The following is a 71,893-nucleotide window of genomic DNA, read 5'->3' as shown; positions in this document are numbered from 1 at the left end:
ATTATTTTTTTACCCTGCCCCTCAAAGAATCGGAATTGAGAACCGTTAAGAACCGGAATCGAAAAGTAGAATCGGAATCAGAATCGTGGAAATTCAAACGATACCCAACCCTAACCGTCAATGTTCTCTTATGCTCCAACACACAGTTGCACAGGGTGCAGAATAGTTTCCCCCCACTTTCGTGCAAGACATCGGGGTACTGCTTTGCCCGGTCTTTAGCAGAAATGTTCGTCATGAGATGGATTAGATTTTTTCATCTTGGTGTTTTCTCTCTCGTGTGAGCTCCACACGTTCACTCTACGGTGTTGTTTACCTTCTGTGATGCGCAAGCTGATGACGTCGCGTCATCATCATCACTTCACGTCAAGACGAGTTAACTTTTTTTTCTCTCAACTTTGTGTGGCCTTTTAAAAATTTGCGCCATTTTGCTGATTATGCGGTAAATTTATCGCGTTTTTCTGGAGGGTCTAATTTGAGCACAATGGACTTGTTTCTGTGCTTAATATTTGTTTTAATGCACATTCAGACTCGACTTAGAGCAATGATGTTTTATCACACTCAGAGCAGGTATCACGTTATACACACTTACTGGGACAAACTCAAAGAGTTTAAACCTAATAATAATCACTGTCTTCAGTCTCAGGTTCTGAAGAGTCTCCAGAGTTGTCCTCAGTATCTGGTTGAAAATGTCTCTCTGGATTTGAGTTCCTGGCTTGTTCTGGTCCTCCACAGTCCTCACCATCAGCTTATGTTTCCATGTGTTCAGCTGAGCTGCTGGCTGGAGGCTCTGCCTCTCTGTTCTCCTCAGTTTGAGTTTGATGAAGCTGTGGGGACTGACGACCAATACACTTATGGATTTTGACCAGATATCTCCGGGTGAATCTTTTGTCACAAACACTGCAGCTGAATGGTTTCTCTCCTGTGTGGATTATCATGTGTTTCTTTAAATCTGCTATCTGTGCAAAAGATGTCTCACAGACTGAGCAACTGAATGGTTTCTCTCCTGTGTGGATTCTCATGTGTTTCTTTAAATTTCCTCTGTGTGCAAAATATGTCTTACAAATTGAGCAGCTGAATGGTTTCTCTCCTGTGTGGACTCTCATGTGTTTCTTTAAATTTCCTCTGTGTGCAAAATATTTCTTACAAATTGAGCAGCTGAATGGTTTCTCTCCTGTGTGGACTCTCATGTGTTTCTTTAAATCTCCTCTGTGTGCAAAAGATTTCTTACAAATTGAGCAGCTGAATGGTTTCTCTCTTGTGTGGATTCTCATGTGTACTTTTAGATTTGACTTGCTGCAAATTTCTTTCCCACACAAAGAGCAGCCAAATGTTTTCTCTCCTGTGTGGGTTCTCATGTGCCGATTTAAATTTCCTCTCTGTGTAAATGTTTTCTCACACAAAGAGCAGCCAAATGGTTTTTCTCCTGCACTACGTCTTGAATCACTGACAGGGTTTTGTTTATTTTTCTGAGAGTTTGAACCTGGTTCTCTGGTCTCCTTCAAATCAGCACTGTCTTCAGTGTCAGGTTCAGAAGAGTTTTCATTGTCAGGTTCAGAAGAGTCTCCAGGGTTGTCCTCAGTCTCTGGTTGTAAATGTCTCTCTGGATCTGAGTTCCTGGCTGGTTCTGGTCCTCCACAGTCTTCTCCATCAGCTTCTGTTTCCAGGTGTTCAGTTTGTCTTTGATGAAGCTGAGAGGACTGAGGTTTCTCTTCATCATCTTCACTCTTTACAGGGACAGGAGTGAATGTGGACTTGGTGATATCAGCCTCCTCCAGCCCTTGAAGCTGCTCTCCCTCCTGACTGCTCCAGAGTTCCTCCTGTTCCTCTTTAATGTGTGGGGGGGGCTCTGGGTCCTCCTGGTCCAGACTGGAGCTCCACTCCTGCTGCTCAGGGGGAACCTCTTCTTCAACCACCACCAGCTGCTGGACGTCTGCAGGAAACAGGAAACACATATTCAGAGAAAACTGTAGAGTATTAGAATTTAAAATCTAACCACGATTAACACTTCTTTAACTTTGCAGCCCTTATCCATTCCTTATTTTAAATAATTTTCCAGATCGGTCGGCCGTTCACGGAGTGTGAGGCCGTAGCCTTATAGTTTGTGACCTGTCTGCAGAGTCGTTGGCTGAGAACTGGTGTTGGGGTTTCTCAGAGTAGTCGTTTAGCATCTCTCACCGCCTCGCTAAACCTGTACTTGGACTCATACAGGTGCATCTCAATAAATTAAATAACATGGAAAAGTTTATATCTGTAATTCAATTTATAAAGTTTAAATGTATACATCACATAGATTCATCACACACAAAGTGAATTATCTTCCAGCGTTTATTTGTTTTAATCTTGATGATTAAATGAAAGCCAAAATCCAGCATCTCAGAACATTTTAATAATACATAAGGCCAATACAAAAACTGATTTTTTATTAATATAGAAATGCTGTCCTTCTGAAAATCATGTTAATGTGTATGCATTCAGTACTTGTTTGGACCTCCTTTAGCGTGAATAACTGCATCAATGCGGCACAAATCTCTCTATTTCAGCGTGATAAGCCGATGAACTGCTGCCTTTGTGCATTAACCTGTTTTAAGCCTGAGCCTGTTTTTCAGGTCTCAGGCTCGAAAATGACATTCCCAGAACAAATGACTATATCTTCCCTTTTAAAAAGGGGTAAATTAATAATTATTTTTCTCAAATTAATGATAAACCTGTGAGTTGGATGTAGAAAAGTCAATCAATATACATTTTGTTTATTTTAAAGTAAATTCAGATTGAAAATAGTAAAAAAATGTAAATGATAGTGTCCGTCCAAAAAAAAAAAACAGTACTTATCGTGAAAACCACCCTTGGATGATGGGATAGTAGACTAAAAGCTTTAGGAATCCAAACTATAACATATAATAAGTACCCTGTATCAAGATTGATATAAAACAAGTGAAATTTGACCTTTTTAGAGAGATTTAGAAAAGAAAACCCACTTCTGGGTCATTTGGGTGCATTTTCCATATCTCTGGCCCCCCTCGTTCGATTTTGATGATTGAGATCTCTTCTTAACCGTTAGAGCCAATAGAATTGAGGGGAAGTTCCTAAAATCCATCTAAACATTACCCATTGGTGAATGAGTGATGCGTAGCCAGAATGCCCCGGAACCGGAAGCTGTGATACACTCAGCTAATATGAAAACTCCGTTATTGACATAAAGTGAATGATGGATTATCAGTAATCATTTCAAAGTGACACAGACACATTGGATTAACCTTCAGCAGCGTTTTTATTGTTTTAATGCCATTGAACACGACTTTTGATCAGAAAAACAGCTAAGGTAAGACGATGTCCCGTGAATGCTCCGTAATGTTACGTGGTGTGATGTCTGCTTTGCTTCCCATGTCGCGAGTTCTATCTCAGTGATGATACTTATACGTCTGGAATCTGTGGAATCTCAGCTTGCTAATCGATATCTTGTTTGTACAGATCCGATAAGTAATAAGGGTATTTATACCTAGAGTTCTGTGCCAAGTGTGTTAGTATTTTTTCGCTCAGGGCTCATTTAGATGCTTCTTGTGACACTTGTGTTTTGTTTCGGTAAAAATTGTTCGTATCGTCAGTTAGCTGAGTTTCTTCCCGTTACGTGGGTATAACACAATCATAGGTTTTTAAATGTTAAGAAGCCCTGAGACACAGTTTCGTGAGAAAAAAAAACCAGAGAGCCCCCGCTAAACAGGTTAAGCCAGTGGTTCTCAAACTTTTTCTGTCGGGCCCCCCCCCAACACAAATAGTCAGGCTCAGTGGCGGTGACAGAGATTTATTTTGAGGGTGCTGTGGGGTAGCTTGACGTTTCATAGAGGGTGCTCAAACATTTAGGGTTTCCCATTAATGTACTGGGCGCTACAGAGGAATGTTCTACTGCAACAATCCCCACGCATATACACAGTGTGACAGTTACAATGAAGGCTCGATAATCAGCTCACGGCATAAGCAGGGGTAAAGTGCTATTTTTATAGGTGGTGTGTGGACCTCACATAGGGGGGTCCGGGGGCAAGCTCCCCCGGGAAGATTTATTTTTAAATATTGAAGTTAAATGCATCAATCTGGTGCACTTTGAGAGCATCTCTCAAAACCCACATGAAACAGAACTGTGAAAAGATTTACTTTTTCTTTATGGATATTTTACTAATCACTCTCCTTTTAAACTTTATTCTTTTGTTACTGTCATATATTATTTCATACCTGTTATTCATTTATTCTCTTATTTTTTTATAACTATAATGATCATATAAACGTGTGCCTCGGAAATAATTGTTTATATTACTGGTGACCAAAACGTGTGAGACCCACTGAGATAACTTAGACTAAAGTGAACTATCTAAACACTGAGACAGTCCTTTAGTTCACTGAGTCTCTCAGTCTGACAGGAGAGGACTCCTTATATCCGTTAGCGTAGCTCGCTGGCACCAGAAGCTAACAACAACGATCTCCGGTACCGGTGCGCTCTCTCGCGCGCACGCACACAAAATGGCTCATTCCACACACACACAGAGCCGAGCTTTAATGAAACACAGAGACTCAGACGTGATAGTACTGTATCATATTATTTTCGAATCAATAATCTTTCAATTTATGATTTTTTCTTTTTAATAACCATTTTTCCTCCTGGTCTCAGCAACGAAGAAGAAGACTTCCCGCGCATGGTTGCCCTTCTGTTTATTCTCCGCTGTGGCTTTTTTTCTCCCTACCCGAGGCAAGCGTTTGCTCCTGCAGCTGTAATTCAATGCAATCCCTCCCCATCGAGGCCAGCACTGTAATTATCTCCGGTTAGTCCACCAGCAGATGACAAACACCCACCTCTCCGCCTCTTCCAAGGAACGAGGGGACCGTGCGGCAGAGTTTCAGTTAGATTTTTTTTCGCCGGTCAACATGTCCGTTAAAGTTTAAATCTTCCAGACAAAATTAGAAAAGTGCTGGTCAAAGGTCTTCTTTGTTATTTATTGAGCTTTAACCTCTTAAGCCCCACGGACACGAGCTCAGGTCCGAAAATGCTATATATGTAGCAACAGTGCTATATCTGAAGTGTCATTCATGAAACTATTAATATTCCATACCCATCTGACCGGAGGAAACTTGGCTAACTGACGATACAAAAAAAAAAATGTTTTTCGAAAAATAAGTCTCACAAGAAGCCTCTAAATGAGCCCATGGCAAAAACGGGCAATTGCTATTTCTGCTCATAACTCACAAAAACGATCATTTATAATTCATACTTTCTGCACAAACACATTTTCTGAAAGCTGAGATTCCACAGATTCCATGGGTGTACACCCCATCACTACAGGCACAACATTAACCGAGCTAGCAGCCAGAACATAGCAAGTAAACAATATCAGTTTTCAAATCCATGGCAATAATTAGGTCTTACCTTGGCTGTTTTGTGATCAAAAGTTGTGTTCAAAGGAATAAAAACGCTGCTCAGGGTTAATCCAATGTCTCTTGTCACTTTAAAATGATTACTGATAATCAATCCTTTCATTCACGGCAGAAGAGTAGGTCCAACGATTAACAGTCCGTGGCTTCAGCTGCGGGAGATGCAGTTTACGCATAGCTCCCCCTCCGCAGGGGTAACGTATTTTGTATTTTTGGCTCTAACGATTAAAAAAAGGTGTCAATCACCCAAATCGACCAATGGGTTCCAGAGATAGGATCTTGCGTAAGTATAAGTAAAGGCAGTATAGCTGGTTTACGCACAGCCCACTCTTTTTACGCAGCATCGCATAGCATAGCATAGCATAGCATGTCCCGCGGCAACAGGAGAGCAGAGAACGGCAGATCGATCAGCAAAACAGCAGGATTTGTTTTCTTTGTCTTCATTGTAACAATGGCAGCCAGAAAGAAGACTTTTTTTGTCCGTCGAGGAGGCATTGGACATCGTATTTCAGGACTCTCCGTCGGAAGATAGTGATCTCGTCAAGCATAAAGGGGACAATAATGACTCTGATTATGAACTTCAGTCCCCGGAAAGGTAATCTGTCTGTTTGTATCTATTACTTATTTATTTGGTGTAAGAGTATTCATCTGTTTTTATCTTTTTGTTATTTATTTGGTGTAAGAGTGTATTCATCTATAGTAATTTCACACACGTGACAATCACATGACGGCATCCATCTTGTGATATAATGTTCTTTCACACACTCAACAACAAAGAAGATGGATGCCGTTTCTTGTTCTTGTTGTTGAAATAAACAAGACATATACATGTTGAATTTAACACGGTATTACATTTCATTTAGCTGATGCTTTTATCCAAAGCGACTTACAATTATTACTTATATTATATATATATATATATATACACACACACATGCATACAAAATATGTATATACACAATATACATATATAAATATATGACAGACGGAATATTATTAAATATTGAAAAGATTATATGAACCCCGTCTCACATAATTTACACGGTATACATTTTGAGTGATATAATGTTATTTCACACACTCAAAATTGATGTTCTGCTGTTGTTGTAGAGAAATTATTTCTGATTTGAGTTACATTTTTGAAAGTACAAGCCAGAGAATTAATCTATTTGTTTTGTCCACATTTGTTTTCACAGTGAGGAAGGCGATGAGGATATGGCTTCTGGATGCCCGAGTATTATGGGGAAGATGCCACCAAGGTCAGGAGGTGCTCTGATGCTGACAACTGAAGGGTGAATACACCTGTGTACTGCAGGAAGTGTCAGGTCCCTCTGTGCTTCACTACCAAAAATAACTGTTACAGGGCATGGCATGACTTACTGGAGTAATACTGTAACATTCAGGGTTTGTATAAAGTTGTTTTTTTTTACCCAAAAAATGCTTGTTGTTTAGTGTGTTGCTATTTTTTTTTTATAAATCTGCTCCAGTTGGAGTCAAATGTTTCCTACGTTTCCTAATTTGTATTGTGCAAGTAACACACCATACACGCCCACGATAATTAAATGTTATGCAATGATTTTTACAGTCTGGTACCTGAAAAAGGTTAAATGGCACGGATGGAACCAAATGTACCCAAATGTACCCAAAGCTTAGTCCGCTTGGACTTTTTTTTGCTAAATCTCTCTAAAAAGGTCAATTCTCACTTGTTTTGCCTCGATTTTGATACAGGGTACTTATTATATGTTATAGTTTGAATTCCTAAAGCTTTTAGGCTACTAACCCATCATTCAAGGGTGGTTTTCACTATAAGTAATGGGTTTTATTTGGGCGGAGACAAAAATGTACACTTTTTGACTATGTTCCATCTGGATTTACTCTGACACTGAAACATCTTTATTGATTCTGACACTTCTACATCCAACTCACAGATGTGAACTTGCTTTGATAAAAGAAATTATTCATATAACCCTTTTAGAAGTTAAGTTATAGTCCTTTGTTTTGAGCATATCATTTTCGAGCCTGAAACCTGAAAAACAGGCTTGGGGCTTAAGAGATTAAAACAAATGAATAATGACTCTATATAATAATATAAGAATAAAACACGGAGGACGGAGATCTCTTTTTCTCCCCCTCTTCTGAGAGCCCAGCAGCTGATCTCAAAGCATGCTCCCCTCTCCTGCAGGGGGGCGTGGTCAGCTGCAGCTCATTTGCATTAAAGCTACGTCACAGAATCAGCCCCTGCAAAATCAGGGCTGGAAAAGATCAAATAGAGCGAAATGAGGAATGGCTAAAATGCAGGATCTGTTTGGTATTTTTTAAAAAAAACTATATTTATATACTTTATATAGGTATGGCCCTACAATATATTGTTCAAATATAGCATGATAGGTCCACTTTAATATAAGATATTTGTTTGAGCACTATTGATTGGTTGGCTTGGGTCACATGATATGGGCGGCACTCATTATAATGCTGTTCACCTGCGTGAGGTGTGTGTGGAAGAGAGGGTGACACAGGGTCGTTTGTTGACCACAAGTTGAAATGATTGCTTTGATTAATATAACAATAGGCGCGTTCACACCGGAGTACTTTTCCCGTTTAGTTCCGTTAGTACCCCTTATGTCGCGTTCACACCAAAAAGAGTACTTAGGGAACTTTTACCCCCATTTTTAGTGCCTGCTGAGAGGTGGTACTCTCCTGGGGGAAAAAAGTGCCCCAGTTCTGATTGGCTGGGCGAATTGCAAACCACGCCCCGTAAAACTCTGAAATGTTTTGTAGAGCCGCCATTTTATTATCCTCGCATTAGCATTATTAGCATTAGCCCAGCGCACAAATGCAGAGAGATTAACTTATGGCAACACAAAATAAAACATGGGAGCGGTGGAGATGAGGAGGTGTCGGTATTCTGGCGATTTACTCGGAAGGCTTCAGTAGCCTCCCCCAACTCCGGGGACTTCCGGCCCGGGACTTCGGGTGGCAGGATATGCCGTGAAGTCGTTTGCGGCCTGCCAGTAAACCCAAAGCAGAAGAAGAAGTGACGTCAGCGGCTTCATTTGCGCAATCTTCCCTCAGGGAAAAGTACTCCGGTGTGAACGCGATCGGCTCTTAGTTCCATAGGGGAATTAAGTGCTGGGAACTAAGTACTGCAAAGTACTTGGTGTGAACGCGGCTATTGTGCATGTCCAAGGAGAATAAGTGGATCATTCCAGTTTTCATTAAACCACATTATTTTGCAACAGAGTTTTTGATCTCAGCAAGTACTTTTTTGTAGCGTGTCACACAATATGCAAAATGCCAACACCCTTTCCGAATAATCTAATTTATTAGGGATTCCGAACAAATGTATTATTGGGGTAGGTTTTGTTTATCAAAATTGATAAAAAGGGAAGAATTGTTGGGGAAATATTTTCTTAGGCCCATAACTGTGACCTAGTTTATCAGTTTGTACTGACCTCACTGAGCACACGCACCTGTAGCTTGGCTGCTGTGCTCTCAGTGTTTTTTTCCCTGTTCCTGCCTGTTGGCGTCAGCTGATAGAGGTGTTATGGTTTTATCTTGTTATGCACAATGTTGATTATTCTCTCAGAACCAGCTAAATACATGGGTCTGGGTAGAGATCCTCAGAATTGGTTTAGAATCCGTTGTGTCAACTCATGGCTCGTGACACGTCTTGTGAATTCTCCGGCCGAAACTCCAAATAAACCGTCAGTGTTTGCCATCAAAGCTACTGCTCTCCCCGTGTCTCTCCGAGTCCTGTTTCCAATTACTTCAGAAGTTCTCTAAACTGGGTAACAGGGGCACTGCACCCTCTTACTCTCAGCATGCACCCTCATACCAAAATGCAGATTTCCCCCATAAAATGTTAAAGTGATGCCAGAAAAACAATATTTATGTTCATCAAGAAACGGTATAATTACTCCAGAAATATGAACATGGTGTCAAATAGAGCGTCAGGCGGCAGAGACAGCTATTAACCTGTTAAGCCCGAAGGTCCCCGCCGGCGGGGACCCTGGTTTTTTTTTTCACGACACTGTGTCTCAGGGCATCTTAATATTTAAAAACCTATTAATGTGTTATACCAGATTAACGAGAAGAATCTCAGCTAACTGACGATACGAACCATTTTTACCGAAACAAAACACAAGTCTCACAAGAAGCGTTAGCATTAGCCCTTAGCTAAAACGGGCAGATGCTACTTCCGGTGCTAACTAGCAAAAACGATCTTTAAAACTTAATATTTTCTGCACAAACTACATATCATCTGAAAGCTGATACTCCAGATTATTTTTGTTATAAGTATCATCACTGTAGGACACAAACTCACTGAGCTAGCAGCCAGAACAGAGAAGAAAAAAAACAACAGTTTTCAAAACCATAACAATGATTATGTTTTACCGTTGCTGTTTTGTGATCAAAGCTCTTGTTCAAGGGGGAAAAAACGCTGCTTAAAGTTAATCCAATGTCTCTTAGTCACTTTAGAATTATTCCTGATAATCTATCATTACATTTATGGCAGCAGAGTAGGTATAAAGTTTCGCAGTCCCGAGCTAATGCTGTCTCACGTGCCGTTTACGCAAACCTCTCTCTACTTGACGTAAGTGTTTAGCGGGACTTACTAACCGTCACTCGATTCTATTGGCTCTAACGGTTCAGAAAAGGTGTCAATCACCCAAATCGACCAATGGGTTCCAAAGATAGGATCCTGCGTAGTATAAACTACGCCCGCTCCGGCTCCATTACGCATTACGCAGCCAGAAGGGCTTCACCACCGAGCAGGTGCTAGAGATGCTAGCTGACGATAGCGGGGCTATGATCATACCAGATGACTCTTCGTCGGATGATGAAGATCTCCTCCAGCCAGACCTGGATCCGGACAGTAGTGACTCGGATGTTGAACTTCCACCACGGGAAAGGTATGTCATCTCTCTGTTTTTATATATTACTTATGTGTTTGGTGGAACTGCGTCACAGTGCTAGCTTAGCCAAGAAGCTACAGGAATGATTAGGCAAAATGCTAAATAGTGTTACTTGTCTTTTTGGAGTTACATTTTCTAAATGAATGGCCAGTGAATGAATATATACATGTGTTTACTTATTTATTTGGTGTAATATTATTCATTTATAGTCCAATATTATCCTATAAGTATAAGCCAGTGAATTAATCTAATCTCTTTGTTTTTCCACATTTGTTAGATGAGGAGTGACCCCAGCAGGACAAAGCCACACACCCAGAAGACTTTCAGGGAGCAGCTTGCTGCAGAATTGTTGGAGTTTGCTGAAGGCCCTGCTGAAGGCCCTGCTGAAGGCCCTGCGGAAGGCCCTGCACCTCCACCACCCCCTCCTCCTCCACCACTCACATGCCCGAGTATTATGGAGAAGATGCCACCAAGGTCAGGAAGAACTGCAGGAGGTGCCTAGATGCTGGACTCAAAAGGGTGAAGACACCTGTGTACTGCAGGAAGTGCCAGGTCCCTCTGTGCTTCACTGTCAAAAAGAACTGTTTCAGGGAGTGGCACGACCTAAATACTGGAATATTCAGGTAGGTATAAAGTTCAGGTAGGTATAACGTTTTGAGAGTGTTTATTTAAAAAAAAATACTTGTTTTTATATAGTGTGATTTTATTGTATAGTGTGTTGGTAAAATATTTGTTGTTTTTACAAACCTACAGTGTGGTTTTATTGTATAGTACGTTGGTAAAATGTTTGTTTTTACATGCCTATAGTGTGTTGGTAAAATGTTTGAAATACATCTGCCCCAGTTGGAGTCAAATGTTACCTATGTTTCCGTTTTTTTATTGTGCAAGTACACCTACACACAATGACCTACAGTGTAGTTTTATTGTATAGCGCGTTGGTACAGTTACATACACACACAGCTACACTTACACACCTACACTTACCCACACAGCTACACACACAAAAAAATATATATTTTTAAATGTTGTTTTTTTTTTTTTTTTTTTGGGTGGAATGAATACCTATAGTGATGATTCAATGTAATACAATGATTTGTATAGTCTGGTACCTGAAAAAGGTCAAATGGCACTGATGGAACCAAATGTGCCCAAAGCTTATTCCGCCTGGACTTTATTTTCATAAACCTCTCTAAAAAGGTCAAATATCACTTGTTTTGCCTCAATCTTGATACAGGGTACTTATTATATGTTATACTTTGGATTCCTAAAGCTTTTAGGCTACTAACCCATCATTCAAGGTTGGTCTTCACTATAAGTAATGGGTTTTCTTTAGGCGGAGACAGGAATTTACATTTTTTTGCTATGTTCCATCTGAATTTACTCTGACACAGAAACATCTATATTGATTCTGACACTTCTACATCCAACTCACAGATGTAACCTTGCTTTGATAACAACAATTATTCATATAAACCTTTTAGAAGTGAAGTTAAAGTCATTTGTTCTGGGAATGTCATTTTCGAGCCTGAAACCTGAAAAACAGGCTCTGGGTTTAACAGGTTAAGAGTCTAACGAGTTAATACAGAGTCTAAAGAGTGAGAGAGAGTGAATAAAGAGGGAACAGACCTGCTCTGTGGATCTGAAGCTGAGGCTGTAAAACAGCGTCCAGTAGTTTCCGGTGTCTCTCGTTCTCCTGTTTTGAACGAGACAGTTCCTCCTCGTACTTTGCTATCGTTCTTTCAAACAGAACAAAGATGTCTTCAGCAGCCGCAGTGAGTCGCTGCTTCACCAACGAGAGCAGCACAACACTCATGTTTACTAAATCACCACTTCCCGTTTCTCTCACTCTGTGTTGCTAGCGTGTTACCAGCTAGCATGCTAAGCTAGCAGGCTAAGCTAGCTTCTAGAGTCCGAGCTAGAGGCTTCAGAAGAAAGAGCACAAAGTCAGAGGTTCATTCAGACACACAGACGATAAATGGATCAGCTGCTCACACACACTTCCTCAGGAACACCGAGAGAGAACCATGGATGTAGCGAGAGAACACACGAGAGAAGCCACGAGACGCGATCTGGTTCCATTAGAAAGAGCGAGACCATCATTTCCGGTGACCCACTTCTTCTTCTTCTCTCGATTTAAAGGCAGATTGGAAACAACTTTAAGGTGCATACCGCCACCTATTGTACAGAGTGTGTATCACCATTATCATCCTATCATCACTTGTGGAACTAGAAAATGCATTTCCTGCAGAAAATGCATTTCCTGCAGAAAATGCGTGCGAATGCTGTAAACAGTGAACATTTATGGCTGAATTTAGCTGAAAATGCAGAAAAAGCTGAATATGTTATTAGCTGAATGGTAGCTGCTTTTAGCTAAACAAATGCAGAAAAAGCTTAATATTTAAAAGAAAAAGTTTAAAAAAGGTATAAACAACAACATGTATAGCCTTGATGTCCTGAAATAGCTGAATAATGTAATAGTTGAATGGGTTATGCAGCTGAAAATAGGCTGAAGGAGTTAAATATCAGATGTAAGTAGTAGTGAATGAATTTGTATTAAGATGAGAAAAGAAAGTAAAAAGGCTTGGGAAACTTTTGAACTAACTTGATGGTGAATGATCAACGGCAACGGCATTTGATGACATCCCATAATACTCTTAGATGTGTTGATGGCTGCATTGTTACCAAACCTGTGAAGTTTTGGGCCATTTCGAGTATTTTCACTGAAGGTATGAGAAAACCGTGTTTCATGGTGAGCATTGTGTTGCCATGGCAACGGCATTTGAAAAAATCTCAAAACATTCACGTAGATGTCTTCACGGCTGGACTGTTAGCACACATGTGAAGTTTGAGCACTCTTTGAACATTTGCTTAGGAGTTATAGTCACATCATATTTTATGGCGAGGGATGCGTTTCCATGGAAACGGCATATGGTGAGATCTCAGATTTGGCGTAGAGCTGTTGAGGCATGGACCGGTGATATACAAGTGAAGATTGGGGGACGATTGGACCGTGTCCATTGGACTTATAGCGACATCGTGTTTCATGGCGAGTGGTCTGTCGCCATGGCGACGACATTTGATGACACCCCATACTATGCTTAGATGCATTGATGGCTGCATCGTTATCAAACCTGTGAAGTTCTGGGCTGTTTGGAGTATTTTCACTGAAGTTATGAGAACCGTGTTTCAAGGGAGCATTGTGTTGCCATGGCAACGGCATTTGGAGAAATCTCAAGACTGTCCTGAATCGTCTTCACAGCTGGACTGTTGAAGTCTGCTGCATGGCAGCTGGAGTGATGACATCATCGTGTTCCATTACACAGGTGTTTATATTCAGGGCTGCACATAACTGATGACCCAGTGCCAAAAAAAGAGCACTGGGTCATTTGAAAAAAGGCGCATTTGCGCACCAACATTGAGAGAGAGAGGGAGAGAGAGAAGGGAGAAGAGGGAGAGAGAGAGAGAGGAGAGAGAAGAGAGGAGAGAGAAGAGAGAAGAGAGGAGAGAAGAGAGGAGAGAAGAGAGAAGAGAGAAGAGAAGAGAGGAGAGAAGAGAGAAGAGAGAAGAGAGAAGAGAGAAAGATATTTGCGAGTTGCATATGAACTCAGGGCCGGCCCGTAGCTCTGGCGTTATAGATGTTCGCCTAGGGCGCCAGATCTGTGGAGGCGCTGCACTGGCAGTTTTGGGAGGGAAAACATTTTTTTTGACCGTTGGGGCTCATCCTAATTTTCGGCCTTGATGTAACGATATTCACAATTAAGTAAATGTACACCCTTTTCACCCCGGTTACACGTTTCATTTGCCCTGTACGATGGGCGCTGTAAGTGATGAAAATGGGGGATGTTGGCTTATCTGGCAACCGCAGCTCACAGCCAAAATGCGAGTGAGTGAGGGAGAGAGGGAGGGTGCACCGGTTCCGGCGCTGTTATTAGAATCTCGTGCTAGCTGCTTTAACGGATATAAGAAGAAGATGTTTCTAGAATAATGTGGAGAGAGAGTCCTCTCCAGTCAGACTGAGGCTGATAACTACAGCTCAGTGAGGTAAAGTAATCTTGAGTGTTTAGATAGTTAACTTTAGTCTAAGTTCAAACGATTTGGTCACAATTTATGTAAACACATATTTCCAAGGCACTCCTTTATAATTATTGGGATAAACAGGTTTGAAATCATTCCAATGTATACTATAGGACAGTAACCAAAAATATCCTTTAAAACTGGAGAGATACATTTATTTATTTTTAAGGTCAAATAAGATATGAATGAACAACACAAATAAAATAAGTTACATCCATTTGTTATTGGCTATGGTAGGTTATTGGTTATGTTCACATACTTATTTGATTACATCCACTTGTCTAAGATGACAACAGAGACTTTCGACCCAAAACCAGCTGTTGACTTGTGGATGCAAGCAGCTAATCGCAGACTCAACCAGAGAGAAGGAAGTAGGCCTACATCATCAGCTACCATGTCTGACAGAGAGGAAGACAGTGAGGAGAACAGTCAGGAGGAGTGATGACAGCTTGTAGGATTACTGCTCGTGCTAATGTTGTCTTGTGTTCACCTCTGCATGTGTGTTCTGTGTTCACCTCTGCATGTGTGTTCAGTGCCGTGTGTCTGGCAAATAAAGTCAAGACCCCCTCAAAAGTTACGGTTTATTTCATTTTAAGGATGAGCACCAAGCAACATCTCCAGGTGCTCCTTTGAGAACCAGGGCAAAAAAGTTATGTGCACCCCTGTTTATATTTGAACTAACGAGGTGTGTAGAGATCACAGGTTTCCATTGTTCTGAATGAGAGATGAACCTCTTACATGTGAACGTTTTGTGGAAGAACCGTAACAGATATCTGTGAAATTTCAAAACGTGAAGCATGTCAAGGAAGTTGAGTATCTTAAGTGTAATTTTTGGGTTAATAATGTGGCCTTTTTGGCAGTTTAACTAAAGGTGTGCGGCTGCTACCGTGAGGAAATATCTGCCTGAAATTACAATGGGCTTCAATGGAGGAATGTCGAACGTTTTTGTCACTTAATGCCCTCAAGAGGCATTTTCTTTAATATTTGTTCTTATTTTTTATTTATTTTCCAACCTAGGAGAGGTTTTCCTACGTTTTCCATGAAAAAATATGTCTGAGGAGTGTAGGGTTTGGGAAGTATGGCAAGTTTAAAACATTTTTGGGGAAGAATTTTGAGCTGTCCTGTACTCTGTTTTGAGATCAAAGCACTCTAGAGTTAATGAGCTGCTCCATCCACTGTAATGTAAAAATCTTAAAAAGGCCTCTCTACCAAGCTCCAAACTAAATTCAATATCTCAAAAAGTTGAAAAGATATCAAAATTATTTTTGTACAAGTTTTATAGCTGAAGGTATTGTGATCATTTGAAAGTTGGAATGAAGTGTCTGGCTGAAATTATGTGGAAGGAGATGCATTTGGCGCAAAGTGTAGAAAAACAGGATTTGAAGGCATCTCCCATTGACTTCAATATTAAAAAAATAGTTTAAAAAGCTGAATATTTCAAAAAGTATAAAATATTTTTGAAAAAGTTGAAGGTTTCCCATCGATTCCTGAACAGGCTGAATAGTTTAATATTTGAATGGTTTCTGTAGCTGAAAATAAGCTGAAGTTATGGAAAGCTAAAGTATTGGCTGATTTGAAGGCTCTTCCCATTGACTTCAATGTAAAAAAAAGAGTTTAAAAAGCTGAATATTTCAAAAAGTATAAAATATTTTGAAAAAGTTTAAGGTTTCCCATCGATTCCTGAACAGGCTGAATAGTTTAATATTTGAATGGTTTCTGTAGCTGAAAATAAGCTGAAGTTATGGAGTGCCAAAGTATTGGCTGAAATAATAATAAGGGGAAGAATACAGTTTTTAAGTACTATAGTGGAATGCTGTAAACAGAATTCGCACTAATTATACCAGCGGAGGCTGTGGCGCAGTGGATTATTAGAGCATTGGTTTTCGGATCAGGGGAGCACAGGTTCAAATCCCACTGCAGTCAGCATGTCGTTGTGTCCCTGAGACACGTCACCCCAAATTGCTCCTGTGGGGATTGCCCGCAGTATTGAGTATGTAAGTCACTTTGGATAAAAGCGTCTAAAAAGTAACATGTAATTTAATGTATAATACCACTGTATTTACGTATTTACATGTTGCAGTGTAATATGATGTGTTCCACATTTTCTTTCACTCCACGGAGGAGATGTCGGAGAGAACGCGCTCCGAGGTGTGGTTAAACTTTACCCGTCTCGATGCTCGTAGACTAAAGTGCAATAAGAGTTTAGCATGTAAGGGCAGTAACACAAGCAATTTGTCTAAACATTTAGCAAAAGTGCACAGGTTGTGGCACGACCACCAAAACAGAAACATATGGACATAGGCCACCATATAAAAGTGTGCAAATGTATTTAGTATCCTATCCATGTGAACATGTTTTAGGTGGGGGTGGACCTAACCTCCTCTAGGAGGGTCTGGGGGCATGCTCCTCCGGGAAGATTATTTTTAAAATATTGAAGTTAAATGCATCAATCTGGTGCACTTTGAGAGCAAAATGAAGAGATCTATGGATACATCTCTCAACTCCCATATGAAACAGAACTGTACACAAATGTACTTTTTCTTTATTGATATTTTACTAATCACTCCCCTTTTCAACTGTATTCTTGTGTTACTGTCCTATAGTATTTCATACCCGTTTTTCATTTATTCTCTTATTCTTTAATAACTATAATGATCATATAAAGGTGTTCCTCGCAAATACTTGTTTACATAAATGGTGACCAAACCGTTTGAGACCCACTTGAGATAACCTACACTAAAGTGAACTATCTAAACACTGAGAGAGTCCTTACCTCTGGCTGAGGTTATACGATCCTCTCAGTCCGAGAGGAGAGGACTCTCCTCCACCTTGGTGTATAAACAGCTCTTTATATCCGTTAGCATAGCTAGCTAACCAGATGCTAACAACAACATTCCACGTTACCACTCGCGCACTCACAAAATGCGCTCGTGCCACACACACACACACACACACACACACACACACACACACACACACACACACACACACACACACACACACACACACACACACACACACACACAGAGCCGAGCTTGAATGAAACACAGAGACCCAGAAGTAGGCTACTTGTACTGTACTGTATCATATTATTTTCGATGGCTTTACTGTATAATCAGTGTGACAGATGAACAGATCGCCACTGGGCTTTCATCTAACAACCCAGTCTCATGGCATTTCGTGTTCACCAACACGATTTTCTCCTTTTTTTCGTGTTGCACAGCAAGATGCAAAAAGCAATGTATTTCTACTGGTAATGTGTTTCGTGCACGTCTTTTTCTCCGGTCGGGTCCTAAACTCCTAGAGGCCTACGTCTGTTTCCGGTTATTTTTATTTTGAAATTCAGTTCCTGACGGACGCCAAAAAAGCCCGAGATTATGGAATTAAACCAATAAATAAAAGCAAGGATAATAGTGTGTTATTGTTGAGTAAATAACAGTGTGTTATTTTTGAAAATAATAACAAATTAGAAGGGAAAAAATATTTAAAAAATACAGATTTCAGTATTCTGAGGCTCTGAGTCATTTATTTTCCTCACAGACGGCAACAAAAGTCCGAAATTTTACGATTTAAAATAAAAGCAATAATTGTGGCTTGATATTGAGTAAGAACATATTTGTATGAACCACACAGCTTCCGGTCTTCCACGACCCGACCGGAGAAAAATACGTGCTGCAGGCACGAAACACATTACCAGTAGAAATACATTGCTTTTAAAATCGTGCTGTGCGACACGAAAAAAAGGGGAAAATCGTGTTGGTGAACACGAAATGCCATGAGACTGGGTTGCATCTAAACACACAGCCACGTAATGATAACAAAACAAAGGTCGGGGGTCATTGTTCAAGCAACACACCAATCAGAGAGCAGCAGTGAGCACAGGTCAGGCTGTGTTTCATATTTGTATTCTTTATTTCTTATGTATTTCACACAAAAAACCTTTAGTGGAAACGTTTTCACTGATATGATTTATTTTTTTTAAAACGGCAAAGTGGCAAGGCTTGCCCACCCTGCGTTGGGGGGGCACAGTGACTCATTTGGGGGGGCATGGCCCGCGAATGACCCCCCATGACGCCGACCCTGAAAGTGCACCACATTCAGACGAAGAAATGCACCGTTTTCGACTGTCTTCCTAGTAGCTCTGTAGCCCCATCCACGAGTAACTTTTCCACGTCAGGTATTATGTATGCTAGCAGAAACACACGGAGTTAACTCAATTAGGAGGACTGTCTGAGGACCACAGATGGAAATGAGCTATTAGCTATAATCTGGCATATTGCATCTCTTCTCTTTGCTGAGATTAATGTTTTTGTATGCATGGTTTTAAAAAATAAAAAAAAATTATACAAACATAGGTTAATGATTAGAGGTACCAGAGTTATTTATTTTGTTAAAGTTTCAGCTATTCTGTGTAAGAGTTGGTGAGGAGCTGATAATTTATTCCGGCAAATTACTCAGACCTACTAATTGACCTAACCGAAGTTATTGAGTCTATGTAAGTTTACTGCTTGGCTCAGATCCACCAACGTCAGCAAGATCTCATCTCTATTAACTCCCTGAAGAACCAGGTTAAATTAACTGCTGTTTTAATTCAGACGACCCTCTTAATCGGTTTAAGCGATCCCGAAGGATTTTGATATCAGTAAATGAGGTGTGAGTTTGGCAGGGTGCAATCTTACCTTTGAAGCAGGAGAGGAGAGCGCAGATGTCTTTTAAGTTGTTCCAATCCAAAAGGTGGGATCAGTTTATTTGAAGAAAAATAGGTCCAAACTAATACAGGGTTTTTACCTTCTCTCGTTACAACATTATAATCATACTGAACATATCATGCTGGGGTTATTTTCTAATCTAAAACCTTAATTCATAGTTCACCCATTAAAGTCTTCCGACAAAATCCAAAAATAATTTCCTCGTGGTGGCGAAGGTTCTCTAATTAGTTCTAAAATCCCGACACATTTTTTTTTTTTATCATACATTTTTTATTGCAACATCTTCAATTTACAACACAGTACAAAAGACAATTCAGGTTGCACAACATTTTGGATTAATTCAATCCCATCCCTCTATCCTACATCCCACCCAGCTACCCACCCACTCCATAGCCCACCCCCCAACCACTCCATCGCCCACCCACCCTCCCCCTCCACCACCAACCACCGGGGCAAAAATATCCCCTCAGGGATAGCATTCTTATTTGGTCAGGAGCTCCTTTAAGTTAGATATCAGATCTGTCCACATTAAAATTGTATCAGGGTTTGCATCGTTGATTCTCGCAGAGGACAGTTCAAGGTAAGAAATGTTCAAAAAACTCTGAAGCCAGTGAGAACTTGAAATATCGTGAGGAGGTTTCCAACGTTGGACTATAATCTTTTTAGCTGCAGTCAAGCCTGTTAGCCAGATTTTGCGAGTTTTCCCCGTAAGGGAAAGGTGAGATTCATCATTTAGAAGATGTACAGCAGGATCCATTGGTAATCTCAACCCTATTAAATCTGTAAGGGTACTAATAACCTTCCCCCAAAAGTGCAATACTCCTGGACACTCCCATACAACATGTAAGAAAGAGCCAATGGTTCCCTGGTGACAAAATGAACAATACGGGTCAGGTACCAATCCAATTCTGTGTCTAATTATTGGTGTTAGATATGCTCTATGACAAAATTTCAGATGTATATACTGATGGTTTGGGTTTTTTGAAGCACCCGTAACATTAGCCCAAATTGCATCCCAATCCAATTCTTGTCCTAAAGTAGATATTTCCCTGTCCCATGCTCTCATGCCTGATGTAGGAATATAGTTCTGGGAGTTAAGATTATTATAGATAAACGAAACTATTTTTTTGGGAGCACTTTGCACCCAACTCAGAATAGGATGTTCTTTCAAATCTGACCCCCAGGGGACCCCATAGGCTTTACAGGCAGACCTTATTCTAAAGTAAAAGAAGAGAGAGTGTTGATCAATATTATATTGAGAGACCAGTTTTTGAAAGTCATGAATACAATTTTCCCCATTAATGTCCTGAAGAGTTTTAATACCTTTATCCTCCCAAGCTTTGTTGTTAAATGGTTTTCCCCCAGTCAATAGGTTATGATTGTTCCATAATGGAGATGACCTACACCACACACTCTTAAAGTTTAGGAATTTCCCTGCTGCTCTGAACACTTTAATCATATAAGTTAAAATTGGACCATACAGTAAATCACATTTTTTGGTAGATATACCTGAAAGGAGAAAGTCCCTTAATCTTATCGGCGCTATTAAATCTTGTTCCATATTCTTCCAAGATGACATTTTATCTTCATCTACCCAATAGCTGAGAGATCTTAATATGAATGCCCAATGATATAGTTTAAAATTTGGGCATGCCAATCCCCCATCTGATTTTCTATACTGAAGAGCTGACCATTTTATACTGGGTCGTTTACCATTCCAGATGTAGCATCGAAGTAAAGAATCTAGTTTTTGCCAGTATCCTGTTGGAGGTGCTAGGGGGATCATTGAGCTTACGAAATTTATGCGGGGCAATATGTTCATTTTAACAACCGATAAACGGGCTGGGACTGATGCTGGAAGGTGTTTCCATCTTGTAATATCTTCTTCTATTTTCTTCAAAACTAAAGAGTAATTTGTTTTAGCTATAGATGATAAGGAAGTACTAACCTTAATACCTAAATAGAGGACCTCATTTGAAACATTGATTTGGGGTGGGAGGGACACTTCACTTTGGCCTATGTTAAGAAGCATCAGTGTTGATTTTGATAGGTTAATCTTGTATCCCGAAAGCTGCCCAAACTGCTCCACTACTTCTAAGACACAGGGGAGGGTTCGCTGAACATCTGCCATACAGACTAATGTATCGTCTGCATATAGTGATATAGAATGTGACGTTCCACCTATTGTGATGGGGGAAATCTGAGGACAATTCCTAATGAATTGTGCCAGTGGTTCGATCGATAAATTGAAAATTAAAGGAGACAGAGGGTCTCCTTGCCTTGTACCCCGTTTTATGTCAAATAAGTCGGAGAAGCTTCCTCCCACGCATACTCGAGCTGTAGGATTCGCATACAATGTTTGAATCATGTTAATAAATGTATTTCCAAATTTAAATTCTTTCAGAACCCTCCATAGATATGGCCATTCCACGCGATCAAACGCCTTTTCAGCATCTAAAAACAAAAGGCCACAGGCAGGTGGAATTGTATGTGTTGCGCCAAGAATGTGCAGGAGTCTGCGGATATTATCAGATGCGAGCCGCCCTTTAATAAAGCCTGTTTGATCGGGGCTTATTAATTTCCCAACCACCGTCTCAAGTCTAATAGCTAAGACCTTGGAAAAAATTTTGAGGTCAGCATTTATCAGTGATATTGGGCGATAGTTAGAACATTCAAAGGGGTCCTTCCCAGGTTTTGGTGTAACCGTAATCAGAGCCGTATTTAAGTCTTTGTGGAACATACCCTTATTGGTAGCATAATTAAGTGTTTCTAACCATACCGGTCCAATAATATCCCAAAATGTTAAATAGAGTTCCACAGGTATGCCATCTATACCCGGCGTACGGCCCTTATTTGTAGCTTTGACAGCTTTATATAGCTCCTCCAGCGTGATAGGTGACTCCAGTGTTTTGGTGTCATCTAATGATAATGTAGGGAGGCCTAACCCGCTAAAAAATGTGGCGAAGTCTTCGTCAGAAGGGACTGAGCTACTTGAATACAGTTCTTTAAAGTAATTTTTAAATGTTTCATTTATCTCCTCTGTAGAAGATACTGTTCCGCGTTTATTACATCTGATTGCTGGTATGGTCCTTTTAGCCTCTTGTTGTTTTAAAGTTAATGCCAAAAGGTGGCTTGGTCTGCAGCCTTCTGCATAATACTTGTGTTTGGTTATATGGATCATATATTCTGCCCTGTGTCTTAACAGGTCGTTAAGTTCTGCTTGCTTTGTTTTGAGCTCACTTTCTATTGTTGTTGTGTATCTCTCTTTTAGGACTTTTTCCAACATATTACATTTTTCTTCTAGGTGAGAAATATTTTGCAGTCGGCTTTTATGTAGGTGGGAACTGAACCGTATAGCATTATTTCGTATAAAACCCTTGATGGTGGCCCAGACCACCGTCACATCTGTGACGCTATTCTTATTCAAGATTATAAATTCGGTCAGTTTTGATCTCAATTGCGATATAAATGTGTTGTTCTTTAAAAGAGTTGTGTTGAACCTCCATCTAGTAGCCCCATTTTTTATATTTCCATAGTTAAAATTAGCTAAAATTGGGTTGTGATCCGAGAGATGTCTGGGTAGGAACTCAATTGACTGTATTGAAGGCATCAGCCCAGAAGATATAAGAATGTAGTCTATTCGAGAGAAGGTTTTATGTCTCGTGGAAAAAAATGTATAGTCTCTCGCAGATGGATTATGCACCCTCCACACATCAATTAAGTTTAAGTCTGTTATAAAGAGATTAAGTGCTTTGGAAGCAGATTCTTGAGAACTTGATAGAGTTGCAGCAGATTTGTCAAGGTTATTGTTTACAAAAGCATTCATGTCCGACCCAACATATAATCGGTAGTCATTTAACTTCAGTAACTGTGAAGTAACTGAGGGAAAAAAATCAGCTTCAAATACTGTCGGGGCATATATGCTAACAAAAGCCACTTTTTTACCTTGAATAGATGTGCAGCAATAGGCTAGACGTCCTTTATTGTCAGAGCCAATCCTTTCAATTGATACATTTATGTTACGCCTCATAAGTATCATAGCTCCTTTAGTGCGAGTGCCATCAGTTGATGCCACAATAGGTTTATAGAATCTGTTTTGAACCCTTGAAGTGTCATTAGGTTTAAGGTGTGTCTCCTGAAACATTGCAACATCTATCTTCTTTCTGCGCAAGAAATCTAAGATTTTTGAACGTTTATACGGAGAGTTAAGTCCTCTTACATTAAATGATACAATATTCAAATGTTCCAATTTATCTGTATGTGTATTTATTCCCTGGACCTGTTGTGAGTTGGTGGTGGATCCCTGAGTTACAACCCTCCCCTTTCCCCCCCCATTCGACCCTCTTCTTGGTAACATCTGTGAGCGTCACTTAGCTACGTCTAACACTGAACACTGATTGTTCCCCCCCCCCCCCTTGCATAAAGATAAAGCATAGCATATCTCACAAACAGTAAAACTGAGAAATAGAAAACCCCTTTTAAACCGATCAACCTGTATCATTACAACCATCCCCCTCTCGTTCTCATGAAATGGTATAGCCCATATACAGACCGTTGCCTGCCGATGACGTCATACATATCACGCGCCCATGAATGTAAACAGTGGATGCATGAAAAAGTTTTAAAAACACGCCTCCAGCTTCCCAAGCCTATTCCGTTATAATGTACATTATGTATGCCGCATATAACTCGAATTTAAAGTATATAGTATGGGCGGAATATTACCTTAACACCATATAAACATGGCAATTAAACAATAACATTAGAACTCTTATCTGCAATAATTTGAAAATAAACTGGCCCCTATTTCAACATATTCAAGTATCGAGGCTTAACGAACATTGTCCAATATAAAATAAGCATAGAACATCACCTACATATCGTCTATCTGCCCATAGGTGCCAGACTTTCTCTGTCCTTATTGCAGATCCATCTCCTCCGTTGGCACAGGTAGCGTATTCAATGTCCAAGATCTTCTCGCATGTCCACCGTTGATTTAAGGGCTTCTCTCGCCTCTTCTGCCGAGTTAAATGACATCCTCGTGCCCTTGTTGTTCACTTTCAGAATGGCCGGGTATATGATGAACGAGTCGATCCCCTTCTGTCGAAGTTTAGTGCGGATCTCCTTGTATTCCTGTCGCTCCTGTGTCGTACCGGGGCTGTAATCGGCGAAGAACAACAGCTGTGTCCCGTCTTGGAGAGTCGGTCTAGCTTTCCTCGCGCCTTCAAGAATGGCCTGTCTGTCGGTATAGCGTAGTAGTTTGAGAACCATGGTCCGCGATCTTGAGGTGTTGTTGGAGAAAATACGATGTGCCCTATCGATTTCCAGTGGATTATTGTTGGGGCTCTTGATTGAAGGTATCCAGATAGGCAGCATCTTTTGAAGGTAACCCCTGGGATCATCGCCCTCAACACCTGTTGGTAAGTTGACAATCCTTACATTGTTCATTCTGGACCTGTCCTCCAATTCATTGAGCTTCCTTCGCATCTTTGTCACCTCCATGATACACGTGCTAGTTTCCTTCTCATTCTTGCGCACGGCAACCTGAATGCTCTCAATCTTATTGAAAACGTTGTCAAACTTTTTTGCGTGACCATCAGCTTGTTCTTTTAATGACCGGAGGATGTTGCCGTTTTCGACCAAGTGCTTCTCTATAGGATTGAGAGCCTTCTCAATCGCACCCTTTAGCATGTCTGCTATTGTTCCCTGCAGAGTTTCCATCTCATCCGCGATAGCTTGCTTGATTAGCATAGCTATATCGGTGGGTGAATCGCTAGCTTGCTGTTGTCTGTTAGATTCTTGTTTTTTAGTCGGAGTCTTTTCCTTCTTTGCTGGAGACATTTCTTTTCTCAAATGTGTGTTATTACTGTCTATGAGTTGCAATAAATAGGAAAAAAGGGGGGATTTTGTTCAGCGCTCAGTATCTTGCTGCCAACAGCCTCGTGCCTCACCGGAAGTCAAAATCCCGACACATTTAAGAATAGTAGGTTATATCTCTCACAGGCTCCGCAAATGAGAAAATATTTTCTGTTTTATATTAGATTTCTTGTTTTATATGTAATGTCTGCACCATGACATCAAGTCAAATTCCTCGTATGTGTGAACCCACCTGGTGATAAACCTGTTTCTGATTCCGAAGTCTCAGTAAGCAGTGGTTACGTTCAATGATTAAATCTTCTCTAACAGTTATTGTCAACTGTATGCTTTCCAAAGCAGATAGTGAGTCTGTGCATATCACCACCCTATCAGGTCTGACCTCTTCAACCCATTGTAGCCCAATAATTGCTGTGAGTATTTCTGCTGTATAAACTGAAAAGTTATTTGACACTCGTTTTGAGATTGATATTTTGAATTCTGGGATATACACGCCTATCCCCACGCATTCTTGGGTGACCCCACTCTGTATCACCGTGCTATTATAAGATAGATAGATAAAGAGAGAGAGAGATAGCTAGATGGATAGATAACGTTGCTATGTTTCTTTTTATTAAAAAAATGAAGAAAAACATTCGTGCAAAATCGCAGAGACTAATTCATCAACAATTCTTTATTAAACTCAGATTTTTACAGTAATAATAATGGGTTTATGTGAGGTATCTATATATTACTTTGTAAGAGTAAACCCCAGCTCGGTTCAATAACCAGAACCCAGTGAACAAAGATAACAGGACTAATGTTTCCAGTTTACTTGCTGCAAGGAGAATCAGCGAGTGACATGTCATGTCAACTCCTTAACCAACTCCCAGCTAGGAGAAACGGCCCTCAGCTAGGAGAACCAACTCTCAGCTAGGAGAACCAACTCTGCTCGCCTTCTCCTTGGCACCCTCTTTTTATTTCAACAAACAGTTACAAATCATGCATGAGGAAGTGTATGTAACCAACAGCTTATTTGTCAATGGGAGTCTTGTGACTCGCAATCATGTGGGTGAGTGTGTGTGTGTGTGTGTGTATGGTCCACAGAAAAGGGGAACAGACTATTCTCTGTTCCTCTTTTCTGACTATGGTCTCTTTACAACATAAAATGACAACATATTATGAAAACACATTTATCCTTCAATAAACTCTAACATTCCCTCCTGTTTTTCATAATTACTAGCTGGTTACAGTGTCTTTATAGTCATTAGCGTCAGACCCAGCAGGGTCACTACACACAACACCTTTCCCAACATAGTCTAATTGTGATAGTGGTTCTGTTGTTTTCTTCACCGGGGTTGAGACCAGTATTTCCTAATGAAACACCGCCCTTTGTAGCCGGACTTCCACCACTTATCCGTCGTTAAGTTGGAGAGGTATTATCTTTTTGCAGTGGCTCTGATATATCCACGTAGTTCTTTCGGCGATTTTTAGTGCAGTCGGTGTTGTCAGCAGTACCGTGTAGGGGCCGTCCCACCGTGGACAGTGCCAATGCTTCCTCTTAATCACCTTCACGAGGACCTGGTCACCAGTCTGCACTCGGGTATCCTGTAAGGGAGTAGAAATGTCTGGCAGGTTATTTGTTCGAGCTATCTCATTGCTTCTGAAGAGTCTGCTCATCCATTCAGCTAATGTAGTCTCTGCCTCAGCATCATCCTCCTCCCTCACCTCGTCTGTGATTGGTAGTCTGAATTGCCTTCCTGTTATGATCTCAAAGGGAGACAACCCTTTTGCCGTGGGTGTGATTCTCATGCATGTTTCTACTTTCCTCTCTGTGGTCGCTCATTGCCTTGAGTATTGTCTGCAACATACTACACAGGCTCTACAAAAGTTTTTAGAAAATGTAATATAGTTGTATGTATGGAAGTGTTCATTTATTATTGTCACCATCTCCCTCCTGTTGAGACATGGCACGGCCCATGACTCAAATGAGCTGCTGTTTTGTAGAGACTAACAGGGAGTACTATCTTGTTGTTTATTCTGAATGTTCCCTCAGGGTCTGTGGTTGCACCATCTGTCAACCATTTCTTCTTTTCTCTGTCGGGTGCGTTGTTCTGCATATCCCTTAATATCACAAGAGGTATTGGTTGTGAAACACTTTCCTCTCTGTGTGTATGCGTCTCCCTTCTCGGTTTAAATTGTGGCCTAAAAAGATCACTTCCTCTTTCACAAACTGAAGTTTCTGTCTTGAAACCTTGTTTCCTGTTTTGGCCAAATGTGTCAGTACTTGTAGTGTGACTTTTGTGCTTTCTTCCTGTGTGGGTGACGCAACAAGAATATCATCTACATATACCAAAATCTGCGATGTGTCAGGTATCTGTAATGTAGCCAAACAATTTGCTATTTCTCATGAAAAGATTGCTGGGCTATCCACATACCCCTGAGGTAATCTGGTGTATGTGTACTTTGTTCCTTCATGTGTGAACCCGAACCATCCTTGTGAGTCTTTTTCTACAGGAATGGAGAAAAAGGGATTGCTCAAGTCTATCACTGAGAACCATGCCATATTTGGCTTAAGGCCGTTCATTAACGTGTGTGGACGTCCTCTTCTTCCTTTTCTACGTCTAGTCAGTTGTCATAACTATGTAGGTTATGTGAAGGGGGGGGCCATGTCTTTCGTCTTTGTACTGTCCCTTTTGTCCCCCTTCTTTGTTCTGTGGTCTCTGTTCCTCACAGTCTCTCGCCATGTGCCCCTCCTTTCCGCACCTGTAGCAGAGGAATTTGCCTTCTGCGTTTCTGCCTCCTCCTCTGCCTCTGCCTGTTCCTCTATCATTCCCTCGTCCTCTGTTAAACCCGCCTCTCCCCTGTCCTGGTCCCACAAAGAAAATCTGATTTTCTTCCCCATCTTCTCCTATGAAGAAAGCTGATGCTGACGCTTTCTTATGTTTTTTTTCTTTGATCTGGGTTGCTGCATGTTCTGCATAATTTAGGCACTCTTGTAAGTCGCATGTCCTATGGTTAACATTATGCTTGCGGATAAAGTCAGCAATACCTGGGTGGAACCCATTCATCAGGCTTTGTTTCAGCTGCTGCACATATGGGGAGTCAACAGCATTGCTGGGTGGAATTCCGCTATGGATACGGAAACAATCTTCCATTCTGATTCTGAAATCTTGTACTGACTCTTTTTCTCCCTGTCTACACCCTGAGACTTTAGTAAAGTCTCGTCTCAGTGCAAAAACCCTCTCGATTGAGATATTTACGGGAGCGAGTGCATTTATGAGGTCCTGCTGACCTGGTTCCAGGGGGTTTCCATTGGGCGAGGACCCGGTGAAATCTCCCTTTACCCTGGCCCATTCGTGGCCAAAAATTGTCATAAGCGTTCTTAAAATGTCATGTTTTACTCACAAAACAATATAACATTCTTCAGACTAGTAGTTAACTTTATATAAGTTGTACTCTCTCTGAACTCTTCAAAACATCTACTTCTCCTGTCTCTCTCTCTCTGTGCCCTGCAGCTGCTCCTGCACAAGCTTCTCTCATCAATCACCTCTCTGTGTTTAGCCAACAGTGTGCTTTTAGCCTTGTGCAGCACCTCTGTCATGTTTAAACATGAACAGATCCCTCCTGTTTACTTACTCTTTCTTCATAAACACAATTAATGTCTACTAATGATATTACAAAAACTACCTAATGACAAATACCACAAAATTCACAATGCAATGCAATAGTAACAATCAGTTCTCAAAACTTCTCATGAAAACCACAATGTGACGTAACTGCATCCCACAAAAACTATGCTAAAAACGACAAATTATAGTTTCTTATTTATTTAAATATCTACGACACATTGATCTATTAATTTTCAATGTTATTCACTCCAACTTCAGACCAGTCGTTGATTATTCACTCCTTGTTTTAAATTCAACGCTCAGCAGCCATTTTTGAGGCATTTTGAGAAGAAGCACAAGCAGTCATACTGCTGCTTCAGCAATTAGAGGAAAGCTGTGAAGAAAAAAGGGGGGCTTTCTTTTTATTCTTTGTTCCTGCGCTTTGTGTTCTTCCACTATCGCTCTCAATTTGTCGCTTAATTCTCTTACTGCTTGGTGTTCCTACTGGACAACGTGCCGGTCAGAACCTAATTCCTAATTCACCACTAGTGTACTTCAACAGACCACAGAGTTTTTGTTATCACCGTTAGGTTTCCACTCTGTGCGCTGATTCCACTTGGTGACACTTTTACACACTGCTTTCACTCAATCACTCATAAGTGTACCCAAAGGCACGTCGATCCTCCTCCTAGGCGGAGTAGCCTTTCTCTATCAACGTTTTATCAACCTCCTTAACGGCAGAGTAGCCTTTCTCTATCAACGTTTTATCAACCTCCTTAACGGCGGAGAAACCTTTCTCAATCAACGTTTTATCAACCTCCTTAACGGCGGAGTAGCCTTTCTCTATCAACGTTTTATCAACCTCCTTAACGGCGGAGAAACCTTTCTCAATCAACGTTTTATCAACCTCCTTAACGGCGGAGTAGCCTTTCTCTATCAACGTTTTATCAACCTCCTTAACGGCGGAGAAACCTTTCTCAATCAACGTTTTATCAACCTCCTTAACGGCGGAGAAACCTTTCTCTCTATCAACGTTTTATCAACCTCCTTAACGGCGGAGAAACCTTTCTCAATCAACGTTTTATCAACGTTTTATCAACCTCCTTAACGGCGGAGTAGCCTTTCTCTATCAACGTTTTATCAACCTCCTTAACGGCGGAGAAACCTTTCTCAACCTCCTTAAATGGCGGAGAAACCATGTATATCAACTTTTTATCTTACCCGTTATCTGTGGTCACTGGTCCGGTTGGATTCCGTCAATCGTGCCGAGGATGAGGGAGGTTGGACATATAAGCACCGGCCCGGCCACGAATTCTGCGTCCCGGGTCTTTCTCGGGGTCGGCTGATGATCCCGGCTGTCGACAGACTTGCGGCGTGTCTTTTCCCTCCTCCTCCTTCCAGTGATGTGATCCTCTTTCTTAGTGTTAGTGAGGAACCAGTGTAAAGACTTCAGAACTGTACTGATCCACTTTCTTAGTGTTAGTGAGGAACCAGTGTAAAGACTTCAGAACTGTACTGATCCACTTTCTTAGTGTTAGTGAGGAACCAGTGTAAAGACTTCAGAACTGGACTGATCCTCTTTCTTAGTGTTGGTGAGGAATCAGTGTAAAGACTTCAGAACTGAACTGAATTGTTTATATTTAATATATTTATTTAGCAAATGCATTAGCTTAGTTGTAGTGTTTGTATATTTATTTTGAATATTTATATATTCTTTTAGGTTTTTTTAAATATTATATTTCTCTTTTTATTCATATATTTTATTATAATTGACTTTATATTTAGTTTTATTATTCAAATTGAAAATGTACTTCCAGTGTTTATGTATTGATCACATGTATGTTTTTTTCTGTCTATAGCCATGTTTACATATTTAGTTGGGAGTGTGTATGGATCGTTTTTATATAAGTATAATTGTATTGTTTATATATATTTTATATTTATGTTTATTATTTATTTGTGATGTTTAAATGTCTAATTTTAGTCTTTTTTATATTAGGTTCTAATTTTTGTATACATTTGTTATATATTTAGTTTTATTGTTTAAACTTTTATTATCAACTGTTTAAAATATATTTGTAAAGTTTTTACGCAGTTTTTTTAATTACATTTTTAATTTGTAGTGTGTAGTGCCGAGAGATAGGGAGTCGGAGGCGGTGCAATGGAGGTACAAAGCTTGCTTTAATGAGCAGCAGAAATGTAGATGTTGTTGGGTCGCAGCCCGGGACGACAAGAGAAAGATTCAGGAGGGCACACAACATATATAGATAACAACACATATATGTCCGTGTGGAAACAATAGCCCCAACTGTAGTTCCATGTATGAATTATGTCCCAGTGTATTAATAGGTGGTCACCACAAGTGTTTGTATATTATTAAATATTATTATTTGTATACGTATTTTCATCCTTACCCAGGTTGAACCTATATTATTATTTTTGTCGGCAGGTGGAGACTGTGAGTAGGTCAACCCGTGGGACGACCACTGCTCAGAGGGACAGGAACAACCCACACCTTCTGCTGCAGAGACGAACCTTCTGACAGCACAGGGACGCCCCGGGACAGAAACAAACACACCTCCTGCTGCAGAGAGGAACCTTCTGACAGCACAGGGACGCCCCGGGACAGAAACAAACACACCTCCAGCTGCAGAGAGGAACCTTCTGACAGCACAGGGACGCCCCGGGACAGAAACAAACACACCTCCTGCTGCAGAGAGGAACCTTCTGACAGCACAGGGACGCCCCGGGACAGAAGCAAACGAACCTCCTGCTGCAAAGAGGAACCTTCTGACAGCACAGGGACGCCCCAGGACAGAAGCAAATTAACCTCCAGCTGCAGAGAGGAACCTTCTGACAGCACAGGGACGCCCCGGGACAGAAACAAAAACATCTCCAGCTGCAGAGAGGAACCTTCTGACAGCACAGGGACGCCCCGGGACGGAAACAAACACACCTCCAGCTGCAGAGAGGAACCTTCTGACAGCACAGGGACGCCCCGGGACAGAAACAAACACACCTCCAGCTGCAGAGAGGGGTATCTGATGTAGCCTCTACTAATTTAAATAATGATTCACTGACAGATTAACATAAAATCATAACACAGAATATAGATGTGTGAAATGGGTTGGTACTATCTTTATTTTGGCATATTTTGAAAATGTAACTCATAATTATTCATAAGAACAAAGAGCAAACATGTTTAAATAAATAAAAAATACTTCCAGTGGACTGAGGAGGAAGGATGATCCTTTATGTTATTATAAAATGTGTTTATTTGGCATATAATACTATAATAACTGATATGAAATACATTAATAATTATACATAAGCACTGGATGGAAATCAACGGCAAAAATAGGTAATTAACAAATAAATCATTTCAAGCAGACTTCCACATGTCTTGGTACTTCCCGTTTAAATGTAATTGCTATTACTTTGCATAGCCTCGCCAGCTTTATCAAAATTTACTGACAAAATAAACAGTTGTTAAGCTTTTAAATTAACGGTTAAGCTGTCACAGTTGTTTGGAGCTGCTGCCGGGTCTGCTTAAAAAAACACAACAACAATCTTTTTATAATTCCCCTCACTGCCTGACCGTAGACACAGGTCCGCACTGTCTGACCACAGGGGGTTAAACAATAGCTAACGTTTATTAGCTAAACAGCAATAAGTGGTGGTGCACCAGGAGCTACAGGGCGGGCCGCCAACAGCAATGTAAGATAGTGTGGGTGTTTCGGGTCGGAGCCGGATCCCAGCTGAACAGCTTGTGGGACACAGCAGGAAGAAGTTTTAACACAGCGAGTCCTTCCTTTTCAAAAAGAGTTCACTTTATTAACAACGATTCTTCAAAAGCATCAGGATGAAATGTAACTCACATTAGCTAGTGATATCAACTAAACGATAAGAGATCAGCCGTTGATTTTTCTTGTTCAAAGGGAGATTCACTTTGGTTTTTATGTCTATGTTTTTGGTCACAAACTGAGCAACCAAATGGCTTCTCCCATGTGAATTCTCACGTCTCTTCAGACTGTCTTTCAGGTGTAATATTTTCCCACACTCAGATACACCCATGGGTACAACTTCAGATACAAATGAACACATAATGAAATATGAGCCCCGGTTTGATGATTGACAGGTCACAGTACAATGGGGGCTCTCTACTCTTACCCACAATAAGTAATTCACACAGACTATCTCCTCTTTACTCTTCTCTCTGTGAGGAGCAGCAAGTTCAGCTTCAGAACAAAGTGAAACACAAACAATGGCATCAAATATTATTAATATGTCGGGTAGTAGCCTAATCTCAGAGTGCACCAGAATGCAGGGCCGTCCCTTCCTACACGCAGATCACGCAGACTGCGTGGGGCCTCACCTCGCTGAGGGGGCCTCATCTTGCGGAGGGGGCCCCTCAACTGAGCGCACCGTTATACGGCGCAATTAGTGTAAGCGCGGCACAGTTTTGCCGCTGCGACACGGAGGGCCTCATCATATGACTTTGCGTGGGGCCACAAATTGGCCCCTGCTGGGGTTGGGTTTTCAGCATGTGTGCCTTTTTATGTTATACAGTTCAGCTTTGATTCCATCATCTCATTAAACTTTTTTTTTTAACCCTAAAAGCATACTTTAGTTCCGTGAAGGGATATAAGGGATATATGCACTGTACTTCACTTTAATTGATTTTGTCTGCTGAAAAGCAAATAAGCAAATGTCGGGTCGCGATTTATTGACAAAGGAAAAAAGTGCATCCCAAGGCCTGACCAGTTGAGAACCACTGGTTCAGAGTGTTTAACCGGAATAACAGATCTTTCCAATCACCACTGATTTCAGGGTCAGGAGAAGCTAAAGTCATGTTATTGGCTGGCTCTGGTTCTCTGTCAGTGTCGCCATAAGTGTTGGTTACTTTGGTGTCATTAGAGCACAATGGACTTGTTTCTGTGCTTAATATTTGTTTTAATGCACATTCAGACTTCACTTAGAGCAATGATGTTTTAACACATTTCGAGCAGGTATCGCGTTATACACATTTACTGGGACTAACTCAAAGAGTTTGAACCTAACAATAATCACTGTCTTCAGTGTCAGGTTCAGAAGAGTCTCCAGGGTTGTCTTCAGTCTCTGGTTGTAAATGTCTCTCTGGATCTGAGTTCCTGGCTGGTTCTGGTCCTCCACAGTCCTCTCCATCAGCTTCTGTTTCCAGGTGTTCAGCTGAGATGCTGGCTGGAGGCTCTGCCTCTCTGTTCTCCTCAGTTTGAGTTTGATAAAGCTGTGAGGACTGACGACCAACACACTTATGAAGTTTTACCCGATATCTCCGGGTGAATCTTTGGTCACAAACACTGCAGCTGAATGGTTTCTCTCCTGTGTGGATTCTCATGTGGTATTTTAAATGTCCTCTCTGTCCAAAAGATTTCTTACAAATTGAGCAGCTGAATGGTTTCTCTCCTGTGTGGATTCTCATGTGTTTCTTTAAATCTCCTTTCTGTCCAAAAGATTTCTTACAAATTGAGCAGATGAATGGTTTCTCTCCTGTGTGGATTCTCATGTGTTTCTTTAAATCTCCTTTCTGTCCAAAAGATTTCTTACAAATTGAGCAGATGAATGGGTTCTCTCCTGTGTGGATTCTCATGTGGTACTTTAAATGTCCTCTCTGTCCAAAAGATTTCTTACAAATTGAGCAGCTGAATGGTTTCTCTCCTGTGTGGATTCTCATGTGTTGCTTTACATTTCCTCTCAGTGCAAAAGTTTTCTCACAGACTGAGCAGCTGAATGGTTTCTCTCCTGCACTACGTCTTGAATCACAGACAGGGTCTTGTTTATTTTTCTGAGAGTTTGAACCTGGTTCTCTGGTCTCCTTCAAATCAGCCCTGTCTTCAGTGTCAGGTTCAGAAGAGTTTTCAGTGTCAGGTTCAGAAGAGTCTCCAGGGTTGTCCTCAGTCTCTGGTTGTAAATGTCTCTCTGGATCTGAGCTCCTGGCTGGTTCTGGTCCTCCACAGTCCTCTCCATCAGCTTCTGTTTCCAGGTGTTCAGTTTGTCTTTGATGAAGCTGAGAGAACTGAGGTTTCTCTTCATCATCTTCACTCTTCACAGGGACAGGATTGAATATGGACTTGGTGATATCAGCCTCCTCCAGCGCTTGAAGCTGCTCTCCCTCCTCACTGCTCCAGAGTTCCTCCTGTTCCTCTTTAATGTGTTGGGGGGGCTCCGAGTCCTCCCGATCCAGACTGGAGCTCCACTCCTGCTGAGCAGGGGGAACCTCTTCTTTAACCACCACCAGCTGCTGGAAGTCTGCAGGAAACACACATTTAGAGAAACTGTAGAGTTTTAGGGTTTAAAATCTTACCACAATTAACACTTATTTAACCTGTTAAGCCCTGAGCCTGTTTTTCAGGTCTCAGGCTCGAAAATGACATTCCCAGAACAAATGACCATATCTTCCCTTCTAACAGGGTTAAATTAATAATATTTTTTCTCAAAGTAATGATAAACCTGTGAGTTGGATGTAGAAAAGTCAGAATCAATATAGATGTTTTTTATTTTAAAGAAAATTCAGATTGAACATGGTAAAAAACTGTAAAGTATAGTGTCCGTCCAAAAAATATGTTGTACTTATAGTGAAAACTAACCTTGGATGATGGGTTAGTAGCATAGACTGTATATATAAATGGACGTAGGGTCCGTGACGTCACCCATAGGATTCTGCAGAGTTGCCGTGAAGCCCTTAGTAGGCGGAGTCGGCCACTAACGGCTCGACAGTGACGCCAGAGTTCAACTCCCGCCTTCTCCAGCCTGCTCCAAATAAGGGCAAAGAGGCGGAGCCGAGGCGGGACCTGCTGCCACCGAGCTGGAAGTTCCAGAGCTAGCTGAAGCTACCAAGCTAAGCTAACATGCTCCCCATCTGCACGCTGCCGTCGCATTTTACGTTTCTAAGGTAAGCGGACATGAAACTATTCAGCAAAACTATAAATAATAAGTTAGAGCTTTTAGCATAATACTTCAGAATCTTAAAACCCCTTAACGTTTGTATGCAATTGTGCTAAATTCAACACTGGAATCAAGCAAATATTAATATGTTTGCATGACATTAATTATTTATATTTTGATATCACTTAACTATACGTGTAATACATTTAAGTCAAGCTAAGGTACATGTGATGGTAGCTAGTTAGCGCTCTTACCTGTGAGGCCTCCTCCAAACAGCATAATAACCAGACTATCATTAAAACTAAGTACCAGTTATAGATCCTTGACTTTAGACAAACAATTCAAAAGACAAAATGTATTTAAAGACCAATCTTTATTTGAATGTGCCTCTTAACCTGATATATTAGTTATACAGTAATAGTATTGACAATCTAAAAAAACTGAGCAACTCAACAGTCAACTTTATGTTTCTTATTGTCTGAAGAATTTATTATTTTCATTTTCCCAATCTCATATTCAGTGTGGACGGATTGAGACAGCGTGGTGTCCAGAGAGCTGCAGAGACTTCAGGGAGAAACCTCTGTGTGATGGATGTCCTGTCTGTTGGTTTGGAGAGGACTGAGGGTCTTTCCTCTGCGAGGAGGACCAGGGCTGATGGAGGAGCCCATGCTGGGCAAAGCTGATACCAACTGCACAGGCCTAGTCGGTCACTTTATTTGACTAAATGTGTTTAATACATTTAATAGGTTTACACCTTCAGTCCATATGTGCTTTTTATTTAAAACATTTGATTAACTTTTGGTTCACATTTCAATAAATTGTATTTGTATTTGCACTCCTTTTGTCCATTATTCTTACTGAAAATGTTAGATTACACATTCACATCTGACTGACTGGCAAATAGAAATAATCAGCTGATGGAGTGTAGATGTGGAAATAGCTGCATTCGATCAGCTGACTGTTTTTACAATAAAAGTAGTTTCTTAGTGAATGTCCTGTACTGGTCTTAAAATCTCATAACATCAGCTTTTAATGTTCCTCTTGGATGTTCTTCTTGACCCTCAGAGAAGGAGAAAATGTCCTGTCTTTCAGGCATGTCCTTTCCTAACAAAAATGACAGGAAACATAAAACATATTATTGCAGAACAAGTGTGTTATTTATGAAAGCGGTGTGTTTGTGTGTTTAGGGGCTGTAGATATAATTATTTTGTAATGTTTTTTTTTTTATTTCAACAATGAGCTACAAAGACAATCAGATTATGAATGAACAGTATGAAGTTCATCAACATTGAAATATATGTTATTATCAAAATAATATGTAACTGTTATCAAAACGTAGTGCAACTGTAGAAGCTTGCTCTGTTGTCTCACTGAAAGAATAACTTTTACCACGTTTTTTCAGACAATATTGAGAGATAAATAGTAGCAGTTCTCACTATGTGCTAAATATCTTTGCCTTCAATACATTAAATTAGAAAGCTGACAAAGTCATATTGCTTGTTATCATCTAAATGTAACTTTTTGCATGGAAAAAACCCTCAACTTAACTGATGTGTAGGTGATCTAGTATTTAGTATTGTTTAATGGAATATATATCAGTGTATTCAAGTCAATACTTCATTCATTTAAACCAATATCTTTCTTGATTCTTTGTACAGTATGAAAAAATAGTCTTTGTACCTGTGCTGAAATTCACTGCTGTGAGGAGTCCAGTTCTGTCTCTCACTCTCTGGTCCAGCCTGTCTGCATCACCTGGACACCTTAAACAAACAAACAGATATATATATATATATATATATATATATATATATATGTAAAGTACCATGTGTACAAACAATATAACTGATTCTCTTCTGTTGAACATGTTGGATTGTGTATTGTCCGAGTCAGGGGCCTTTTTATTTTACTGTAACTTTGGAAGTTGTGTTACCAATGCTTACTGTTTATTTGATACCCATTTGGTAATGCAATTAATAAAAACAACAAGGTTTGGGTTCGTTCTTCAGATGACTGACGTTAACGTGTAAGCTCAATAATGAACTCCAGCTCAACCAACCATATTGTAATATCTAAGTAATCATCTTGAAATATGACATTAATAATTGTAATATCTTATTGTGAGGTTGATTTCACATACACCACTTCGACGTAATACATAATAAAACCTACATAATAAAATGTCTCTAAGTTACAAGGATGTAACCTTATTTTATCAACCTCAAACAGAAGCCGTTTGTTCAACAGTATTATCCCACTTAACACTTGTCTATTTCGTTGTAACCTTTATATATACAGTCTATGATTTTAACTTGGAGGCTACGATTATAATCGTTAGCACCGATGTAGCTACCACTAGCTTACATGCTAACCCAAGCCTTACCATTCATTACGTAGCTGATTAAAATCATTAACACATAAATAAAGCACTAGAATTTCACTTACCGCAAAACCGCATTCATGCACCGTCTGTTTTAACCGCAGAGCGAGTCACAATAGTCCGATATATAAGCATGAAGAACAAACAACCACGGCCGGATACAAGTTGTGTTTCCTGGATGAGCTGAGCAGGCAGAGTCCCTGTAGCTTCACGGAGCAGCTAGCAGAGAGACAAGAAGCTAACAGCGGCAGGCACTTGACAGAGCCGTCACTCAATGTGACCACGCCCTAATTTATGCAAAAACTTTAAGACCTAATATAAATAAAAGGGTCGTGTTAGAAAACAATTCATTCACAGATTCATAATCATGAAGGTGGAATCTAACTATATCGACAATAATATTTATTGCATCCATGGGTAGAAACATGTTTTTTTCTGCTGTAAAGTTGGGCATTTTAACATGGGGGTCTATGGAAATTGCTCCTTTCTGCAGCCAGTCCCTAGCGGCCCATGTATGAACTGCAGTGTGTGGCACTTCCATATTGGCGTCCCGGCTGTTCCCCAGAGTTTGCCGCTTGGTTAGTAGACTAAAAGCTTTAGGAATCCAAAGTACAACATATAATAAGTACCCTGTATCAAGATTGATGCAAAACAAGTGACATTTGACCTTTTTAGACAGATTTAGCACAAACAATCTCTTCTGGGGCCATTTGGGTGGATTTTCCTTATCTCTGGCCCCCCTTCTCCGATTTTGACATGTGACATCTCTTTCTGACCGTTAGAGCCAATAGAATCGAAGGGGAATCCACACACACACGGTAAAACGAAAAGATGGGGGCTTCGCATATGCAGTTTTGATCCAGAGTGAAGCTGTCTCTAGGTCTGACATCTCAAAACCGAAAAGCAGATTTATTTCTCATGGATTATCAGAAATCATTCAAAGTGACAGACACATTGGATTAACCTATGGATTAACTTCAGAATCGTTTTTATAGTTTTAATGCCATTGAAGACCACTTTTGACCAGACTACCACACAGGTGAGCCATTTTGCCGTTTTTAGCTAACTAGCTCCATATGTTTTGATGTGTGTTCTTGTTATCATCTCCAATAATTCGTATAATTGAGTGATAATGAGGGTACCCATCGATTCTGTGTCCCCTCACGATGTGAAACGATGGGTTGAGATGTGCAGCAAAGATTAATAATAAGGTTTTGCGAGTGAATTTCGATGCAGTCATCTGTTAGCATTTTTCGCTCGTTGCTAATTCAGAAGCTCAGCGTTAGCATTGTGGGTTTTTAAAACAAAAAAATTAAAATGATCAGTTAGATGAGTTTCTTCCCGTTACATGGATATAAAACATTCATAGTTTATTAAATGAACATGCCCTCAGACACTGTTTTCTGCAAGATGTTGCAGGAGGCCCCCGGAACCGGGGTCTCTCGGGCTTAACAGGTTAACTTTGCAGCCCTTATCCATTCCTTATTTTAAATGCTTTTCCAGATGCCCTGGAGAGTTTCAGGACAACAGGTGAGTTAGTACTCTCGCCGATCTAAAACGTAGTTTCACTGCCGCTTAGCAAGGCGTCTGCCGTTCACGGAGTGTGAGGCCGTAGCCTTATAGTTTGTGACCTGTCTGCAGAGTCGTTAGCTGAGAACTGGTGTTGGAGTTTCTCAGAGTAGTCGTTTAGCATCTCTCTCCGCCTCGCTAAATCTGTACTTGGACTCATACAGGTGCATCTCAATAAATTGAATATCCTCGAAAAGCGAGTTTATATCAGTAATTCAATTTATAAAGTTTAAATGTATACATCACAGATTCATCACACACAAAGTGAATTATTTCCAGCTTTTATTTGTTTTAATCTTGATGATTAAATGAAAGCCAAAATACAGCATCTCAGAACATTTTAATAATATATAAGACCAATATAAAAGAGATGTTCTATGGTAGAAATGCTGTCCTGAAAAGTATGTTAATGTTCCTGCTGTCAGTACTTGGTTGGACCTCCTTTAGCATGAATAACAGCTTCAATGCGGTGTGGCATGGAGACTATCAGTCTGTGGCACTGCTGAGGTGTGATGGAAGCACAGGTTGCTTCACTCACGGCTTTCAGCTCGTCTGCATTGTTGGTTCTTGTGTGCCTCATCTTCCTCTCGACAATACCCCATAGATTCTCTACAATAATAATTCACACAATTCTGACTTTCTCAACATTTTAACTTTTTCTAAAATGTTGAATCTCAACATTCTGACTTTTTTTAATGGAAAACTCAGAATAGTCATGTTTTTCTCCAAATCCTGACCTTTGAATAAAAAAAATCTCTAAATTGTTCAGATAAACCTCAGAATTTTTACTTAACATAAAACAATTCTGACAAATGTTCTCATAATCCCGATTTTTTTTTCCAAAAAAACTCTGAATTCTGACTTTTTTTCTGCAAATCTCACAATAAATGTTTCCCCAAATTCTGACATTTTCCCAAAATGCTGAATTTTTCAAAATGATGGTCTTTTCAGAAAACCTAAAAATGTGGAGAGGAGACATGTCATGCTTTTCCGGTTATTACCCGTCCCCTTCTGTGTTATGAAGGTTTTTATGCATGTAAACAGTGCAGAGTGACAAACCCTCAAAGTACACCCTGTAGCGAGTAAAACTCTAACACAGAAAATACCTCCCCAAAACGCCTCGTTGGAGATATGTCATTGTCCATTTCATTCTTCCGGGTACGGCATGATGTCAACCCGTACCTGGAACGAAATGGACCAATCCGTTGAGCCGTTACGTTTGTGCACCGTTTTGAAATGCCGCTCCTAAATTACCCTTCTTCGGTAAAGCCACGCTCGCATAGCAGATGAGACTGGACTTTGAATTGGAATAGATTAAAAAATAATCATCCTCCCACTCGGAGTGAAAATTATACTATATTTAGGGTCGACATGTGTTGACCTTACTTTAAAATAGCAGATCTCTGTGACCGGATATAGTTTGGCTTAGACCCCGGCCCCACGAGGACGCATACAGTAAAACGCATACGCAAACGCCAAAAAGTCTTCCGTTCACACGCATTCGATTAATTAACGTGTCCGTTCACACTAGACCATTGGAAATGATGGAAACGCTGTAGTACATATGCCAGGCCTGTAAGTGGCGCTGCTGCCGCCACAAAATACACCAAAAGCAGCGAAGAAGACACCAGAGCATGGTTGTCCTTCTGTTTATTCTCCGCGGTGGACGGCGTGTTCTCTTGCTGTATATCTCTCAGGTAGTCCACTCAGCACAGAGCGGAGCAAGGCAACGAAACTTAAAATAAGAAGCAGCATTTTATGGCACGCTATGCATGGGGCCACCTTGAGGGGGTTTCCCGACATGTTATTTCAGTAAATTAAAGGGTGTTTCATGTTGTCGTTGCTGTGGACCTTCTTAATACCTTGGAAAATGCCGTTTAATACTTTTTAATAGCCTTAATTTTCACTAAATTGATTTATCAACTTTTAATACTTTTTAAGACCCCGCGGACACCCTGATTTTTAGACACATCCCGCGATCGACTGGTTGGGCACCCCTGTTCTACAGTATTGTTGTTTTATAGTTGTTTGTTAATGTATACAACCCAATTTGTGTTCTTTGAAATTGAAAAGGATATTGCATTGTGTTTGTTACTTTCGTTGCATATGTCTTAAGTGTAATTTGGCTTGGCTTCCTATTTTTTATGGACGTGCTTTTATTTTGAAGGAGAGGTAGCGCTGTTGAGAGGAAGTTGTTGTTGTTGCTATGGAAACAACGTCACGGAGATTAATGGAGAAAAGTAATATCTACATATAGGGGTGGGCGATATGACGATATATATCGTCGTGATGATATTAGGTCTCCACGATATGCTTTTTCAGAGATATCGTATCTATCGTGATAAAAAAAAAACAATTGAAAAAAAAAACAATAAAAAAAAACATGTGAAAGACATGCTCTAAAGCTGTCTAGTCAGGATTCAGACAGTATTGCACTTTATTTATTGTCTTGTTTGATTCTGTTGGCTTATATTTTATTTGATCAATAAGGTATTTATATAGTTATTGCACTTCAAGTATAAAGTTTACATTTTAATTGATTGGCACTGACTTTTCCTCATTGATGTTTTATGTTTTACTTAGTTATGTTTTACCCTCCTTTTCATGTTTATTGATGTTCACCGCTAGTGCTACCTCAGAAAGTTCATTTTTATACTGAGAAACTGTGCCTTGAAGCCATATCAAAATGTTGAATTGTTCATTCAGGGATTCAGTTCAGAAATAAAACCAGCTTGAAATGCTATTTTGGTCTGTTACTCCTTGTTTTAGTTTCTGTTACCTTGTAGGTGCTTGTACTGTTAAGTAACTTGAAAAATAACCATAATAACCAACATGAAAAAATATCGTGATATATATCGTCTATCGTGATACTGCTTGAAAAATATCGTGATAATATATTTTTCAATATCGCCCACCCCTATCTACATATAAAGACGGAGAAAGAAAACGATAAAGTTTATGGTTAAGTTTTAGCACCCCCCGAAGAGGCACAAGCTCTTACGTTGATATTGGAGATTTCAATAAATTCAATCAAAAACGGGGAAAAAAAAACGAATATCCGAATAACGAAATTGAAACCCGACTAGTACTCCAACGAACGAATATTCGGTTACAGCCCTAATAGCAAATGTGATCCTCTAATTGGAGAAGCATAATTTAAAGAAATTGATATTCTATATTCAACATTAGATAAACCATAAGTAGATGTTCAGGTAAGTGTGGCTAATAGGAATAATTATTTGAGTTAATTTGGTACAGATCTACGGGGCCCCTAAAGGGACATGAAAAAAGACATCGGGATAATTATCCCGATGTCTTTTTTGTTGTTGTTGAGAAAGTTACCGGTGCGTCAAGGAGGAAGTGGAGCACACAGGAGACAACCTTTTCATTGCAGACTGTTATGTTTACGTGGAAATGACAGTGCATACATTATTTGAGATATATTTCAAACTAAGACTTAAAATTGTATGGACATGTCGGCCAGGGGTGTAGCGCTATTTGTTTAAGCACCGGACTGGCAAAACAGGAGAGTCTGTGAACCAATCTGCTTTGATCTATGACTTAATGTCTGTGACTCTCAGAGTTGCTGCCCGCAGCTGTTTTTTTTTTACACACACACACACACACACACACACACACACACACACACACACACACACACACACACACACACACACACACACACACACACACACACACACACACACACACACACACACGGGGAAGTAATCAGGCAGTTCGATGTGTGTGTAGACGTGTGTGCGGGGCGAACTGGCCATCTGTAGAATCTGGAGAATCACAGAACGGCCGGTCGCCAAGGGCCGTTGACGGCCGGCTCGGTTCGCTGACGGCCAGCACCGCCCTTAATTTTTTACGTTTTTAAACAGCATGATTGAAGTTGCGCTGAAAGGTGACAGAGGTCCACCGTTTCCCCGCAGCGAGGCTCCCCCCACGTTGACAGTTCACTAGCACCTCCCTCGTTGACAATTCACTAGCACCCCCCCCTTCAAATAATGTATGCAATGTGACTTCCCCACGTAAACATAACAGTCTGCAATGAAATGGTGGTCTCCGCCTGTGTGCTACACTTCCTCCTTGGTGCAGCAGTAACTTTCTCCAAAAAAATAAATAAGGTTAGTTTCTCGTGCCTTCCTTTCCAGGTTTTTACGAAAGTCTTTGAATATTTGCCTACATTTTCCTTTTCAGATTGTTTAACATTTTGAGAATTGTTTAACTTTTCCCTTTCAGATTTTGAAAGGACATCATGATTGATAGTTTAAGTAATGTAATGATGTTACCATGCATAGTCTTTTGATTGAATATTGAATGAAGTCAGAGTAACGGTACGTCCACACAGCAGCGCTAAAAAAAAAAATCATGGAGGTGGGCGTATCTGAAGCTTGGGGATTTTTTGCGAGCAACGCGACCAACAACCAATCACATGAATCTCCCGCCCCCGACATACAAAGCAATAGCAATGTTAAAACGAAGTAAACTGGATATAAAATCCCCAAACAGGCGAAAATCTACGAGTTTCACCCACGGTCTCTGCCACCTCCCTCCATGCCTGGTTCCTCCGGTTTGTATCCCGGTAAGTTAATAGGGACTGGTCATAAAGAACCGGGTGATTTGCAAGTTGCAACACACAGAGTAAAGCTCTGCCCCTCATGTGCTGTATAGGCTGGCACGACAGGCTGTTCAATGGGGCTGATGTGTTGTGTAGATTCTGCCAGAAGGAAAATCACAGTCAAACTCCTTATGAAGCGGTGAGCTGCTGCTCCACATTGCTTTTGTTCCCGACTGCAACGCTGGTCCCGCAAATCAAGCAAGAACGTGATTGGTCGATATTCATTGTGGGGGTGGGGGGGGAAGGGTGTTGGATAGATAGAGTTGTAGTAACTAGATAGAGTTCGCTATGATTGACGTTTCGTTTATAAATAGGGTAGATTCTTTTAATTACATTTCCTTTTTGTCTATTTTTTACATTTTGGATTTGCTTGGCGAGCTATTTTTAGAACATGCCCGGCAGGCGACTCACATTGCCCCTGCGGGTGACTAAGTGCCCGCGCGGGCACCGTGTTGGCTACCCCTGCTTTAGGGGCTCCATACAGATCAGTTGTAGCATTTACAAATGTATGAATTCAAGTTTAAAGAATGCTTAATCCTTCCTTTCTAGGTTTTTACAAAAGTCTTTGAATATTTGCCTAACTTTTCTCTTTCAAATTTTGAAAGGACATCATGATTGATTGTTTAAAGGAGACCTATCATGCTATATTTAAATGATATAGTGTATGACCATACCTATATAAGGTATATTTATACATTTTATTTTTCAAAATACCAAACGGATCATTTTTTAGCCATGCCTCGTTTCGCTCATTTTCGCTCTATTCCAAGCCTGTCTTTGAAAATTCTGAGCAGCAGCTGACCACGCCCCCCTGCAGAAGAGCGGGGCATGCGCCGGCGAGAGTCACGTTACCATGCTTGCTGTGATTACGTGTGGAATAAACATGTCATCTCAGAGCAATGCATGTGTTCAAGCATATTATGAATTTGATCCAGAGACTGACCCTGAAGCAGCGGAGGTTTTGGTGGAGGTGGAAACATCTCGGTTGCAGCAGGACGTTTCTGAATGGTTAGTTGACAAGCTGTTGTCCCTATTTATTTTACTCTGTTACGATGCTTGCTACTTATTCCGTTCATATGTTGGCTAATTAGCAAGAATGCAATGTGTACAGTTTGTAACTTATAGTTTGTAACGCAAAAACAGCAATACATATTTATAAAGGGAGACATTCATATTTTCAGCATATATACAATGGCCTCATTGCGTTTATTAATAGTTTACAGCCCTTTTCTTCCAACATCGTGCAACAACCGTTGGAAAGTTCAATAACTTAGGGTGATAAAAAGTATAACTCCAACAACACCTCAGTTGTCAGCAATGTGTGTAGTTTCATGTGTTTTTAAAAGCTCAGTTATTGACTTCTTTCTACAGGTGTACATGTGCAAATTGCGCCACGATGCCTTCTGAACCGGAGAATGTGTGCTGCATGGAGATACCACAGGTAACATTTTTGATAGCTTCACTAAGTTGTCTGTTTAGAGAATACATTTTTAACATTTTAACAACGTCATTCAATATATCTTTATCACACTAGGTGTCAAGACGGATGCAGGAACTTGAGGACTCTGTAACCTGTATGGTGGACCATCCTGGATTGGAGCCTGTGTGCCTGAATGTGTTCTCCCTGCAGAATGCATTGAATATTTACAGAGCTGAACATGGTGGACTACAGTTGAGGCAAATAGAGCAGTGAGTGGTTTGTTTGTTTTGACTGAAATTGTAAAACGAATGCTAATATTGTTCATGGAAATAAATACTGGTGTATATGGCTTTATGCAATCTTTCATTGTACATGTACTATTATATATATATATATATATATATTATTACACAGCAATGGCATAACACACCCAAGTGTACGACAAAAAAAGTCCACACACAACCTTATGCTTTTGAAATCAGAATATTCTTTACCCATCCAAACATGAATAATCACGACACATTTGATATCAACTCTGAACTTTATTGTCAAAATGAACGGTTCTTTGAACCCATAAAAAAAAACTAAATGTACTTGTATTATATATAAATGACACTAAATATTTTTTTTAATGATTTCAGGCGTCACAGGTATCTAGCCTACAGAAGCTTTGTGAGCTGGTGCTGGGGCTTCCTTGGACGCAGGATCAGAGTGGTGATTCCGGCCTGCGTTGTCCTCAGGATTCGCAGAGAGTTTCCTGATCCGCGAAATATCTATGTTGGGTTCAGACAGCAGCCAAATTGAACCGAGTAGCATACCCGGAGATGACCTCCTCCCTGTCAGGTCGCTCATATTGGGAACACAGGTCCTCTGGGATGGGTATCTTCAGAAGCTCCTGTGTGAATGGTGCAGGGTCCACAAAGACTTGGTCGAAGATGAGGTCCATCAAGTTGGCCACGTAGCCTGTGCAATGTTAAAAAAAGCACAACAAAAAATGTGGTTTACATTAGTATATGCATGTACAAAACTGAAAGTTCTTTTTAATTTATTTATTTTATATTTGTAAATAGTTGTATAATAAATATTTTAAACACTTACAGAATGTGGGGTCAGTCTTTACTGGTTTTGCTCTGCATTCTCCCTTCCTGGCCTTTGGGAACTGCAGTTTATACAGAGGCTTTCCAGTGGATGTAGTGGCTTGTGCACGCTCAGCGTTTTCATTGTAGTGCAGGGCTGCCAGGTACAGTCTTTCATTTCCGCCATGAGTAAAAAAAAAAATGTAAATAATAGCAAAGGATGTACAAATTGTCACTAATTAGTAAGTAACTATGGTTTATTTTACCTGCACAACATTCCAAGAAATGGAAACACAACATTCTTTGGAGCAAAGCGCAGGATGACGGCATGGAATGACTCCAAAGATTAAGTCTGGTGGTGTGGGCTGAGTTTGGCCACAGCTTTCAAAATCCTCTTGGTTGAGAGAATTGTCTCCAGCTTGTGAAAGGCCGGCGTTCCTAAGAATTCCTAAGTCATATTTGAATTGTCATGCTTTATAGATTGTGTCTGACAACATCCTGTATTCAATAGTTGTCCCTTACAAATATTTATAGAGGAGTAATGTAATATGGTTTATGAACAACATACCTGCAGCCATCCATTGGTATTGCGCAATGCGCAGTGGATGAAGGCACTTGGGGAACAGGGGGTCATCATGAGAGTGGATATCCTGCACGTGGTTCAGGATGGAAGTCCATTTGGCCACTCTCTCAGGCCCGGTGGTGGAGGTTGCTGCAGTCCAGTATATGTGGTTTCTTATACTCTTCACCCACCCTCGAAGTTTTTCGCAGTCCTTCTTTTTTGCAGCCTTCTCCAGTTGCTTAGAAATCTCTAATAAATACATTTAACATGTAGTTAATATACATACAAGTTTACTCAAAATATTATTATACTAATGTGATTGTAGGAAGCCGGGTTTGTGTCTAAATAAAATAATGATTGTATTTACAATCGATTTATTTACATGGAAATTAATATAAAGAAAAATACCTTTTTCTATGTGCCACACATCAAAGAATTGGGTGATGCTGCTTTCCCTTAGGAATTTCTGAATTTGCAGATGTCTGTCCGTGACAATACAGTCCAGAGTCACACCACGTTCCTTTAACAACTCCAGACTCCTTTTCAGGCCCTCTAACTCCATGTGGTAGCTTCCACCAACCTCATTGCTCTGTTATGACACATACAAATAACCATTGATACACACATTTTAAATATAACGTGCAAACAGTGTTAAAGAAAAAAACATTGATATTTAATTTCACCCCACTTACCTGAACCAACTGGAGGTCAACGACTTTGTTGTTCTTCAGGTCCATCATAGTGTAGCTTCCGAACTTTGCAGAGTGGCCTGTGAAAATATGTTTTACAGTAATTACTTTTCTCTGCGGATGGTGAATTTGTATTTTTGCTTGTAGTGTTTAACATATGTTTTTCAGGAACCATTAATTGAACAAATCACACATAGTGAAACCCCTTTCTGAAATGTAAAATGTGAATTATATAAAAAATACATACCTGGGGAGTCAGCCCTCATATCACCACCAACTATCACTTTCTCCTCTGCATGGAGCTTCTGTAGCATGCCTTCCTGTGATTTTTGCCAGTAAGAAACAATCGCTGGCTCAATGAACATCCTGGCATGCCTTCGGAAGGTGTTGTATTTGCATAGCTGCATATTCATTGCTTTGAAGACCTAATGGTTGAAAGAAAACCGCAAGAATACATTTTAATCTCAAAGATCACCTGTAGATGTGTCAATGAGGAGAACCTGGAAAGTGCAAATGAGCTGCCCTTTTTTTAAACAGGGAAAGAGCTGAACATGTCATTAGGGGTGCTTACTCTACAGTGCCCCTTTCACATCTCTTCTCTTTCTCCACACCACCCTCCCAAAAGATCTTTACATATTAGCATGGGTCGTTACCTAACAGTGCCCTATTCTCACCTTTTCTCACTCTTGTTATTGTTACCTTGTCCCATCTTATTCAACAACATTTGCATTTTCAAACATTGGCAAAACAATCTTCTGCAGTTAATTTACCTTTGAAAGTTTGTAGAAAGATGCTCCGTTGACATATGTTGCAACTGATAGCTGCAGGTTTCCAACTGGAGTACTCCCAAGAACAGGCTGGCTATTCCAGTTTCTTGTAAACTGACAATGGGGGCACAGCTGCTGCACTGATATGAATGTACCGATCTTTCTGGTTTGTACATCACACACACGCTTGCACACAGGACATGATTCAAAAAGCTCCATGAGGCAGGTCTCATACACGATGTATGTGTTGATCGTCTGGGGGGGGTTTTGTTCTTGACCACTAAAACAAAAAAATAGAAGTTAAGATCCATCACACAGATTGTTGCTTTAGAGATCTTTGGTGTTTCCCTATTATCAATGTTTGAATTATATACAGCAAAAAATACAATACATAGACAAACTCACACATAGTGATATTTCAGTAACTTACGACATGGCTGTTGTTTCTGTAGCATTTGTTATGGATTCTGCTGGATCATAAGTTGCATCCTGGCCTTCGGAAAACACCAAAGAAGAGCTTCCCTCAAATGGATCTTCGTATTCCTCTTCAAGATCCACACGGGGCCTCTTTGGTGGTCTCTTTAAGGGGGTGGATGTTAAAAAGGGCACTGGCACTTCCAACGGAAGTGTTTCGACATCAACGCTTCTGCAGGGAATTTTAGCCTGGACAGCTGTAACATAATTGTATTTGACATTAAAAACAAAACAAAAGATAAAACAAAAATATTTTACAACAATTAGAAGCACACAAATTAAAGGCTACAACATCAGAATGTCAAGATGTATCCAAAGAACATTTGAAAAACGTGCTTCTAACCTGTACTTCGATGTGAACCAAGAGTCCTCGAGGATAGCTGTGTACGAACAGTACGGTACTTGGGTGGGTCAGTCTGACATGCAGAATCTGTCATCACAGGTAATCTGCTGGTAGCATGTGAGGTGCTGGCCTGTAAAGAAGAAAACAAAATCATCTCAATTTAGTATTCAGGATGAGAAAATACTATTTGGATAAATATCGTCTGAAATCCCAAAAGATGGGGCTTAAAACTCTCTATTTAGCAAAGCTCTTTGCTTAGCCTTTTCCAATCTGAGGTAGTTTTGAACCGTAACGTGCATGCTGTGTTTCTGACTCAATACAGATGATATGTTGGAGGGGCTGAGCTCAGTAGACTGACTGTAATGAGTGCTAGCCACTAATTAGCCTGTTGCTAGGTAAGGCCTCGTCAACAACAACAGACCAACGGGGCTTTAGTTCTGTTTTACTCATGGTGTGTGTCCCCCCTCACATACATACACAGTGTTGTATCCTAACACATCCCCATTTATATTCATGTGCGTAAACAAGTAAACACACAAAAGCTTTTACATATAACGCTGGAAAAAACGGCATGTCTCATTAGCGTAGCGTAGCTTAGCTTACAGATCTGATCGTTCTTACAGACTACAATCACAAAAGCTTTTACATATAACGCTGGAAAAAACGGCATGTCTCATTAGCGTAGCGTAGCTTAGCTTACAGATCTGATCGTTCTTACAGACTACAATCACAAAAGCTTTTACATATAACGCTGGAAAAAACGGCACTTACCTACAGAAGATTACGTTTGTTATTATAACTTACTCAATATGATTTTAGAGGATACAAAATACTAATAAATAGGAGAATAAATACTTGTGTTACCGGCTAGGGCGTGGCTTTACAGCCTTCACACAGATGGCCATTACGGCAGTATGTCTGAACATGTTAGCAAATGCCTGATAATTAAAATAAAAGACAAAGCAAAGACTGCGGAGCGTACAATATAAAATGTTATAAAAACATATAAACACCTAACCGATTACTATTTGGGTTTGAGGCGACATTGATACGGCGAAGCTACATGCTACATGCTACATACTACAAGCTAGAGATAGCTTTATCAGGAAAAACACCGCTAAATAAAAACTTACAGCTTCAAAATTGGATGTGTCCTCACTGGCCTGCTCCCGGATGGTTGGTATTGATCCCGGGTTTAGCATTAGCTTGGAGGCATATCCGTGTTGGACTTGAGAGAAGTTCATAAACATGTCCGTGGTAAAATGTTTGGAACACACAAACAGAAATCTGCCGTGGTCTTCTGGCACATGTCCCTTGAAAATGAAGTCTAGCCACAGATTATTTTCTTTTTCCACTGATGGCATTGCATGCAGTCCCCCTTCTCGAGTCTTGCAGCCAACAACAGCACAAAGTTTAACTCGCTTAGACATCCTGGCAAGAGCAGACAAAAACACAGATGTGACTGGAGTTGATTTAGCCTGCCGATAGCCTATATGCGAATGAGAGGTTTGGCAGTGGCCGTGGCTCATTCCCCTGATAGGTGGATAGTTGACCAATAAGCGGAGCACGTCTCTTTGTGACGTAGGAAAGTGTTGAAATCTGGATCCGTTTTTTTCAGATCTGTTTCAGCCCCTTTTTCAGAGATTTGGCGAAGGAGGAAAATAGAGAGGGTTGTGTTTTCTGACACTTGGTGAGTTCCCTGGAACACCGGGGACACATATTCATGTATAAAAGACGTCCAAAGGTGCATTTTGCATGATAGGTCCCCTTTAAGTAATGTAATGATGTTAACATGCATAGTCTTTACATTGAATATTGAATGAAGTCAGAGTAATGTAATCCTAGGTTGATAGTTCTATAATGTTAAGTTTATAGACTGAATACTTATATAGCCTTTTAAATCGAGTAATTGATAAAGTAACTGGTGTTTAGCTCCAGAATCAGAATAACTTTATTCGTACAGTCCTTTAAATTGAATAGGTTAATGAGTAAGATTATAATTTACTACATTGATCATACAAATGTATAATGTTGATAATTGATAAATACATACATTTATATTTATATTTTAGGGCCATACTTATATAAAACATGCCTGCGAAGTTTTTTTTTTCAAAATACCAAACAGATCCTGCATTTTAGCCATGCCTCATTTCGCTCCATTTGCTCTTTTTTAGCCCTGTTTTAGCAAGGGCTGAATCTGAGAAGTCTTCTTTGCTGCTTTTGTGGCAGACTACAGCGCCACCTACAGGCCTAGCATATGTACTACAGCGTCTCCAGCGCTTTCGAACGGTAATGGCCGTGGCTGTCTCCTCCTGATGGGTGGATAATTGCCCATATCGGCGGAGCTCCTCGTTCCTGACGTCAGAGAATTTTCAAATCTGTATCAGATCCGTTTTTAGAGATTTGGGTATGGAGGAAAAGAGAGAGGGTTGTGTTTTCTGACACTTGGTGAGTTCCTGACACACCGGGGACACATATTCATGTATAAAAAGACGTACAAAAGTGCATTTTGCATGATAGGTCCCCTTTAACTGTTATACCTTTGGAAAAAGATGCTCAAAACTAGGGCTGCACAATATTGGAAAAAACTGACATTGAGATTTCCCCCCCCTGCGATATGAAAACATACGTTTTTTCCCCCAGAAACCATCCTTTCTTGAACTTTAATGCTTTACATTTGGTATTTTTTTAACTATATTTAACAGGATAATGGATTTTAGTCACGGGCGTCTGGATCTTAATTTATCATAGCAACAAGCTGAGCTAGCTCGGTTAGCAGTGCCGAACTGCCCTGGAGAAACACATGAAACTACTTTATTCAGTGTTTCTACCTTTAATCATCGGGTGCGTTTGCTTTGGAGATTTGATTGCGATTGGTGGTTTGCTGTCACTCACTCAAGTACCCCTGACATGAGAGCCGCGCAAGTTTTCCTTTTGTAGCAAGCAGCAAAATGATTGTAACATGACGTGTTTGAGTTAATTTGCCGACATTTTTATTTTTATTTTTTTTTAAATCGCGCGTCCACGCGATGTGAATATCGTGCATGCGCATATCACGATTATCGTCACAACACGATATATCGTGCAGCCCTACTCCAAACACTAATGGAAGATCAGTTTTTAGGATTGTGATTGACTGCGTAGGAGCCATGAAAAATGTATAGTAATGCCTTTTGTTTTAAAGGGGACCCATCATGCAAAATGCACTCTTGTAAGTCTTTTATACATGAATATGTGTCCCCGGTGTGTCAGGGAGCTCACCAAGTGTCAGAAAACACAACCCTCTATCTTTGCCTCCATTCCCAAATCTCCAAAAACGGGGCTACAACGGATCTGATACGGATTTGAAAATTCTCTGACGTCAGGAATGAGGAGCTCTGTCTATATGGCCAACTCTCCACCTATCAGGGGAATGTGGAGTTGGCAATGGCCGGCCATTGCCGCTCGAAAGCGCTGGAGCTGTAGTACATATGCCAGGCCTGTAAGTGGCGCTGTAGTCTGCCACAAAAGCAGCGAAGAAGAAGACTTCCCGCGCATGGTTGCCCTTCTGTTTATTCTCCGCTGTGGCTCTTTTTCTCCCTCCTGCAATTCAATGCAATCCCTCCCCGTCGAGGCCAGCACTGTAATTCTCTCCGGTTAGTCCACCAGCAGATGACAAACACCCACCTGTCCGCCTCTTCCAAGGGACGAGGGGACCGTGCGGCAGAGTTTGTTAGATTTTTTTGCGCCGGTCAACATGTCCGTTAAAGTTTAAATCTTCCAGACAAAATTAGAAAAGTACCGGTCAAAGTTCTTCTTTGTTATTTACTGAGCTTTAAAACAAATGAATAATGACTATATGATAATATAAGAATAAAACACGGAGGACGGAGATCTCTTTTTCTCCCCCTCTTCTGAGAGCCCAGCAGCTGATCTCAAAGCATGCTCCCCTCTCCTGCAGGGGGGCGTGGTCAGCTGCAGCTCATTTGCATTAAAGCTACGTCACAGAAACAGCCCCTGCAAAATCAGGGCTGGAAAAGAGCAAATAGAACGAAATGAGGCATGGCTAAAATGCATGATGTTTGGTATTTAAAAAAAAAACAAAAAAAACGATATTTATATAGGTATGGCCCTACAATATAATGTTCAAATATAGCATGATAGGTCCACTTTAATATAAGATATTTGTTTGAGCACTATTGATTGGTTGGCTTGGGTCACATGGACACTCATTATAATGCTGTTCACCTGCGTGAGGTGTGTGTGGAAGAGAGGGTGACACAGGGTCGTTTGTTGACCACAAGTTGAAATGATTGCTTTGATTAATATAACAATAGGCGCGTTCACACCGGAGTACTCTTCCCGTTTAGTTCCGTTAGTACCCCTTATGTCGCGTTCACACCAAAAAGAGTACTTGGGGAACTTTTACCCCCATTTTTAGTGCCTGCTGAGAGGTGGTACTCTCCTGGGGGAAAACAGTGCCCCAGTTCTGATTGGCTGGGAGAATTGCAAACCACGCCCCGTAAAACTCTGAAATGTTTTGTAGAGCCACAATTTTATTATCCTTGCATTAGCATTATTAGCATTAGCCCAGCGCACAAACGCAGAGAGACTAACTTATGGCAACACAAAATAAAACATGGGAGCGGTGGCAGGCTTGGATTTTCATCATTTTAGGGGCAAGGCCATTTGGCCTCACACATTTTTTCAGGGCACAAAGGCCATTGAGGGAAAATTAGGATTTGGAGCTTACAAATAAATAACTTCACTTTCTAATGACAAAAAACAAATCACTTTTTTAATATCAATAATCGTATCATCATATAGGCCTATGCCTCCTTAGTATTACCGTATATAAAATGAAATACTTTACTTCGAATAATAATTTGTGTGTGTGTGTGTTCAACTCCTCACAGCTCCTTATATCTGTTCAGAAACTAGACAAAAGTTAAAGAAGTACAAACCACAGACTGTCTGTGTCATGACGAATACAGTCGCTCCTTTAATTCTGTCTTTAGGACGTTGTTGTGAGTTTGGACTGAGCAGCTACAACGTTAGTTCATCCTGATCGATTCAATCTCCATTCACAAAACACGCATTTTAAAAAGGTTTTTCGCCTGCCGTCTGGTCTGCACACTTGTCAAAGCATGGTTTTTACTAGCCGTTACCAGTATTTAGTTGCTTCGGCATCATATTGAAACATGGATTACAATGAAATCACGGTAAAATAGGTTAATTTGGTCGTAGTTGGTTTCCACCACAGTATTTACATGGATATAAGCCCCGCCCCCTCTCCAGCGCGTCCTGTTTGAATGACAGGAGTAAACACAGCTGACAGCCGCGGTGAAACTCCAGCGGTTAGAGCAATGCTAGTATTCGCATCACGTCCGTTGTGAACGCAGCATAATGCAGTTCAGAAACCACTGTTCTGTCACTTTTAAAGCAACTTTTAACAGTGTGAGGGGCCCAAAGGCCATGGTGGCCGTAGGACGTACAATTATTTGTGGGGCATAACGGCCAGACCGAGGGGCTACGACGGCCATGGCCGTCATGGCCGCCGTGAAAATCCCACCCTGAGCGGTGGAGATGAGGAGGTGTCTGCGTTCTGGCGATTTACTCGGAAGGCTTCAGTAGACGCTGCTGGGAGTCCCAGCAGCTTCTACTGAAGGCAGTCCCCAACTCCGGGGACTTCCAGCCCGGGACTTCGGGTGGCAGTATACGCAGTGAAGTTGTTTGCGACCTGCCAGTAAACCCAAAGCAGAAGAAGAAGAAGTGACGTCAGCGGCTTCATTTGCGTAATCTTCCCTCAGGGCGAAGTACTCCGGTGTGAACGCGATCGGCTCTTAGTTCCATAGGGCAACTAAGTGCTGATAGAGGTGTTATGGTTTTATCTTGTTATGCACAATGTTGATTATTCTCTCAGAACCAGCTAAATACATGGGTCTGGGTACAGATCCTCAGAATTGGTTTGGAATCCGTTGTGTCAACTCATGGCTCGTGACACGTCTTGTGAATTCTCCGGCCGAAACTCCAAATAAACCGTCAGTGTTTGCCATCAAAGCTCCTGCTCTCCCCGTGTGTCTCTGGAGTCCTGTTTCCAATTACTTCAGAAGTTCTCTAAACTGGGTAACAGGGGCGCTGCACCCTCTTACTCTCAGCATGCACCCTCATACCAAAATGCAGATTTCCCCCATAAAATGTTAAAGTGATGCCAGAAAAACAATATTTATGTTCATCAAGAAACGGTATAATTACTCCAGAAATATGAACATGGTGTCAAATAGAGCGTCAGGCGGCAGAGACAGCTATTAAGAGTCTAACGAGTTAATACAGAGTCTAAAGAGTGAGAGAGAGTGAATAAAGAGGGAACAGACCTGCTCTGTGGATCTGAAGCTGAGGCTGTAAAACAGCGTCCAGTAGTTTCCGGTGTCTCTCGTTCTCCTGTTTTGAACGAGACAGTTCCTCCTCGTACTTTGCTATCGTTCTTTCAAACAGAACAAAGATGTCTTCAGCAGCCGCAGTGAGTCGCTGCTTCACCAACGAGAGCAGCACAACACTCATGTTTACTAAATCACCACTTCCCGTTTCTCTCACTCTGTGTTGCTAGCTTGTTACCAGCTAGCATGCTAAGCTAGCTTCTAGAGTCCGAACTAAAGGCTTCAGAAGAAAGAGCACAAAGTCAGAGGTTCATCCAGACACACAGACGATGTATGGATGAGCTGCTCATAAAAAATTCCTCAGGAACACCGAGAGAGAACCATGGATGTAGGCAGCGAGAGAACCGAGAGAAGCCACGAGACGCGATCTGGTTCCATGAGAAAGAGTGAGACCATCACTTCCGGTGCATCGCTTCTTCTTCTTCTCTCGATTTAAAGGCGGATTGCATACAACTTTAAGGTGCATAACGCCACCTATTGTACAGAGTGTGTGTCACCATATCATCCTATCACCACTTGTGGAATTATACCAGCGGAGGCTGTGGCGCAGTGGATTATTAGAGCGTTGGTGTTCGGATCAGGCTTACAGGTTCAAATCTCACTGCAGTCAGCATGTTATTGTGTCCCTGAGACACTTCACCCCAAATTGCTCCTGTGGGGATTGCCCGCAGTATTGAGTATGTAAGTCACTGAATCCGTCAGTCCCCAGTGTCCCCATCAGGCTCCACTCTCTATCCTGCCTCTCCGACCCTCTCTGTTTTGTACATGTTGCAGTGTAATATGATGTGTTCCACATTTTCTTTCACTCCACGGAGGAGATGTCGGAGAGAACGCACTCCGAGGTGTGGTTACACTTTACCCGTCTCGATGCTCGTGGACTAAAGTGCAATAAGAGTTTAGCATGTAAGGGCAGTAACACGAGCAATTTGTCTAAACATCTTGCAAAAGTGCACCACTTTCAGACGGAGAAATGCACCGTTTTCGACTGTCTTCCTAGTAGCTCTGTAGCCCCATCCACGAGTAACTTTTCCACGTCAGGTATTATGTATGCTAGCAGAAACACACGGAGTTAACTCAATTAGGAGGACTGTCTGAGGACCACAGATGGAAATGAGCTATTAGCTATAATCTGGCATATTGCATCTCTTCTCTTTGCTGAGATTAATGTTTTGTATGCATGGTTTAAAAAAATTAATTAAAATAAGTTTCAGCTATTCTGTGTAAGAGTTGGTGAGGAGCTGATCATTTATTCCGGCAAATTACTCAGACCTACTAATTGACCTAACCGAAGTTATTGAGTCTATGTAAGTTTGCTGCTTGGCTCAGATCCACCAACATCAGCAAGATCTCACCTCTATTAACTCCCTGAAGAACCAGGTTCAATTAACTGCTGTTTCAATTCAGACGACCCTCTTAATCGGTTTAAGCGATCCCGAAGGATTTTGATATCAGTAAATGAGGTGTGAGTGTGGCAGGGTGCAATGTTACCTTTGAAGCAGGAAAGGAGAGCGCAGATGTCTTTTAAGTTGTTCCAATCCAAAAGGTGGGATCAGTTTATTTGAAGAAAAATAGGTCCAAACTAATACAGGGTTTTTACCTTATCTCGTTACAACATTATAATCATACTAAACATATCATGCTGGGGTTATTTTCTAATCTAAAACCTTAATTCATAGTTCACCCATTAAAGTCTTCCGACAAAATCCAAAAATAATTTCCTCGTGGTGGCGAAGGTTCTCTAATTAGTTCTAAAATCCCGACTCATTTAAGAATAGTAGGTTATATCTCTCACAGGCTCCGCAAATGAGAAAAGATTTTCTGTTTTATATTAGATTTCTTGTTTTATATGTAATGTCTGCACCATGACATCAAGTCAAATTCCTCGTATGTGTGAACCCACCTGGTGATAAACCTGTTTCTGAAGTCTCAGTAAGCAGTGGTTAAGTTCAATGATTAAATCTTCTCTAACAGTTATTATCAACTGTATGCTTTCCAAAGCAGATAGTGAGTCTGTGCATATCACCACCCTATCAGGTCTGACCTCTTCAACCCATTGTAGCCCACTAATTTCTGCGAGTATTTCTGCTGTATAAACTGACAAGTTATTTGACACTCGTTTTGAGATTGATATTTTGAATTCTGGGATATACACGCCTATCCCCACGCATTCTTGGGCGACCCCACTCTGTATCACCGTGCTATTATAAGATAGATAGATAAAGAGAGAGAGAGATAGATAGATGGATAGATAACGTTGCTATGTTTCTTTTTATTAAAAAAATGAAGAAAAACATTCGTGCAAAATCGCAGAGACTAATTCATCAACAATTCTTTATTAAACTCTGATTTTTACAGTAATATTAATAATAATGGGTTTAATTTATAAAGCACTTCATATTTGATTTCAAATCCTGAAGTGGAGGCGTGTGGTGCAGTGGGTTGAGCGTTGGTGTTCGGATCAGGGGGTCACAGGTTCAAACCCCACTGACAAGACACTTCACCCCAAATTGCTCCTGTGGGGATTGTCCACAGTATTGAGTATGTAAGTCGCTTTGGATAAAAGCGTCTAACAAGTAACAAGTAATGTAAACAAAGTAATGAAGTGCTACAAGCAGTACTGATTAACACTGCTTCACATTCATGAATTAGAGTGTTTGTATCAGACCTTCATAGGTAGAGGCTGTCCAGTAGAGCTGATGTTACTCTAGCTATCCTGAAGGTGGCAACAGAGGAACACAGGATATATATTTATATAAATAGAAATAAAGCAATGAAGTCATTAAATAAATAAAGTAACAAATAATATGTAATTTCACATGGAAGTTGGTCACCAAGAAGAAAGGACACAGGGAAAGTGCCATTTGAGGGGGGGACTCGCCAACTATCTGATATTTAAATATAATAATATTTGTAATCCTCTTTTCATACAACTTTATTTATATTTTGAGAACAAGTTTATCCAGCAAAACAAGTGCATGTATTATTTACATGTTGGATTGTTTATTTCTAGTCTTTTCATTTCTCTAATGTTCAATGTCTTGTATTTTTATCCTGCTGCCACACAAACATTTCCCTAGTTGGGATCGATAAAGTACTTCTTATCTCATCTTATGTTATCTTAATAACACGCAGGCCTGTTCCTCCTTGACTGCTATTCGGTGCTTTTATTAACATGCATTGTAGTTTTAGAGGTGAAGAAAGAGACAGGAGCTTCTGAGATCCACGTGTTTTAGAAATGGACATTTTCAAAAACCTCAAATAGACAGTTTCTGTTGGTGAGGAACAAAGTGAGGGTCAGTGTTTGACTGTTAAACTACAGTGTGTGTGTGTGTGTGTGTGTGTGTGTGTGTGTGTGTGTGTGTGTGTGTGTCATTTAGTGTGTGAGAGAGAGAGAGAGAGAGAGAGAGAGAGAGAGAGAGGAGGAGAGAGAGAGAGAGAGAGAGAGAGAGAGGGAGGAGAGAGAGAGGGAGAGAGAGAGAGAGAGGGACCGGTGCCAGCAGCAGGGACCGTGTTGTTAGCATCTGGTTAGCTAGCTGCACTAACGGACACAAGGAGCTGTTTGTTCCACAACAAGCTGGAGGAGAGGTCTCCTCTCAGACTGAGAGGCTCAGGTGAGCTAAAGGACTCTCTGAGTGTTTAGATAGTTCACTTTAGTCTAAGTTATCTCAGTGGGTCTCAAACGGTTTGGTCACAAATTATTCAAAAGATTATTTCCGCGGCACACCTTCATATGATCATTATAGTTATAAAAAAAACAAGAGAATAAAGGAAAAACAGTTATGAAATACTATATGGCAGTAAAACAAGAATACAGTTTGAAAGGGGAGTGATTTGTAAAATATCCTAGAGGAGGTGAGGTCCGCTCTCCACTCCAAAAAATAGCCCTTTACCCCTGCCTATATGCCGTGAGCTGATTATCGAGCCTTCATTGTAACAAAATTCAAAATTCAAAACCTTTATTTCTCCAGGTAAAATCCCATTGAGATCAATGATCTCTTTTTCAAGGGAGACCTGCAGTAACACAGTCGCGGGTGTACTGTGTGTTTGCGTGTGGGGAGTGCTTTTGTGCGTGCTCTATAGTGCCCGTAATAGTGTTCACTGGAGTCCAGCACCCCCACTCAAAATACCTTCCCGCGCCTCTGTGCACGGGGTCAGAAATGTATTCTGGGCCTAAACCATTCAATGCTTTATAAACCAGCTGCAGTATTTAGAAATAAATTATTTGACACACAGGAAGCCAGTGTAAAGACTTCAGAACTGGACTGATCCTCTTTCTTAGTGTTAGTGAGGAACCAGTGTAAAGGCTTCAGAACTGGACTGATCCTTTTTCTTAGTGTTAGTGAGGAACCAGTGTAAAGGCTTCAGAACTGGACTGATCCTTTTTCTTAGTGTTAGTGAGGAACCAGTGTAAAGGCTTCAGAACTGGACTGATCCTTTTTCTTAGTGTTAGTGAGGAACCAGTGTAAAGACTTCAGAACTGGACTGATCCTTGTTCTTAGTGTCAGTGAGGAACCAGTGTAAAGGCTTCAGAACTGGACTGATCCTTTTTCTTAGTGTCAGTGAGGAACCAGTGTAAAGACTTCAGAACTGGACTGATCCTCTTTCTTAGTGTTAGTGAGGAACCAGTGTGAAGACTTCAGAACTGGACTGATCCTCTTTCTTAGTGTTAGTGAGGAACCAGTGTAAAGACTTCAGAACTGGACTGATCCTCTTTCTTAGTGTTAGTGAGGAACCAGTGTGAAGACTTCAGAACTGGACTGATCCTCTTTCTTAGTGTTAGTGAGGAACCAGTGTGAAGACTTCAGAACTGGACTGATCCTCTGTCTTAGTGTTAGTGAGGAACCAGTGTAAAGACTTCAGAACTGGACTGATCCTCTTTCTTAGTGTTAGTGAGGACTCGAGTGTGAGTCTTTTTCAGTCTCATAACTACAGTATGTTTTGCAGTCCAGCTTCAGGTCCAGCTCCAGCACCTCCGACTCCGTCACTGCCGGCACCTGGAGCTCAGGTGAGTCTGCATGTTTACATAATGTAGTTTTTAAATATTTAGTTTTTAAATATTCATTTAAAAAAAAAAATGTCTGTGTCTTTATTTTTTTTTAATATTTTTGTATTTTAATTTTTGTGTTCATATTGTTTTAATGTTTGTATATTTAATTGGAGTGTCTATCAATATTTTATATACATTTATTATTATTTAAAAAATGTGTATATATTTTGTTTTATTGTTTATATTTAATATATTTATTTAGCAAATGCATTAGCTTAGTTGTAGTGTTTGTATATTTATTTTGAATATTTATATATTCTTTTAGGTTTTTTTAAATATTATATTTCTCTTTTTATTCATATATTTTATTATAATTGACTTTATATTTAGTTTTATTATTCAAATTTAAAATGTACTTCCAGTGTTTATGTATTGATCACATGTATGTTTTTTTCTGTCTATAGCCATGTTTACATATTTAGTTGGGAGTGTGTATGGATCGTTTTTATATAAGTATAATTTTATTGTTTATATATATTTTATATATTTATGTTAATTATTTATTTGTGATGTTTAAATGTCTAACTTTAGTCTTTTTTTACATTAGGTTCTAATTTTTGTATACATTTGTTATATATTTAGTTTTATTGTTTAAACTTTTATTATCAACTGTTTAAAATATATTAAGTATATATAAAGTTTTTACGCAGTTTTTTTAATTGAATTTTTAATTTGTAGTTTTTGTATATTATTATTAATTATTATTTGTATACGTATTTTCATCCTTACCCAGGTTGAACCTATATTATTATTTTTGTCGGCAGGTGGAGACTGTGAGCAGGTCAACCCGTGGGACGACCACTGCTCAGAGGGACAGGAACAACCCACACCTTCTGCTGCAGAGACGAACCTTCTGACATCACAGGGACGCCCCGGGACAGAAACAAACACACCTCCAGCTGCAGAGAGGAACCTTCTGACAGCACAGGGACGCCCCGGGACAGAAACAAACACACCTCCAGCTGCAGAGAGGAACCTTCTGACAGCACAGGGACGCCCCGGGACAGAAACAAACACACCTCCTGCTGCAGAGAGGAACCTTCTGAAAGCACAGGGACGCCCCGGGACAGAAACAAACACACCTCCTGCTGCAGAGAGGAACCTTCTGAAAGCACAGGGACGCCCCGGGACAGAAACAAACACACCTCCAGCTGCAGAGAGGAACCTTCTGACAGCACAGGGACGCCCCGGGACAGAAAAAAACACACCTCCAGTTGCAGAGAGGAACCTTCTGAAAGCACAGGGACGCCCCGGGACAGAAGCAAACACACCTCCAGCTGCAGAGAGGAACCTTCTGACAGCACAGGGACGCCCCGGGACAGAAACAAACACACTTCCAGATGCAGAGAGGAACCTTCTGACAGCACAGGGACGCCCCGGGACAGAAACAAACACACCTCCAGCTGCAGAGAGGAACCTTCTGACAGCACAGGGACGCCCCGGGACAGAAACAAACACACCTCCAGCTGCAGAGAGGAACCTTCTGACAGCACAGGGACGCCCCGGGACAGAAACAAACACACCTCCAGCTGCAGAGAGGAACCTTCTGACAGCACAGGGACGCCCCGGGACAGAAACAAACACACCTCCAGCTGCAGAGAGGAACCTTCTGACAGCACAGGGACGCCCCGGGACAGAAAAAAACACACCTCCAGTTGCAGAGAGGAACCTTCTGACAGCACAGGGACGCCCCGGGACAGAAACAAACACACCTCCAGCTGCAGAGAGGAACCTTCTGACAGCACAGGGACGCCCCGGGACAGAAACAAACACACCTCCAGCTGCAGAGAGGGGTATCTGATGTAGCGTCAACTAATTTAAATAATGATTCACTGACAGATTAACATAAAATCATAACACAGAATATAGATGTGTGAAATGGGTTGGTACTACCTTTATTTTGGTATATTTCGAAAATGTAACTCATAATTATTCATAAGAACAAAGAGCAAACATGTTTAAATAAATAAATATACTTCCAGTGGACTGAGGAGGAAGGGTGATCCTTTATGTTATTATAAAATGTGTTTATTTGGCATATAATACTATAATAACTGATATTAAATACATTAATAATTATACATAAGCACTGGATGGAAATCAACGGCAAAAATAGGTAATTAACAAAGAAATCATTTCAAGCAGACTTCCACATGTCTTGGTACTTCCTGTTTAAATGTAATTGCTATTACTTTGCATAGCCTCGCCAGCTTTATCAAAATTTACTGACAAAATAAACAGTTGTTAAGCTTTTAAATGAACTGTTAAGCTGTCACAGTTGTCTGGAGCTGCTGCCGGGTCTGCTTAAAAAAACACAACAACAATCTTTTTATAATTCCCCTCACTGCCTGACCGTAGACACAGGTCCGCACTGTCTGACCACAGGGGGTTAAACAATAGCTAACGTTTATTAGCTAAACAGCAATAAGTGGTGGTGCACCAGGAGCTATAGGGCGGGCCGCCAACAGCAATGTAAGATAGTGTCGGTGTTTCGGGTCGGAGCCGGATCCCAGCTGAACAGCTTGTGGGACACAGCAGGAAGAAGTTTTAACACAGCGAGTCCTTCCTTTTCAAAAAGAGTTCACTTTATTAACAACGATTCTTCAAAAGCATCAGGATGAAATGTAACTCACATTAGCTAGTGATATCAACTAAACGATAAGAGATCAGCCGTTGCTTTTTATTGTTCAAAGGGAGATTCACTTTGGTTTTTATTTTTATGAAGACCGGGAGGGTGTGTGTATGTGTGGCGCGAGCGAGCGAGAGACCTTACGTATTGTTGTAGTTAGCATCTGGTGCTAGCTAGCTGCGCTAACGGATATAAGGAGCTGTTTCAATAAAAACAGAGGAGCAACATTTTGCCGAGCACTTGACTTTATGCAGGAAGCCAGACAGTGGGACATTGTACGAACAGTCAGCACACTCAGCACGGATAGTGCGCAACATGATTGCAGCGTCCAGGCAGCTCCCGTTCGAGCATATGCCTTGAGTTGCACATAGCTCCAACGATCTCACACACACACACTTTGTATTGTATTATTGTATGAGAGAGGTTCCAGGTTGAATTGAGGCGAATATTTGTAATGTTCAGAGGTTGTTGTGTTTAATATTCATGAGAATATTTGTCATTGTTCAAATGATAATAAACACACATATAAAGCATATTTGTCCACTCATATGTTAAGAGTATTCAAAACTTGAAAAATATCTCTCTAAGGTACATTTAGAACAAAATGTGCGATTAATTTGCGATTAATCGCGATTAACTATTTTAATCGACTGACAACCCTAAAATGAACACATAATACAACGCCCACTACACCACTGGATACAAATGAACACATAATGAAATATGACCCCCGGTTTGATGATTGACAGGTCACAGTATAATGGGGGCTCTCCACCCTTACCCACAATTTAAAGTAATTCACACAGACCATCTCCTCTTTGCTCTTCTCTCTGTGAGGAGCAGCAAGTTCAGCTTCAGAACAAAGTGAAACACAAAGAATGGCATCAAATATTATTAATATGTCGGGTAGTAGCCTAATAGATTTATTTTCTTCTCAGAGTGTACCAGAATGCAGGGCCGTCCCTTCCTACACGCAGATCACGTGGGGCCTCATCTTGCGGAGGGGCCCTCAACTGAGCGCACCGTTATGCGGCGCAATTAGTGTAAGCGCGGCACAGTTTTGCCGCTGCGACACGGAGGGCCTCATCATATAACTTTGCGTGGGGCCACAAAATGCCCAGGGATGGCCCTGCCAGAATGCGTAGTTTATATGTTAGCATTTCAAAAAATCTCCTGGGGGAGAATCCCCCCAGACCCCCCCTGCTGGGGTTGGGTTTTCAGCATGTGTGCCTTTTTATGTTATACAGTGCAGCTTTGATTCCATCATCTCATTAAACTTTTTTAAAAGCATACTTTAGTTCTGTGAAGGGATATAAGGGATATATGCACTGTACTTCACTTTAATTGATTTTCTCTGCTGAAAAGCAAATAAGCAAATAAGCAAATGTCGGGTCGCGATTTATTGACAAAGGAAAAAAAGTGCGTCCCGAGGCCTGACCAGTTGAGAACCACTGGTTTAGAGTGTTTAACCGGAATAACAGATCTTTCCAATCACCACTGATTTCAGGATCAGGAGAAGCTAAAGTCATGTTCTAGGCTGGCTCTGGTTCTCTGTCAGTGTCGCCATAAGTGTTGGTTACTTTTGTGTCATTAGAGCACAATGGACTTGTTTCTGTGCTTAATATTTGTTTTAATGCACATTCAGACTTGACTTAGAGCAATGATGTTTTAACACATTTCGAGCAGGTATCGCGTTATACACATTTACTGGGACTACCTCAAAGAGTTTGAACCTAACAATAATCACGGTCTTCAGGGTCAGTTTCTGGTTGTAAATGTCTCTCTGGATCTGAGTTCCTGGCTGGTTCTGGTCCTCCACAGTCCTCTCCATCAGCTTCTGTTTCCAGGTGTTCAGCTGAGATGCTGGCTGGAGGCTCTGCCTCTCTGATCTCCTCAGTTTGAGTTTGATGAAGCTGTGAGGACTGACGACCAACACACTTATGGATTTTGACCAGATATCTCCGGGTGAATCTTTGGTCACAAACACTGCAGCTGAATGGTTTCTCTCCTGTGTGGATTCTCAGGTGGTACTTTAAATGTCCTCTCTGTCCAAAAGATGTCTTACAAATAGAGCAGCTGAATGGTTCCTCTCCTGTGTGGATTCTCATGTGGTACTTTAAATGTCTTGTATGTGCAAAATGTTTCTTACAAATTGAGCAGCTGAATGGTTTCTCTCCTGTGTGGCTTCTCATGTGGTAGTTTAAATCTCCTCTCCGTCCAAAAGATTTCTTACAAATTGAGCAGCTGAATGGTTTCTCTCCTGTGTGGACTCTCATGTGTTTCTTTAAATCTCCTTTCTGTCCAAAAGATTTCTTACAAATTGAGCAGATGAATGGTTTCTCTCCTGTGTGGATTCTCATGTGGTCCTTTAAATTTCCTCTCTGTGCAAAATGTTTCTTACAAATTGAGCAGCTGAATGGTTTCTCTCCTGTGTGGATTCTCATGTGTTTCTTTAAATTTCCTCTCTGTGCAAAATGTTTCTTACAAATTGAGCAGCTGAATGGTTTCTCCCCTGTGTGGATTCTCATGTGTTTCTTTACATTTCCTGTCTGTGCAAAAGTTCTCTCACAGACTGAGAAGCTGAATGATTTCTCTCCTGCACTACGTCTTGAATCACAGACAGGGTCTTGTTTATTTTTCTGAGAGTTTGAACCTGGTTCTCTCGTCTTCTTCCAATCAGCCCTGTCTTCAGTGTCAGGTTCAGAAGAGTCTCCAGGGTTGTCCTCAGTCTCTGGTTGTAAATGGAAATGTTCCTCTCCATCAGCTTCTGTTTCCAGGTGTTCAGTTTGTCTTTGATGAAGCTGAGAGGACTGAGGTTTCTCTTCATCATCTTCACTCTTCACAGGGACAGGAGTGAATGTGGACTTGGTGATATTAGCCTCCTCCAGCCCTTGAAGCTGCTCTCCCTCCTGACTGCTCCAGAGTTCCTCCTGTTCCTCTTTAATGTGTGGGGGGGGCTCTGGGTCCTCCCGATCCAGACTGGAGCTCCACTCCTGCTGCGCAGGGGGAACCTCTTCTTCAACCACCACCAGCTGCTGGACGTCTGCAGGAAACAGGAAACACATATTCAGAGAAACTGTAGAGTATTAGGGTTTAAAATCTTACCACGATTAACACTTCTTTAACTTTGCAGCCATTATCCATTCCTTATTTTAAATGCTTTACCAGATGCCCTGAGAGTTTCAGGACAACAGGTGAGTTAGTACTCTAGCCGATCTAAAACGTAGTTTCACTGCCGCTTAGCAAGGCGTCGGCCGTTCACGGAGTGTGAGGCCTTAGCCTTATAGTTTGTGACCTGTCTGCAGAGTCGTTAACTGAGAACTGGTGTTGGAGTTTCTCAGAGTAGTCGTTTAGCATCTCTCTCCGCCTCGCTAACCCTGTACTTGGACTCATACAGGTGCATCTCAATAAATTGAATATCATCGAAAAGTGAGTTTATATCAGTAATTCAATTTATAAAGTTTAAATGTATACATCACAGATTCATCACACACAAAGTTAATTATTTCCAGCTTTTATTTGTTTTGGCCTTCTGAAAAGTATGTTAATGTTCCTGCTGTCAGTACTTGGTTGGACCTCCTTTAGCATGAATAACGGCATCAATGCGGCGTGGCATGGAGACTATCAGTCTGTGGCACTGCTGAGGTGTGATGGTGTAGTGGACATTTTTATTATATCTTAAACCAAATCCTTCTCATTTCCTGAGATGTGCTGTTTTCTTCTCATACTCTACTGTGGGTTTTATTCCCAAGCGCTTCAAGGCCACAGAGCTGATTTGGCAGACTATGTCGAGGCTACTCCTCTTCACACAAAGTCTCACAAGAACTTCCCTATTCTGAGCTCAAGGACAGGTGTCTAATAACAATATGAGACCGTGTGAAGACAGATATTCTGAGCTTCCCGCCCTTTCTTGTATATAAGCTTTGCTATTTATTATATCTGCGCACACTCCTGCAGACTATTCTATACTCTGTGAGACCTGTGTCTTTGTATTGTATCTTATGTATTTGAATCTTCAAATAAATAACCAGAAAGACAACTCTGTCTGTTTCACCATTTATTTGTTTTGATCACTCTGACTTGTACTCTCCACAGTATTGGGTCTCAGATTTCCATAACAATTGGCGTTGTCGGCAGGATCTCTGCAAGTTCGATTTGGGACACCTACTGACGCTTGTGGTCGAGCGCTCCAGGATCCTCCTCTACCTCTACAGAAACCGTACGGGACGAGAGGACCAGCGCCGGGGGTGGAACCGATTGACTTCACGAGATCCAACGAACTCAAAAGGCTTTCAATACTCGGTGAGATGTACAGTGTCTAAATTGTTTAAAGTTAAACGTAATGAAACTCCATGGCATTTATGAGAGGACTGCTCGAAAGTAGGATATTTGTGATATCCGTCGTGATTTGGGATTACGATCAGTCGTAGCCTGGGTGGTTTACGATCAGTCTTTGTGTGATTTGTACTGAGAAACAAATATCACATCACTGACAGGTGAAAAAAATAGTGTTTTGGTAACACGGGGTGTTTAGGTAACACTTAAAGACTTTGTTATGGGAGCAAAGCAAGTGTTTTGGTAACACGGGGTGTTTTGGTAACACTTAAAGACTTTGTTATGGGAGCAAAGCAAGGTAGGGGACTAGTACACTCTCCTGAGGGTCCGATTGTAGATGACATGCGAGCAAAAACATGGTGAAAACAGTCTGTCTAAAATGTTCGGATTTCCAAAAGGAGGGTTTTTTAAAGTAAATTAAAAATCAAGAACCTAAAGAATAAATTACAAGAACATGAAGATGGAATGAAGGGTACAAATACAATTAAAGTAAAAGACTTATAGAAAGCTGGACACTCACAGAAAGTGTTTATTATACTGGGAGGATGAAGCAGAATGCCGTGAAAGAAGGCAGTTGGCCTTGGGCATTAAAGAAAATATTAAGGTTGAAGATGAATGTGAAGAAAAGAAGGAAAATAAATTATTTCCAAAACCATGTAAACCCCAGACATCTCTGCGTCCTTCCATTGCAGGCCCGAATGACCTCTCCTCGACTCTGGGTATCCTTTCCCTCCCCAGGGGTACAACCCTGGCAATCCGGCTGGCCCACCTCAACCGTCACTACAAGCCTCAGCCATGCAGTCAACTCCAAGCTTGTCCACCCCCATCAGCCCCAAGTATTCCGGGACAACAGCGGGATAAACAAACCCGATACCCTAGGGGACCAAGCAGGTGTTTGGGGGACACACCTCAGTAATGCCTTTCTCAACGGACTCATAGACACAGCGCAAGCTACGCAGAATGCTGGCCGCTCACAATACCGAGGGAGAGGCAGAGGAGGTTCTCCGAGGCAGAGGACGAGAAGCAAGACCTTCATTTGACGAAAGATGTTTCAAGTGTGGCAGTGTTGAACATTGGATTATGGGACTGCTCACAGAACACTGGCAGTGCAGGCAGAGGGGGACAGCAAGGACGGGGCCATTCACAATCAGACTGACCTACACCAGATGGGGAGGAAGGGGCCCGATCGAGCGATACGGAAATTCAGCCAGCAGCATCTAACCAGGGAAGTGACACACACACACACACACATCATGCTATTGAGTAATTGGAAAATGTAGAAGACATGTCTGTGGTTAAAGAGGGTACATATTTGAAATATGACAGTGAATGTTTGCATTAAGAAATGTCCCACACTGACTTTGGCTGTCATGGGTGTTGATGTTACATTTTTGGTTGATTCTGGGGCTACACATTCTGTGGTAAAAAGGGCAGATTTGCCTGATTGCGAATTTAGTGGTAGATTTATTCACTCAATAGGATCTACTGGGGTGACTGTAAAGGAGAAGTTTTTGTATCACTTCAGAGTAAAGATAACGGTGATGACAGTCATTCATTTCCCACATCAGTCAAAAACAGTTTTCTTTTATCATCTGTCTGCCCAATAAATTTACTGGGCAGAGATCTGATTCTCCGGTTAGGCTTAGACCACAAATGAGGGTCTTTAAAGTCCGGCAGCCATCTCCTACGATGGTTAAAAACTGGCATTTGATGATAAAGAACTGGTGAATGTGTATCATGGCTGCTGACATATTCTGATTCTCAGGCGTTGTTGCGTTTGACTGATCAACGTGTTTTTCCACCTGCTGTGTTCATGCAGGCTTCTCATTTGCATTGTACTGCTAACGTTGTTGATGATCCGTGTAAATACTATGATGAGAGTTTTCTGTTAGAATGTGTGAATGATGAGCTCATGCTTAAAACTATGTATTGGAGTTTGCTGCGAGGCGCTGGTTCTGTTGCACTCACACAACACAAACTGTGTCAAATCCCAGGGGCGGTCCACACATTTGACTAGCCAGGGGCCCCACTGATAGATGGAGGGATTTGTCACGTGACGTGTATAAGATGAAAATGTGCACGAACGTAGCCGTTCTGCGCACACTGCTGTTGGTTAAGGATGATGAGGTAATTCTCATAACTCTGAGCTTCCTGCCGCGCTTTCAGATGTGCCATACTCACTCTGGGCAGCTCACAAATATGACGTAGGTTTAATGTCCACGTTCCTGCATTCGGCCAGTGTTTACCTCTCTGCTTAAACAAGGGGTCATTATTCCGTGTAACGATTCCGGTACGCACTCCAGTGTTTCCTGTCAAAAAGATCAGAGACAAACCTCCTGACTAGTGGAGATTTGTCCAGGATTTACGAGCTGTAAATGCAGCTGTGCATGCACGCTCGTCCCAAATCCTTATCTGATTCTTTCCCAAGTTCCAGCCTCTGCAGCATTCTTTACTGTCATAAGATCTCTCAAATGCATTTTTCAGTGTTCCTGTACACAAAGACAGTCAATTTTGGTTCGCATTTGAATATAATGGTAAACCTTACACATTCACATGTTTGTGTCAAGGCTACTGTGAATCTCCTACTGTGTACAACCAGGCATTGTGTACAAGGTTGGCCTCTCTCCAAGTTTCTAAAGGCACCGCTCTCATCCAGTATGTTGATGACCTCATGATTTGCCCACCCACAGCAGAACAGTGTGGAGCTGATACCATTTCCTTGTTAAAATACCTCGCAGCCGAGGGCCACAAGGCCAGTTTGTCAAGACTCCAATATGTACAAAGAACAGTTACATTTTTGGGTCATGTCATTTCAGGAGAGGGGAAAACGCTTTCAGATAAGCGTATTGCATCATTGGCTGCTCTGCCAAAACCTGTCACTAAGCGACAGATGATGTCATTTTGACGTATGTGTTCATAACACACGGCTGTTGTTATGCTTGCTGTGATGTTACATTAGTCCGTTCTCTGCTTGTAATTATGCCGTTACAAGCTTCAAAGTTGTATTTATCATCTGAATTTGCCGAAACAAGTTTAATATTCTGAAAGCCAATACTTTGTTTATTCGAAAACAGATGAAAACAAACTGTCTTTTATACAAAATGGAAGTATTATACAAGTAACACTACATGTTGCTTTAATCCCATGTAATTGTATAATGAACACAGTCTTCCTTTGTATAAGTCAGGTGTCTTGAGTAGTCAAAATTACCTACAAATCATTGTACACATTTGTAAATATTATTTTCCACTTGTTACCATTGTGAGGCTATTTTTTATGCAGCTCTGCGTGATTTTGTAGCTACAATTCAGACTAATACACTACCAGAGGTGGAATAAGTACTCAGATATTGTCCTTGAGTAAAAGTACAAGTACTCAGATCTTGTACTTGAGTAAAAGTAGAAGTACCAGAGTGTTACAGTAAAAGTCCTGCATTCAAAATGTTCCTCAAGTAAAAGTAGAAAAGTATTCTCATCAAAATATAGTAAAGACAGTAAAGTAGTCGTTGTGCAGATTGGTCCATTTCAGAATAATATATATGAGATGTTTTATAATGATTGATCATGAAAGTGTTCTCAAAGCTGGTAAAGGTGCAGCTAGTTTGAATGACTTTGTATACTGCAGGGTAGCTGGTGGATTTACTCCAGGTGGAACTAAAGTCTGATTTAACACTTGATTAGATTTCACATCATTCATCCACATATGTGAAGTAACTAAAGGTATTAAATACATGTAGTGAAGGAAAAGTACACCATGTACCTCTGACTTATGTTCACTGCCAACCTAAAAGTACCTCAAAAATAGTAATCAATAATGTATTGAAAAGTTATTTGGCTGATTGTTTTTATATCGGCTCAGCCAGGTAATATGGGAGGCCCAGTCTATGTACACTCTAAAAACAAATGCCTTGGCTTAACAAAGAAAATCAAGGCAATAGGTTGCATCGATGGTTATTGAGTTAAGACAACTTCTAATGAAATTGTGTTAAAGCAACAAAGTTATTTGAGTTAGGGGAGAAGGCTTTACCTCTACAATCAGAGGTGTTTTCAATTACCAC

General features: G+C 40.8%; 4 protein-coding genes and 1 long non-coding RNA gene across 7 annotated transcripts; all 5 read right to left on the bottom strand.

Annotated features, from left to right (window-relative positions):
• Positions 1-494: 494 nt before the first annotated feature.
• LOC117545322 (zinc finger and SCAN domain-containing protein 2-like) lies at positions 495-12,427 on the bottom strand. Its single transcript, XM_034215049.1, has 2 exons — positions 11,958-12,427; positions 495-1,930 (listed from the first exon to the last, which is right to left on the bottom strand). Exons 1-2 carry the CDS (start codon positions 12,142-12,144, stop codon positions 747-749), a joined length of 1,371 nt encoding a protein of 456 aa, XP_034070940.1. The 5' UTR covers positions 12,145-12,427; the 3' UTR covers positions 495-746.
• A 16,682-nt stretch (positions 12,428-29,109) lies between these two features.
• On the bottom strand, positions 29,110-30,192 carry LOC117545335. Its single transcript, XR_004568818.1, has 3 exons — positions 29,744-30,192; positions 29,486-29,642; positions 29,110-29,305 (listed from the first exon to the last, which is right to left on the bottom strand). It is a non-coding gene; the product is annotated as an uncharacterized LOC117545335 (long non-coding RNA).
• Positions 30,193-32,386: 2,194 nt separating this feature from the next.
• LOC117545320 (zinc finger protein 771-like) lies at positions 32,387-56,218 on the bottom strand. The gene is made up of 2 exons (XM_034215047.1): positions 55,763-56,218; positions 32,387-34,866 (listed from the first exon to the last, which is right to left on the bottom strand). Exons 1-2 carry the CDS (start codon positions 55,947-55,949, stop codon positions 33,635-33,637), a joined length of 1,419 nt encoding a protein of 472 aa, XP_034070938.1. The 5' UTR covers positions 55,950-56,218; the 3' UTR covers positions 32,387-33,634.
• LOC117545311 lies at positions 46,116-51,526 on the bottom strand. 3 transcript variants are annotated; one of them, XR_004568809.1, is made up of 11 exons: positions 50,540-51,526; positions 49,407-49,536; positions 49,020-49,260; positions 48,593-48,869; positions 48,070-48,247; positions 47,826-47,902; positions 47,542-47,722; positions 47,094-47,382; positions 46,838-47,009; positions 46,594-46,742; positions 46,116-46,458 (listed from the first exon to the last, which is right to left on the bottom strand). XR_004568809.1 is itself a non-coding variant. In XM_034215033.1 (9 exons), the coding sequence occupies exons 1-9, from the start codon at positions 50,933-50,935 to the stop codon at positions 46,280-46,282; spliced, it is 1,902 nt and encodes a 633-aa protein (XP_034070924.1). In that variant the 5' UTR covers positions 50,936-51,521; the 3' UTR covers positions 46,116-46,279. The 3 variants fall into 3 exon arrangements, 1 of the variants encoding a protein (XP_034070924.1); XR_004568810.1 differs by having other exon boundaries at positions 47,140-47,382; positions 50,540-51,518; XM_034215033.1 differs by lacking the exons at positions 46,594-46,742; positions 46,838-47,009 and having other exon boundaries at positions 47,140-47,382; positions 50,540-51,521.
• An 8,614-nt stretch (positions 56,219-64,832) lies between the features above and the next one.
• LOC117545336 (oocyte zinc finger protein XlCOF20-like) lies at positions 64,833-66,544 on the bottom strand (the record flags this gene model as incomplete). Its single annotated transcript, XM_034215062.1, has 1 exon — positions 64,833-66,544. A coding segment is annotated over one exon (1,310 nt), but the record flags the coding sequence as incomplete, so codon positions are not given.
• Positions 66,545-71,893: the final 5,349 nt, after the last annotated feature.

The sequence above is a fragment of the Gymnodraco acuticeps genome, unplaced genomic scaffold, assembly GCF_902827175.1.
Source record: "Gymnodraco acuticeps unplaced genomic scaffold, fGymAcu1.1, whole genome shotgun sequence".
NCBI lineage: Eukaryota > Metazoa > Chordata > Actinopteri > Perciformes > Bathydraconidae > Gymnodraco > Gymnodraco acuticeps.
This window is presented reverse-complemented; position numbering and strand designations above follow the sequence as displayed.

Excerpts from the sequence above, each read along its gene's own strand:
- LOC117545322 (XM_034215049.1), bottom strand. The coding sequence starts at position 12,144 with ATGAGTGTTGTGCTGCTCTCGTTGGTGAAGCAGCGACTCACTGCGGCT. Across the intron at positions 1,931-11,957 it reads GCTTCAGATCCACAGAGCAG|ACGTCCAGCAGCTGGTGGTG; the intron begins GTCTGTTCCCTC and ends TGTTTCCTGCAG.
- LOC117545311 (XM_034215033.1), bottom strand. The coding sequence starts at position 50,935 with ATGAGCCACGGCCACTGCCAAACCTCTCATTCGCATATAGGCTATCGG. Across the intron at positions 48,870-49,019 it reads ACAGAAACAACAGCCATGTC|TGGTCAAGAACAAAACCCCC; the intron begins GTAAGTTACTGA and ends TTTTTGTTTTAG. Across the intron at positions 48,248-48,592 it reads CTTTCTACAAACTTTCAAAG|GTCTTCAAAGCAATGAATAT; the intron begins GTAAATTAACTG and ends TTCAACCATTAG.
- LOC117545320 (XM_034215047.1), bottom strand. The coding sequence starts at position 55,949 with ATGAGTGTTGTGCTGCTCTCGTTGGTGAAGCAGCGACTCACTGCGGCT. Across the intron at positions 34,867-55,762 it reads GCTTCAGATCCACAGAGCAG|ACTTCCAGCAGCTGGTGGTG; the intron begins GTCTGTTCCCTC and ends TGTTTCCTGCAG.